The 72,089-nt window shown below is 29.5% G+C and overlaps 1 protein-coding gene across 1 annotated transcript; it reads right to left on the bottom strand.

Annotated features, from left to right (window-relative positions):
* Positions 1-22,744: 22,744 nt before the first annotated feature.
* Positions 22,745-26,849, bottom strand: LOC130933787 (uncharacterized). Its single transcript, XM_057863400.1, has 3 exons — positions 26,624-26,849; positions 26,196-26,345; positions 22,745-22,926 (listed from the first exon to the last, which is right to left on the bottom strand). The coding sequence occupies exons 1-3, from the start codon at positions 26,847-26,849 to the stop codon at positions 22,745-22,747; spliced, it is 558 nt and encodes a 185-aa protein (XP_057719383.1).
* Between the last annotated feature and the right edge of the window lie 45,240 nt (positions 26,850-72,089).

Genomic DNA, 72,089 nt, shown 5'->3' with positions numbered 1-72,089 from the left:
GAGTTGAGCTGGTTTTTGTGAATGTATTAAAATGTTAAGAATTTAATTATATTAATTATGTTTTTAAAATTGACAAAAGTATATCATATTAATTTCTTGATGAGTCATTTGATACTGATAGAAATAGAATAATTTGATGAGTTTTTGTCAATTTCAAAAACATAATCAATACCATTAAAATCTCGACCACTATTTCAATATATGTATACAACTAATCTAACAAATAAGAATAAAATTGAAAATGAGTTGAACTGGTCTTTTTGAACGTATTAAAAAAATTTAAGATTTTAGTTGTATTAATTATGTTTTTAAAATTGATAAAAATATATCATATTAATCTCTTGATGAGTCATTTGATACTAAAAGAAATAGAATAATATGATGCGTTTTTGTTAATTTTAAAAATATAATCAATATAATTAAAATTTCGACCACTATTTCAACATGCATACAACTAATCTAAAAATAAGAATGAAATTAAAAATGAGTTGAGCTGGTCTTTTTGAACGTATTAAAATATTTTAAGATTTTAGTTGTATTAATTATATTTTTAAAATTGACAAAAATATATCACATTAATCTTTTAATTAGTCAGTTAATATTGACAGAAACAGAGTAATATGATGCGTTTTTGTCAATTTTAAAAACATAATCAATACAATTAAAATCTCGACCACTATTTCAATTTGCATACAACTAATCTAAAAAATAAGAATGAAAGTTAGAATGAGTTGAGTTGGTTTTTATGACTATATTAAAATGGTTTAAGATTTTAATTGTATTAATTATGTTTTTAAAATTGACAAAAATATATCATATAAATCTCTCGATGAGTTATTTGACACTGATAGAAACAATAATATAATGCATTTTTGTCAATTTCAAAAACATAATCAATACCATTAAAATCTCGACCACTATTTCAATATGCATACAACTAATCTAAAAAATAAGAATGAAATTGAGAATGAGTTGAGTTGGTATTTGTGAATGGTATTAAAATGGTTTAAGGTTTTAATTGTATTAATTATGTTTTTAAAATTGACAAAAACATATCATATTACTCTTGTTGAGTCATTTGACACTGACAAAAACAGAGTTATATGATACTTTTTTGTTAATTTTAAAAACATAATCAATATAATTAAAATCTGAACCACTATTTTAATACGCATACAACTAATCTAAAAAATAAGAATGAAATTGAAAATGAATTGAGCTAGTCTTTTTAAATGTATTAAAATAGTTTAAAATTTTAGTTGTATTAATTATGTTTTTAAAATTGACAAAAATATATCATATTAATCTTTTGATGAGTCATTTGATACTGACAGAAACAGAGTAATTTGATGAATTTTTGTTAATTTCAAAAATATAATCGGTACAATTAAAATCTCGACTATTATTTTAATATGCATACAATTAATCTAAAAAATAAGAATGAAATTGAAAATGAACTGAGCAGGTCTTTTTGAGCGTATTAAAATAATTTAAGATTTTAGTTGTATTAATTATATTTTTAAAATTGACAAAAATATATCATATTAATCTCTTGATAAGTCATTTGATACTGATAGAAACAGAGTAATATGATGTGTTTTTATCAACTTTAAAAACATAATCAATATAATCAAAATCTCGACCACTATTTCAATATGCATACAACCAATCTAAAAAATAAGAATGAAATTGAAAATGAGTTGAGCTAGTCTTTTTGAACGTATTAATATACTTTAAGATTTTAGTTGTATTTTAAAATTGACAAAAATATATCATATTAATCTCTTGATGAGTCATTTGATACTGACAGAAATAGAATAATATGATGCATTTTTGTCAATTTTAAAAACATAATTAATACAATTAAAATCTCAACCACTATTTAAATTTGCATACAACTAATCTAAAAAATAAGAATGAAAGTGAGAATGAGTTGAGTTGGTCTTTCTGACTATATTAAAATGGATTAAGATTTTAATTGTATTAATTATGTTTTTAAAATTGACAAAAATATTTCATATAAATCTCTTGATGAGTTATTTAACACTGATAGAAACAGTAATATAATGCATTTTTGTCAATTTCAAAAACATAATCAATACCATTAAAATCTCGACCACTATTTCAATATGCATACAACTAATCTAAAAAATAGGAATGAAACTAGGAATTAGTTGAGCTGGTAAGATTTTAATTGTATTAATTATGTTTTTAAAATTGACAAAAACATATCAAATTACTCTTGATGAGTTATTTGACATTGACAGAAACAGAGTTATATGAGACGTTTTTGTTAATTTTAAAAACATAATCAATACAATTAAAATCTGAACCACTATTTTAATATGCATACAACTAATCTAAAAAAAATGAATTGTGCTGGTCTTTTTAAAAGTATTAAAATAGTTTAAGATTTTAGTTGTATTAATTATGTTTTTAAAATTGACAAAAATATATCATATTTATCTCTTGATGAGTCAATTGACATTGATAGAAATAGAGTAATATAATGCATTTTTGTCAATTTCAAAAATATAATCAATACAATTGAAATCTAGACCACTATTTCAATATGCATACAACTAATCTAAAAAATAAGAATGAAATTGAAAATGAGTTGAGTTGGTCCTTTTGAACGTATTAAAATAATTTAAGATTTTAGTTGTATTAATTATGTTTTTAAAATTGACAAAAATATATCATATTAATCTCTTGATGAATCATTTGATACTGATAGAAACAGAGTAACATGATGTGTTTTTGTCAATTTTAAAAACATAATCAATACAACTAAAATTTTGACCACTATTTCAATATGTATACAACTAATTTAAAAAATAAGAATGAAAGTGAGAATGAGCTGAGCTGGTTTTTGTGAATGTATTAAAATTGTTTAAGATTTTAATTGTATTAATTATATTTTTAAAATTTGACAAAAATATATCATATTAATCTCTTGATGAGTTATCTGATTCTGACAAAAAGCAGAATAATATAATACGTTTTTGTTAATTTTAAAAATATAATTAATATAATTAAAATTTTAACCATTATTTCAATATACATATAACTAATAATCTAAAAAATAAGAATGAAATTAAGAATGAGTTGAGTTGATCTTTTGTGAATATATTAAAAAAGTTTAAGATTTTAATATAATCAATACAACCAATCTAAAAATTATTATTTTTTTGACTTAATTCAATTGAGATTTGAGAATAAAAGACTAATTTTAATAATATATAAATTTGATTTTAATACACTACTAAAAAAATTTACTTACATCTAATTAATAATAATAATAATAATAATAATAATAATAATAATAATAATAATAACGTATAATCCTATGAAATTATTTACAATATTAAGACATCAAAACTAAATTATCATTTTAAAAAATTATAATATTTACATATAACGAAATATGTGGTAGCTATAGAGTAACAATCTGTTAACATATATAACTACTTCACTCTATTATCCAGGAGTGTTATGCAATTTAGTGATTAATTAACATGTTAATTAATATGAAAGTAATTAATTTGGTGATTAAATATTTGTATATAGCAAACATGTTGATCAATATCAAAGTTTGAAAGAAGCATCAGAAATTGAGAAATCTTACAGGTAATTTCAAGCAGCTCAGATGGAAAGAAGAAGGGCAACCGTCACAACAAACCAGAGTGCCTTCTCGAGCATTTGCACAGAGAAGACACGTATCATCATTTGGATCTTTGTCAGAATCAGAATCAGAATCAGATTCATCGTAAACAACCTTCTCTTTTCCTTTCCTGCTCGTTTCCACCCTCTGCTTCTGCTTGTTCGCGTCTTCCCTGCTATTCTTTCCCCTTTTATTACGATCGTTATTATTAGGGTTTGGGTCATGAGCTTCATCTTTTCTTTTTCTCTTCTTAGCATCTTTCCATGACAGAAGCTTCTCAAAATCATCATCCTTGATGGGAGTAAACTTGTAATTCTTCAAATAATAGATCCCTCTTCCTTTGCGCTCCTCATACTTCTTTTTCAAACACTCGTATGCAGCTATGATGCAATTGGTATAAGCTCTCCCTTTCAGATCATAGAAAACAGTTTCTTCATCTTTTTCATCAATCTCAATTTCCCAACCGGCGCGTAGTAACTTATTCGTCATTTCATCCAAAACATCGTCGTTCTCCTTCTTCTTCTTCTTCCTCCCCCTCTTCTTCGTCTTCCTCTTTTGGATTTTGCTGCTCTCACCGACATGAAAGTCTGCATCACCACTCTTTCTTGCTTGACCTGCTGCCTTCTTAGCCGCTGTAGTACTCTCTTCAGAAGCGTTGCCGTCACGGTTGGGCTGGTTATTACCCGTCACAGTCCTCCTGGCACGCAGATCATGACCTCCAACGATTAGGCTACGATTATCGTTAGGGTTAGGGTTGGCAGGTATTCCGTTGTCACCTTCAAGCACGCGTCGACGCACACGACAGTAACGGTTACGGTTACGGTTAGCTTGGGGTGTAACATCCCCCAAGAACACAGCCGAATCATCGTCAAAACTTGAGATTGATGAATCTTTCGGCATGGAAGAGCTATAGAGAGATCTTTCACAGAACCAGCACCCTAACTCTTAATTACTCACTCACTCACTCACACACAGTAGTAGTAGCTGGTGATGAAAACTAGCACAAAAAGAACAGAGAAAGAGAGAGAAATGATGAAAGTTGAGTATGAGATTTGATTGACACCGCAAGAGACTTTATAATATTTGAACCTCCATGATGGTTTTATTCTTAAAATAATGGTTTTCTACAAAACCATGTTCTGGAATCTGCTGGAGGAAGTAAAAGCAATTCAACCATTAGATTCGAAATAATTTATGAGCTAATTTGGATTAGATTTTTTTTCTAAAAATAATTATTTTAATTTTTTTTAAAAAGATAAAAAATATTTTTATGTTTGACTGTAATTAATATTATATTATTCAAATGTTTTTCTCTTCTCTTTTTGTACCTTTCTATATTATTAAAAACAATCTTCAATCATTTTAAAATATGTCGCTTTAAATGTATATTCAACTAATTATGTTTATACTAAAAATTCTACACCGGTATACAAAACAAACTTTTTTTTTAAAGAAAATTTGGTTAAATAATAAACTTTTTTTTTTTAAATAAAAATAATCGCATTCAACAAGTAATAAGCATTATATACAGAATCACATTTTTATATCCAGACATATGATTCTTATTTATATAATTTTTACATAAAATGAAAATTATAACTTTAAAAGAATTATATTTATTAATATTTTACTGTTACTAGAAAATTTTATCTTTTCAATAGAATATTTTATCTTACAAAATTATCACACCTAAATAAGTATAATAAACTCACATAATCAGTCAATAAAATATAAAGGAAAACACACAGCATACATAGAAAAGTACTGTTTCATTTTTAATTAGCTAATGTTAATTGAATCTTTAAAAATGAGTTAACATTTCTTCAATAATGAAGAATAGAGTATTTTTTAGTGTTTTTTTCCTCCTTCTTTTGCCTTGTCCTTTGGTTCCTAAGGGTGCCTTTAGCACTGTCTGGAGGAATATTACATTGTGGTGATGTGTATTAACTTAGCTTGACTTATATTTTTATTTTTTTCATTATTTTTTCTATTATCTCACTCTTTCTCATATTATTGTTTTTCTCATTTTTCTTTTGTTTTCTTTCTTTTTTTTTCATAAACAGTAAATGTAATGATATTTAGTGTCAGTATTAACTCTTTTATTCATATTTATTCTCTAAATTTTAATATGGCTATTATTTTAGCACTGAAATTATTTTTGTTATGAAATGAAATTCTGTTAATAGATCTCTTTACATAGCATAATTTGAAGTCACAAAATATAACATAATAGAGATGAATATGTATAATTTTGAGAGAGAAAAATAATTGCGTTATAGTGATGTGTTAGTTTGACTTATTTTTCAATTTTTCCATTATTTCTTCCATGGTCTCGCTCTCTTTCATATTAATTAGTTTTTTTATTTTTCTCTCGTTTTATTTTTTTATAAATAAAAATGCAATGATATTAGGTGTCAATGTTAATTCATTCATTCATATTTATTCTCTAAATTTTAATATGACTATTTTTTTAATACCGACATTGTTTTGTTTATGGATTGAAATTCTATTAATTTTGGAATCATTAAAAAAACATAGTATAATTTTGAATGTACAATAATTCAATTAAATAATAAATTCTTATCTCTTTGTTTCAAACACAATTTTATTACGTCTACACCCTTTATAATAAATACAATTTTGATGTAAATATTTTTTTTTAACAAACAAATATGTGTTTTTTTATTTTGTTAATTAAAAATAATTTAAATACACAATTGATTAGTAACAATTATATTTTTATATAGATGTAAAAAATATTTAATATATAAATAATATTTTTTTAGAATATAACTATTTCTGTGTTTTTTTTATCATTATAAGTTTTAGGAATAAAAATAAAATTTAATGACATAATACAAAAATTTATATGATTATGTTAATAAAAAACAATATAAAATAAATAAAAATAGAAAAAAATCTATACTAAAATTTTTAACATCTATAGTCATTCTTAATTAAGTAAATTTATAACATTCTTTGATGATTTATATTCTTAAAAGATTTGAGAATTTTATCATTTTAAATGATATGCAGATTAATATAAACAGAAAATTCTCCCTTCTTTTTGAATAAGTTTTTCCTCTTTGATAGATATTTAAAATTAAACAAATCTAAACATTTTTTTATTGTTTTATATATAAACACGGTAGTAAACCGAGTTATACATAATAAGGCTTATATAGTAAATAGGTTTTTAGATTATTAGATTTTGATCATAATATATGAAGGACTCACTTAGATGTATATAGAAAATTAATTATTAAATCGGTTATAGATATAAAATATATATTAAAATATAAGATATACGTTAAAAAATTAAATAATATATATATATATATATATATATATATATATATATATATATTATATGATAATTAATTTGGTTGCTTACTCTTTATACTAGTGTCCTTCATTCGGAGATATATAGTATATTTCAATTCCCTTATGATCTGACCTTTAAACAAGCAAGATATATAATGGATTAAATAATAACATGTAATAGAAGGCTTAAATTTAGCCACTATTTTACAATGTGATGAATCATACTAGTATAAGGTATAAACCAAAATTCGGTTTAATTTGACCCATAAAGTTACGTTTTTAAAACCTTTCACATAAAGGTTTTCGCTAGATTAAAAATAGAAAAGATCGTAATTAAAATTCTTACAATATTCTTAAGAGACCCTAGATTTTATGGAGAGATCGAGTACTACTTATTAAGAGAATAGGTAGTCTAACTATGCTTAAAAGAAGATAATATATATATTAGCTTTCTCTAATAATAATAGGGAAGGGATCAGGCACCCTTAAAAAATGGGGTAATAACGATGGTTAATAATGCTGATAATTATATTAACTATTACTAGTTTTTAATGTAATCTATCAAATATACTTTTATATGCCATATAATAATAATAACAGAGTAATGCTAGATAAGAGTAATACTAGATAATCATTTTTTTTAATCAATATCAATTATTTTTTTAAAAATTATTTTGTTTATTTTAAATTTAAATCACAAATCATAAACTCTTAATCCAAAATCTTAAATTATAAAATTAAATTCTAAAATTAACTAATAGTAACTAATTAAAAGTTAATTTTTATATTTCCTTGTATAATAATATATAAATAAATAAGAACACTTGATGATGATATTCCTATATTGAATGCTCTCATCAATTACTTTGACAAAAAATTACAATAAATGGTTTAAATCTTCATTCACTATTATTGTACTTTATTCAAGTAATTCATTTTTGTTTTATAAATTTTAGAGTATTTGAGTAATAAACATATAGTATACAATCAGTGAATCGAGTGGTTAAATAAAATAAATATACAGATTTACTTTTAGTTAAACATACTTAATCCCTTGTGCACTGTATAAAATCTATATTTACAACGTAAGGTCAAAATAGACTGCACACATAAAACTTAAGACATTTTGGAGAGAGACAAATTTTAAAGAATTTGTTGTATTGTGTTATGATGTGTTTCAGTAATTCAGTAACGAAGAATAGAGTGTTTTTTTATAAAATTTTCCCCTTCTTTTGCCCTTGATTCTTAAGAGTGTCTTTAGTATTGTCTTGAGGAATATTATATTGTGGTAATGTGTTAATTTAGCTTGACTTTTTTTTTTATTGTTTTTTCTATTGTCTCTCTTTTTTATTTTTTTAAAAAAATATTATAAAAAATCATTAGAGAGATTTAATTATTAAAAAGAATCGTTAATATAAAATATATTTAAAAAGATTTATTTTTATAATATTTAGAGAGAATGACTAAATCTTTTTTTAAAAAGACAAATATATTTTTAGGTGATCTTTTCATTTTTTTTATAAATATATTTTCTTTAAATTTTTATTATATTCAAATCTTTATTTACACGCCTATATCTATAACAATAATTTGTTATTAGTGAATTTTCTAATCTCTAATTCACCATTAGTTAGTCTTTTTATTCATATTTTTTCTTATTTGTTTATCTTTTTAAAAAGATTGCTTTTCTTGATCTTTGTATCTAACAACAATCTATCATCAGCAAATTTATCATAAATGCTTGTTCAATATGTTTTTAATTTATAGGATTGTTTATTTTAACTGATGATATACATATGCTTAGTGCCAAACGACATAGCTAAAACAACTAAAAATTAATATTCAAGAAGAGATGGAGATTACCTAATTCAATTGAAGCAATTGGTTTCTTGAATTTTTGTACTTGTTATGATATAGTGTCAAACACCATAACACTCTTGGATTAGATTTTTTTCATCATATCTGTAGATATAGATTGATATGATATTAGCCCTAATAGATCCAATTAATAGAAGTAGAATTTAGTTATGATACAAAATGCTATAAATAGGCTAATGATTGTAATTGCACATCAAATGAAATATGAAAAGTAATTTGAAAAGAAAATTCAACATAACATTATTAATAAAATATCTACGGCAATTAAAATTTAGTATTTCACTAAAGTTAAAGAAAACATTATTTACTGTCAAAGTTTATTAGCATTTTTCACTAAATAGTTAACTTCAAATCATAGTCACTAATTTATTCACATTTAAGACCAAGAACTTTGCTGTAAATTTTTGAACTAGTTGTGCAGTTATCATGTTTTACTCATAATTAGTATATTTTACAAATTGCTTAGCTTAAATTTTGGTTTAAAATATTTATTATTTTTAATACTATTAGAAATTTTCTAACTTATTAGTATAACAACTAGGTCTCAGAGACATAGATAAGATGAAAATAAAATAATCAATAAATAAGAGTGAAGAGCCATTTGATGATGAGCAGAATAGAATTTTATTAAACTTAAAATAAAATAATTAAGCTAACAATAGAAACATATACTATAATTGATAATTTGGGAAATTTTCTTATGTTGAAAGGTTTTTCATTTCCTAAATTTTAAAAACAAAATGATGAAGTTACAATCGACTATACATATCAGATAAAGTACATAATTATACAAATTTTATGAGTAAGACATTGTTTTCCAATTTAGATAAAAGATTATCTATATGAAGAACAACAAAATACAGAATGTGAGATTAAAAATTTTAAATTCTCTTAACATATATAATGTAGGACATAAGGATCTTTTAAAATACTAGCTGAATTTTGCTTTAGCTTCCGGTCAAGTGCCTATTTCAATTTGTAATCAAGGTGAACGGATAGTATACTCAATAAAATAAATTATTTATTTTTTACAATAGTAAAATGAAATTAAAATACAACATAGATAGGTCTTTAGTGATATCTTTCTCTGTTCATCGTAGTCAAATAAGTAAATCTAGGTTCTTCCATTCAATTCAAACAAATAATAAAACACAGAATCCATCAAACTTCATAACATAAAAAAGAAGTGAATAATTTTGGCAAAATTTACATAATGCACCTGAGAAAGTAAATTCGTGGAGAACTCAGAAATGGAGATAAATTTATCGGAAGAGTCCCACAGTGACAAAGACAGGAACAAAATCACCAAAATGTGGCAAAAGTATCTGTGCACAAGAAGATGAAGCCAATAGATCAGACCATAAATGAAGAAAATGTGCCGAGAAAGAGAAAGGGAAAGCAAAGTGACAACAGAGATTATGGAGGTGTGGAGAAAACATAGAGCAAATGACAAAACACAGAATTCATCAAACTTCATAACATAAAAAAAAGTTAATAATTTTGGTAAATTTTGCATGGTGCACCAGAGAAAGTGAATTTATGGAGAACTCGGAGATTGAGAGAAATTCATTGCAAGAGTCCCATTAGTGACAAAGACAGGAACAGAACCACCTAAATATGGCAAAAGTATATGTGCACAAAAAGATAAAGCCAATAGATCAAATCAAAAATGAAGAAGATATGCTGAAAAGGAAAAAGGAAAAAAGAAAAGTAAAGTGACAAGAAGATGTGCTGAAAAGGAGAAAAGAAAAACAAAATAACAATAAAGATGATGAAAGCGAGGAGAAAACATGGAACAAATATTAAAGAGAGGAGAAGAGACTAATTAATATGATAATTGTCATTTCAAATTTTGTTGGTCTTTCTTTAACTTAGCTTGACTTATCTTTTTATTTTTTTCATTATTTCTTCTATTGTTTTGCTCTCTGATATTAATATTTTCTTCTTTTTTTTCTTTCATTTTATTTTTTGATAAACAATAAATGTAATGGCATTTAATTTGGTGTCAATATTGACTCTCCATTTTACTTATTCTCTAAATTTTAATATGAATATTATTTCAACATTGAAACTGTTTTTGTTATGAATTGAAATTCTATTAATAGATATACATAACATAATTTTAAAGTCATTAAAAAACCATAGCATAATTTTAAATGTTCAATTCAATTAAATAATACATTCTTATTTCTTTGTTTCAAACACAATTTTACTATATCTATACCCTTTATAATATAATAAATATTATTTTGATAATTTTTTTAACAAATAAATATGTATTTTTTTTATTTTGTTAATTAAAAAATAATTTAAATATATAATTTATTAATAATAACTATATTTTATATAAATATCAAAAATATTTGTATGTATAAATAATATTTTTAAAATATAATTAATCATGTATTTTATTTTATCATCATAAAATTTTGGGATAAAAATAGTTTTATGATATAATACAAAAATTTATATGACTATAAATAAAAATAGAAAAAAATTTATGCTAAAATTCTTGACATATATAGTTATTCTTAATTTGGTAAATTTATAACGCTCTTTAATGATTTATATTTTTAAACTATTTGAGAATCTTATCATTTTAAATTATATATAGATTAATTTAAACATTTAATTTTGATGTACTATCAGTGTAAGGTAATTTCAGGGTTAAGTACTTTTTTCGTCTCTAAGGTTTGGGGTGAAAATCAAATTCATCCTCAATCTTTTTTTGTTATTAAAATCATCCTCAACCAGGGACGGATTTAGGAATCTAACAATAAAAGGGCCGAAAATTAAAATTTTGTATAATTAAATATAATGTCATATATTTGATAATAGATATAAAATATTTTATTAATTAATTTACTTTTGTAAGTATTTATGTGCAGCTGAGTTAAATTTTTGTTTTATATCATTATAAAATATGACATAAAATAAAATAAATTAATCTCGCTAATAATTTTGTTATGTAAATTTAAAATATACTAAAGTATTTTTATATAATAATAGAGGTAAAAAGTAATAAAAAATAATAAAAAAAGAAACAACTAAATTGCTAATTATAAAAAGAACAATATTATTATAAGGAAAAGTTTAGGGGTCAGCAACTTTATTAAATTCTGGCCAGCATATAACCAGTAAAAGAAAAGTAAATCATTGGATGAAATTTTACACTAATCTCACACCATTAAAATTATCTTTGATGGTTACTTGATGACTACAAATCACAAAAGTTGCTGGCCCCTAATACTCCTCTTATTATAAATAATATTAAAGTATTTTTTATATAATTATATTATAGATGTTAAAATTAATTTTAAAAAAATAAATATAAAAAGATTTCTAAATCAAATAAAAAATACAAATAATATAAATGTATGTAATAAAATTTAAACTCTAATACATAATGTAACACCCTACTATACATAGTCTTATGCTTAAGTCATAATTCAGAGATGGCAAGGTATTACGACCTCTAAAAATAAAAATTTAGTACGTATAGTAGTATGAATGATTGATTATAACTAGGAGCCTTTGTAGAAAAAAGGGGTAAACAAAAAAAATCGCAACTCGAAAGTGCAACACTCCGATCGATAACGTAACGAACAAGGATAAACCAACGCGAGAATATATATATACAAAGGAGTGTCAAAAACAGGAATATCAAGACTCAAAATCCGGCTGCGAAGATAACCGGTCCGAGCATAGCAATATATACATATGATAGAATAAGGAAAACCCCAAAGGAAACCCAAAGGGACACAAATACATAAAATCTACTCTCCAAAATCTCCTATAAGAGGAGTCGTCACAGTTTGTATTATTTAATGGAGATAAAAGTATCTAAGCAAAACATATAAACCAAAACATAATCCCCAAGAACAAAGGATCTTCGCTAATCCAGAAGTCTCCAGTAGGCCTCATCGAGAAACCTCACGTCCTGCATCTGAAAACCACAAAATCCGCATGGGTGAGAACCAGAGGTCCCCAGCATGGTAACAACTTCCACATATATAATACATAATAATAGAGGAAAGCCAAAGGCAATCCTAGAACTTCCTCCAGATAATATCAAAGCTTATAAACAAGCTAAACCATATGTGGCGACTGACTAAAGATTCTTCAGTCTAACTAATACTTCCCTTTCCAATTCCTTCACACCTCCCAACCACCAGCAGGAGTATAATGTAGCAAACACAGTTATATCAAACAAGGAATATACAAATAGGAACAATTAAGGTATTTAGACAATTAGCAAGTAATATGCAGTCAAGTAGGAAATCTCAAACAATTCATATAGTATGCATATGATGAATGCCTGTCCCTAGTGGCTAATGATATCATCTGTCGGTTATAGAGCCAACCCGACAAGTCCTGGTAGCTAACCATTGGACTGTCCCTCTGTCGCGCATCCCCAACTCGAGTTATACTCATCATAAATTTGTTCATAATCATGATCTATATCCATCACCTTCACTGGTGAATATTTACGGGGGCGAGCTCATCTGGGGCTTTCACAATGCCCGGCCACCCTTACGACATAGGGTCAAAAGAGCTTCGAGTCTCAACCTGGAGCACGTGGTGGCTAGCCACTGCTTCCTTTCAGGGAAACTCTTATCTCCAACAGTGGAAGTGCAACATTCACAATTCATTCAACAGCATATATGCATTTATACATAGCCATAATCATGGCTCCGCTGTAACACGGCAATAATCTAGCCATCCGCCTCACGGTTAAATCCATAACCATCCAATTTATCAACAATTACGGCCCTTCGGCCCATTGCATAATAAGCACTTCCACCACCATCCTCCGCATCTCACATAATCATCTTTGATCCTCATTGATTATTCATTTTTTCCTTGCTTCACTCGCAAGTTACCACATTCTCTAGCTCCTTTTCTCATTGCTAGGCATATCATAATGATTTAAGACATAAGGGGTGAGATCGGAGGCTTAGAAGTATGAAATTTGGCTTTTAAAACTCAAAAATCAACTTTGAAATGAAAACAGGGCCCGCGTACGCGCACGCGTGAATGGCCACAAAACTCATCGATGCGTATGCGTCATGCACGCTAACGCGTGGATTGAAAAATACCCAAGCGACGCGCACGCGTCCGCCACGCGTACGCGTGGGTGCTCTCGTGCCCCAGGCACAAAACTGGCACGGTTCAGGCACAACCCTCTGGAAAATAGCTGGGCATTAGGTGCAGCACATCGGCGCGCCCACGCACATCACGTGCACGCGTGGATGGTGCTTTTCTAGAAGAACGGCGCGTATGCGCCAAGTGCGCCTACGCGCGGGGGGTCATTCTGCTAAAAATTTTCTAAGTTAAAATATGCAGAATTCACATATTCAACCCCAATCTTCCAACGGACATAACTTTCTCATTTTAAATCATTTTTCACCCGTTCTTCAAACGGCATGGACATCCCGGATCCAATTTCATTTCTAAATAGATTTGGCACAAAACAGAGATCCGTAGCCCAAGTTATGTCCCATCAAAGAATGCCCAAAACCATGTTTTTCATACAAAACCACAAAGTGCCATTTTCAAAACAAGCCATTTTCAACTCTTTTCAAAATCAATCAAAACATGCCAATTTCATCCCTTTTCTTTGAAATCAGTCAAAACATACCAAAGTCAACATCAAGCCTCCTCAACTCACATATTGACACTTTACCACAATTCACCACAATCACTATCCCATCATTTTAACCCACTTCACCCAAGTGGCTCAAACTCAAACACATTAACATATCATATACTCTTCCTCATGCCAATTTTCAACAACACCAATTTCAATTAACCATCATTGTACATAATCAATATCATACTCACCATCAACATGGTTTCACCCACAATTCAACCATAATCAATCATCAAGCATATATCACAACATGCATATTTCTCATACATCATACCATCAAGGCATCAATAATCATCATCACATATATGACCACATCATATATATCAACCATTCAACAATATCAACAATTCAATGCCTATCTTGGGGCCTCTAGCCTAAGTATTTCCTACCACATTACGTATTAGATACGAGAAACCGAAACCATACCTTAGCCAATTTCCCAAACTCAACCGGAGCACTTCTAAACCACTTTTCCTCAAGCTCTCAAGGCCTCAACACCTCCAAGAACAGATTTTTCACCACCAAATCCCTTTTCAAGCTTTTCAATATCACCAATCAAGCTTCAATATTCACATATACACAACCTAAGCCACAACCATCCTACCCATACACAATATCTCGATATCCAAACATCATAGAACAACAAATTATACTAGAGTTGAGAATCTTACCACACCCAAGGTCCAAGGAGACAAGATTAACCTTCTCCTTCAAGAGAGTTGGGTCCTATAACATCAAAGAGCCCAAAATCTCAACATTTTTGCTCATGCAATTCGAAAACAAGGCTGGAAATTTGAAGAGCAAAACTTGGCTTATCTCAAGATTGATTGTATGGGTTTTGTAGAGCTCTCCGCGGTGAACGCGTGGCCGCAAATGGTGCGACAATCAGAGCTCTAGATCAAAAGTTATGGTGGTTTGAAGATCAACCAAGGGAGAGAACTTGAGAGAGTGTTCTTCCCTTCCTCTCCACCATTTCAGCGTGTGTGTGTGTTTAATGAGGAGAGAGAGTGCTGAAAACTAGGGTTTTGGTTTAGTTTAGTTGGGTCAAGGGCCCACTTTGGGTCCGGTTGGCCCGGTTTGGCCCGTTCGTTCCAATCTTGGTCCGAATTCTATAAAATTGGTACCGAAATTCTTGTCTCAATCTCCTCTATCATATTAAGTCATAAAAATCACATTTTGGGCTTTCTAAAATAAATTCTCATTTATGGGTTAATTAGCCGTTAATTAACCGGGTTTTACACATAAAGAATATTAACTTTATTTATTATTATTATGCTATTAAATTTTATTCTATATAATACATCTATTATAATAATATATAATGAGTTTAAAATTTGTTGGGGGGGGCCAAGGCCACCACTTGCCCCCCCTTGAGTCCGTCCATGTTCTCAACGTTACAAAAACGTTATAAAATCATCTTTTTGTCCAGGAACAACATTTTTTGGATGATTTTACCTTTAAATAAAAAAAAAGCTTCAAAAGTTGGGTTCCACCAATCACCAGATCCATCCCTCTTTCCACGCCATACTCCCTCACCTCCTTCAGAAGCCGCAAGCTCTTCCTTTAACTGCGGCACCTCATGCTATGGTTACCTTCTATGCCACGACGACGACGTAGGTTCCAGCTCCGCCGCAATTTCGACAGGGAAAATCGGCCATAGCAGAAAGTAGAGAAGCTCGCGGATCTTCTGAATGAGGCGGAGGCATAATGGTGAAAAACGGCATCACCAACCATTTACTCCCTCTATCCTCTTCCTCTAACCACATAATCCTCAACCTCTCCGAGTCCCAATTCCTCCAACCCGATTCAGTTTATCGGATGCTTCGAACCCCCAATCGTTCCTCCTGCTTCAACTGTAGACCCCATCTGAAACGGCACACAGAAAGTGGAAGAAGTGTATGAGTGGGTGAAAATCCTTATCTTTGGTGCTTGTTCAAGTGGTGGTATTTGGCTGTTTTAGAGGATTTTAGGTTCATCTTCGTACCTCCTTTTTCGTTCTTTCTTTTTTTTGAAGAACATAAACATCATTTTTTTAATTTATGTGGTTGCTGATTTTGAATTTGAAGCTGCGATTGATAATTGTTGAATTTTTGTTAAATATAAAATTTCTAGGGATTTATTTTGTGGATGTTGCTATTGATTTTTGTGGTTGTTGTTGTTGCTGAATTTGCAATTGTGAATTTGCTCAATTTATTGTTTGCTGAATTTGGTTGTTGTTGTTGCTGAAAGAGGGAAGAAGAATTGGAATTTTTTGGGTGGGAGAGGAGGAGGAAGGGGGAATTCAAAGAGAGTAGGAGGAAGGGGATGGAAAAGAAAGAGGGAAGAGAGATCAGGGATGAGGGTGGGGTACTAGGGTGTGGGGTGGGGGTGTTTTTATTTTTTTTAATATTATTTTTATTAATTATTAAGGGTAATTTGGTCAAAAAATAAAATTGAAGTAGAAAAAGACGATTTTATAACGTTTTGTAACGTTGAGGATGATTTTAATAACAAAAAAAGGTCGGGGACAAATTTGATTTTCACCCAAAACATTAGGGACGAAAAAATACTTAACCCATAGTTTTACATGTGTATCCAATAATTACGTAATACCATATTAGCAAAAATAACTACCTTTCACATTGACCATGTAAATAGTCATCCAAAAGAACAGATGTGATTGCACGACTGTGTACAATTATTTGACATTGTCAGCGTAACAAAATTAAACTCTTAATCTGAATAGAAAATTCTCCCTTCCATTTTAATAAATTTTTTCTCTTTGATAGATATCCAAAACTAAATAAATCTAAAAATTTTTTATTTCTTTGTGGGAGAAGATTTCATTAGGTGCTGAAGCTACGTGTCAGCGTAGAAGGAGCAACACGTGGAGGAGTGAGACATCGAAAAAGTTATGAAAGTAAAATATGGGTCCTATTATTTGTCTCTTACTAATGTTATAATTGGAGTTTAATTATTTTAGAAATAACTTTATTTAATCAATTTTAAGTACTACGATAATATGAATTATTTTTGAGGGTCATATGTGTCAAAAAAGAATTAAAATCTATAAAAAAATCAATTATTGACACTATTTTAACTATGAAAATACGTCAAGAAATTAAAAAAATAGTATTTTAACATATAAGTAATTATGAAAAAAAATTAATCTTATGTTAATAATTATTGACAATAAAAAATAATTGGTTACAAAAATTTGAGAATATATTTTTTGTGATACTTATTAACCATAAAAATACTATTTATTTTGATATTTATTGACCATAAAAAATACTCAACAAAATTTTTTTATAATTATATATTGTCTTGTTCTCCTTCATATTAATGGTTTATCCTTTTTTTCTTGTTTTATTTGATGATCCTGATACTATCAACCTTATAAAGGTGAATGTATATAATTGAGGATGAAAAGTAGTTGCATTGTGGTGATATATTAGCTTGACTTATCCTTTTAGTTTTTTCATTATTTTTTCTATTATTTTGTTCTCTTTCATATTAATGGTTTTTTTATCTCTTATTTTATTTGATGATCCTGATACTATTAGCCTGATAGAGGCGAATATATATGTACAATTGAGTATGAGAAATGATTGCGTTGTGGTGATTTGTTAGCTTAACTTATCCACTCAGTTTTTACCTTATTTTTTTCATTGTCTTGTTCTCTCTCGTATTAATAGTTTTCAACTTTTTCTCTTATTTTATTTAATAATCCTGATACTATCAGCCTAATAGAAGTGAATGTATATAATTGAAGGTGACAAATGGTTGCTTCGTAGTGATGTGTTAGCTTGACTTATCCTTTCAATTTTTTGTAATTTTTTTCATTGTCTTATTCTCTTTCATATTAATGGTTTTTTTCTTTTTTTTCTTGTTTTATTTGATGGTCCTGATACTATCAGTCTTATAAAGGGAATGTGTATAATTAAGGGTGACAAGTGTAAATCTCATTAAATTAGTAAATAGTTAGTCAATAAATTAAATTCTAATAAAAAAAATTAGAAATGTGAATTTTATATTAAATTAGGATAGAGCTCATTAAAACAAAAATTTTAATATTAATTTTAAAGAATTTGATCCCAAAATTAGACCGAAAAGGCCGAACCGATCAAATCGAACCCAAAATGGGACCAAGGCCCAACCCATAACCGATTAACCAAATGAGCTTCTGCTCATTTCATCCCAAACCAAGGAAACACGTTCCTGGAAAGGGAGATCAAGGAATAAGGGTTCCAAACCCTTGAATCCATTCCAAACCTCCATAATTTCTCACTCCGAGCTCCGATTGTCGCACTGTTTGCGGCCAGGCGACCACTGCGTCGAGCTCTACAATTCTATTGGAACAATTTTATAGGTAAGATACTCTATCATCCCAATTTTTTTACCCCTTAAATTTCAAATAACTTGAATACCCATGTTGAGATTTTGTTGAATTTGTTATTTTAGGTTCGATCTAGCTTGTGAGGATTAGTGGACTTAGTTTGTTTGGTTCGTGGATACAATAAGAATCACTAATCCTAGTCAATTTCTTGGATTTAGTGTGTTGGGTATTGAAATTGAGTATGTATGTGTGATATATGTGAATTAGGCTTGTATATGTGTATGTTGGAGCTTGTTTGAGTACATTGGAGACTTGGTGGAGTTTGGGAGACCTTGCCTTGGAGATTTTGAACATTGAGGGTTGTGTTTGGTGTCTTGGTGATGTCTCAAAAAATACGTGAAAATCGGCCAAGGTATAGTTTAGGTTTCACGTATATAATATATAATGTTCTATGAAGACTTAGGCTAATTGACTATAAGATAGGTATGCATGTATGAGCATGTAAATTGATTAGTATTTAATGATAAATATTGAGTTTTGGTTTAATTGTTGATGTTGGAATTGGAATGCTAGTTGATGACTTATTGGTGCTTGTAAAGTGGGAAAAGGAATGAATATGAGTTGTGGTGGTATGTTGGTGTATGTTGTGACTAAGGTCAGGAAATTTAGGAATAAGATTACGTACATATTGATGTATAATTGATTGAAGCAGGTTGTGGATGACTTTGGTAACATAAATGGTATGTGGCTATGTTAAATATATGTAATGAAAGTATGAATTGAGTTTGGTTTAATGAAAATTGAGGTTTGAAGCTTTTTGTGTAAAATTGATTTTTGGCCGAAATTCGGCGAAGCATAACTTGGCTTCCAAATACCCAAATGATTTCAAGTTATTTTTATATGAAAATTGGGTTCGTGAAGCTTATGCTATTTGAAGAACGGATGAAAAATAATTTAAAACAAAAAAGTTATGCACATCGGAAGTTTGGAGGGTAAAACTGAAAATTCTGTAGCATTAAGCATTTTGCTGATTCTGCAAAGCTTGCGTACGCAACCACTGCACGCGACACGACCAAACTCTTCGGGTTTGGCTGCTTGCATATGCGAGCAGTGTGTTTGTGTACGCGAACATTGATTTTTAAGGGGTTGCGTACGCAACCACCTGCACGCGACGCGACCAACCTCTTCGGGTTGGGATACTCACGTACGCGAGCATGATTTTTCGCACGCCCACGCGTACGCATGGCACCTGTTTCAGCAAAAATAGACTTTGTATTTTTAAGGCAAATTTCAAACTTCTAAATCTTTATTTTCATCCTTTTAGCCTCAAATCATAGTATTAGCTCTAGTAGTAAGATGGAGATAGGGAATTGAGGTAACTTGGGGGTGAAGTAAAGTAGAAAAAATGATGAAGTAAATATAGAAATAAGTATATTTGGAGTGTATATATATGATACCATGGCTTATATGATATGATTATGAATATTATTTGGCATTATACACTCAATTGATTTGAGATACGAGTTTGGTAAAGTACTGTGGCTTGTCACCATGTATTCCACGTCGAGACTCAATACTCTGTTGACCCTATGACGTAAGATGTGACCGAGCACTCTAAATTTTCGGGAAGGTTGACCCCCATTGAGCAATTTTATATATTTGAGAAAAAGCTATGCATAGACTCTTGGGAATGTTCGTCGGGGGACAGTCTAGGGTTTAGCAACTTGTCAGGTTGGCTTGACAACCGAAAGATAAGTCTCATCAGCCATAGGATAGGCATTCATCATGTGCATTATGTTTGCTTTGTTTGCTATGCATTATTTGGAAATGCCTAACTGAATATATTATGTTATTTGCTATATCTGTTACTTGCACTACTTGTCTCCTACCTGCGCTTGCAATTTTCTGTTTGTCTGTCATTATGAATTCACCGGGGATGGAGGAACGGAGAAAAGATGAAAGGGGCTTAGTAATAAGTTTAAGTTTAAGCTAGACTTAGAGCTCCTTAGATAACCACCCTTTTTATGGTTTCTGTTTAGTATTTTAATCTTTATAATCTGAGTGTCGGCGTTCTAGGATTGCCTCTGGTATTTTCCAGGACCTTATATACTATGTGCGTGGTATCTTTACCATGCTGAGAACCTCCGGTTCACACCCCATACTATGTTGTTATTTTTCAGATGCAGGTCGAGAGGCACCTCGCAAGACGTCTGAACTTCTGAAGCGAAGTAGTTTCTGGGTTTTATTTTGATGTACAGTTATGTATATATGTACTTAACTTTATCTTTGAATAACTTGTTTATTTTACTCCTCTTAGAGGTTTATGGAGAGTTAGGATTTTTGGCTATGTATTTTGGATTTTGGGATATATATATATATATATATATATATATATATATATATGTAAATATTCTCCGGCTAGCCTTAGCTTTGCAGGCTAAGTTAGAAGCTTGTTATTTTGTACTTTTGGCCCTCTATTCCCACTTTCTGTTTAGTTATACCTATCGTTTTAATATTTTTTTGCACGCAAGTTATCTCGTTTCCTGAGTGTTGCGCTTTTTATTTTGTGAATTTTGTTTCACCTGTTTTTCAAGGCTCCTATTGTATATATTCTTTCTGCTATTATATGTATATATTTTATTTTAGCGGTCGTAATATCACACCACCTCTGTGTTACGGCTTAAGCGTAAAGCTTTGTGTAGTAAGGCTGTTTATGGTTTGGTTAATCTAAAAACCAAACCAGTTTTTTGGTTAACCAAAAATATAGTATTGGCTATTAACCAAATTGGTTTTACATTATAAAATTGGTTATTAACCGGTTAGTAAAATTCAAAATCGGTTTTTAAAATAAAAGCCGGTTTTTACACCAAAAAACTGGTTTTTATACCAAAAAATTGATTTTTACACCTAAAAACTATTTTTTACACACAAGACCCAAATTTTTACCTTTTTTTAATTGATTTTTTTAATCTAAAAATTATTTTTTTTTCTTTCTAAATAATACAAGTAACATTTGTAAATAATAAAATCCCTTCCATTATAAATAGTAATTACTTTTCTAAACTTTAAGTGGCAACACTTATCACATACACCAAAAATAAAGAAGGTATAAGGCACATTAGGATCAAACCCTTCATTCCCAATGGCACTTTAAAAGGCCTCTTCAATGATAAAAAATTTCTCCTAAGCCAAAGAAACCATGCAAAATTCCAACAGCATCCCAAAATTATACAAGAAATTCACTGTGAATATAATCCCATTGAGACTAAAAATTGACATTCCAACTGCTATAATTGTTGACACCAATATCTCCATCTAAAAATGACATTGCAACTGCTATAAGTTATGCCTCAAACAAACCAACATAAACATAAGCATAAACATAAGCAAGTTTAATCATATATGAAAAAGCAAGTCTAATATCTTTACCACGTAAGTGTTTAGAACATAACTAAAGAAAACATAAACACTCAAGACTTTCTAGTCATCTTCAAGCGCAATTGAACCTGGACCCACTGAACAAGTAATGTCCTCTGATAAAATCAAATCTGCACAAAAAAACTATAATTATAAATTTAAAAAAGTTATAAAGACTAACAGAATAATTTAATTAATTTTATTCATCATTTGAATCTACATAATTAATTTTATTCAATTTACCTTGCTCGACCTTTTCAAACTCTTCAAATTTTTCAGGTGCAAGAAAAGAGAAAAAGTCTCATTTAAGTCAATCTTCGGTACATACAAGGGCTTCTACCATCTTAGGAGTCAATGAGCTATGATATTGATCGATGATTCTTTCTCCCATACTAAAAGCAGACTCGGAAGCTACTGTTGAAACTGGTATAGCCAATATGTCCCGTGCCATATTTGCTAGGATGGAAAACCGATTTGAGTTAGCCTTCCATCATCCTAGAATATCCAAAGGCTTATCATCTGGCTCACAGTCTTCATTCAAATAACGATCAAGCTCAGATTTAAGATTGGATTTGCGACCGGTTGATCGACGATATAACCCCATATCATAAAAGTCTTTGGCTTTATCACTTGCACTCAGTTGGGATAGGGTATCATCTTGGTTTCCTTCATCTGCACCTTGATATAAATTGTAAAGTGAATGAAGACAACTTTGTCTTCAATTCACCTCCCACTTCTCCACCAAAAGAATTAACTAGGCACCACTCAACATAATCTAACTTATGGCAGGGATCTAGAACCACGGCAATTAACAACAACATGTTAATAGTATTTGCATTTCTCCAGTACTTGTTGTATTTTGCTTTCATCTTACTTGCCATAAGACTTATGCTCAAATCATCATCATCATGATATTATTGAATCCTCATTTCAAGAGCAAACACTTCTTTAATGTATAAGTTACTAGTTAGCATAATCCCAATTTTAAATTAAGGTACCCTCTTCCCTTGTTTAATTCTTCAACAAATTTTTTGTTTTGCATCTCTAATAGCTCAAATGCCTTCTGATGCTTTAAGGCTGCTACTAACATTAAGTATGTAAAGTTCCATCGTGTTTCAACATCTAGGCAAACAAGAGTCTTATGTAGAATATTCTCTTGTGCAATACAGCCTTAAACCTAGTTAATCTTGAATTTGAAAATCTGACATACTTCACAGCATTTCAAATTTTGGCGACCGAATCATCAATCTCCTTCAATCCATCCTTCACAATCAGGTTTAAAATATGCGCACAACACCGCATATGGAGCTACTCTCCATTCAAAACTGAACTCTTCCAAGAATTGAGTCTTCTTTGTAAATACATAATTCCTACATCGTTAGACGATGCATTATCAACTGTCAAACTCAAGATCTTGTTCAACTTCTAGCTATTCAAGCAAGCTTCAATATTTTGAGCCATAATCTCTTCTGTGTGGCCGGTGACTTGGCAAAAATTTAGTATTTTCTTTTGTAACTTCTAGTCCACATCGATGAAATGAGAAGTCAAACACATAAACGCCGTATTCTGACAGAAACTCCAGTTATTAGTTGTAAGACAAACTCTTCCTCCGTATTTGAAAAAATATTTTTGAAGTTGAACCTTCTTTGTTTTATGGAGCAGCAAGATATCACGTGCCAATGTTAATGTGAAAGAGTATTGAATCCTAGTTGCAAGGCCGCCGAATATTCTTTAAAACCTTGACTTTCTACGAATCGAAAAGGAAGCTACTCGCGAACAAACATTGATATCAACTTTTTTCAAGCATATTCTGCATCAAACCTACCCACTTGTGCTTCTGGGCTAGGCGATGTGCCTGTTTTCTGTCGTTTGCCTGTTTTCTCTTGTTTTATTTTTTCATAATCAATAAATTCAACGACACTTAGTGTTAGTGTTAACTCATTCATTCATATTTGTTCTTTAAATTTTAATATGACTATTATTTCAACACCTAAATTATTTTGATTATAGATTGAAATTCTATTAATTTTGAAGTCATTAAAAAATATTATAATTTTAAATGTATAATTCAATTAAATAATAAATCCTTGTCTCCTTATTTTAAACACAATTTTACTAAGTCTACATCCGTTATATTTTTGTGATGTGTTAGCTTGATTTATCCTTTTAATTTTTCCATTATTTTCTCTATTGTCTCACTCTCTTTTATATTAATGGCTTTCTCTTTTTTCTTTTATTTTATTTTTTCATAAGCAATAAATACAATGACATTTAGTATTAGTGTTAACTCATTTATTCATACTTGTTCTCTAAATTTTAATACGACTATTATTTCAACACCGAAATTGTTTTGGTTATAGATTGAAATTCTATTAATTCAAAATTCACTAATTAAAAAAAATATAGTATAATTTTGAATGTACAATTCAATTAAATAATAAACCCTTATCTTTTTATTTCAAAGACAATTTCGCTATGTGTACATCTTTTATAATAAATACTACTTTGATATAAATATTTTTTAACAAATAAATATGTGTTTCTTTTATTTGTTAATTAAAAAATAATTTAAATACACAATTGATTAATAAGAACTGTAGTTTTATATAAATTTTAAAAGTATAATTATTTATGTGTCTGTTTTTATCATTATAAGCTTTTGGGATAAGAATAAAGTTTTATGACATAATAAAAAAAAATTGTATGAATATATTTATAAAAAAAATCAGTATAAAATAAATAAAAATAAAAAAATTCTATGCCAAAATTCTTGACATCTATAATCATTCTTACTTAGGTAAATTTATAAAACCCTTTGATGATTTAATTCTTAAAAGATTTTAGAATCTTATTATCATTTTAAATGATATACAAATTAATATGAATAAAAAATTCTCCCATCCATTTTATAGAATTTGTAAAACAAGACTTTATCAACGTAAAAATAAACATTATAAGAGAAGGTGGTAGTAAAAGATATTGTGTATTTACAACGCAAAATAAAAGCAAATTGTACACATAAAACTTAAGATATATTACAGAAAAACGAATTTAGAAGAGTTATTTGAATTGTGTTGTATGTGATATGTGTTTAAGTAGTAATAAAGAATATAATGTTTTTATAGAGTTTTATAAATTTGGGTGTGTTTGAGTAATGAACAGAATATAGTGCTTTTATAGAGTTTTATAATGCTAGTAGTATTGAACAATTTTTTTTCAGTTTTTATTTTTTATTCATTAAAAATTTTTAAAATAAAAAAGTTAATTTTTTGTTTAAAAAAATTTATAATTAAACTTATGTACTCTTTATATACTCATTATGTTATATATTCCTATTATAATTAATTATTATCAACATTAAACTATATGCATACAATTAATCTAAAAAATTACTTTATGACTTAATTCAATGGATATTTGAGAATAAAAGACTAATTTTAACAATATATAAATTTGATTTTAATACACTACTAAAAAAATTTACTTACATCTAATTAATAATAATAATAATAATAATAATAATAATAATAATAATAATAATAACAACAACAACGTATAATCCTATGAAATTATTTACAATATTAAGACATCGAAATTAAATTATCATTTTAAAAAGTTATAATATTTACATATAACGAAATATGTGGTAGCTATAGAGTAACAAGGCTGTTAACATATATAACTACTTCACTCTATTATCCATGACAGTGTTATGCAATTTAGTGATTAATTATTCGTATATATAGTTAACATGTTAATTAATAGGAAAGTAACTAATTTGGTGATTGAATATTTGTATATAGCAAACATGTTGATCAAAATCAAAGTTTGAAAGAAGCATGAGAAATTGAGAAATCTTACAAATAATTTCAAGCAGCTCAGATGGAAAGAAGAAGGACAACTATCGCAATAAATCAGAGTGCCTTCTCGACCATTTGTACAGAGAAGACACGTGTCATCATTTGGATCCTCATCAGAATCAAAATCCGAATCAAAATCATCGTAAACAACCTTCTCTTTTCCTTTCCTGCTCGTTTCCACCGTCTGCTTCTGCTTCTTCTTGTTCGCATCTTTCCTGCTATTTTCCCCGTCTTTTTATTATGATAATTAGTGTTAGGGTTTGGTTCATGAGCTTCATCTTTTCTTTTCCTCTTCTTAGTGTCTTTCCATGATAGAAGCTTCTCGAAATCATCATCCTTGACAGGCCTAAACTTGAAATTCTTCAAATAATATATCCCTCTTCCTTTGCGTTCCTCATACTTCTTTTTCAAACACTCGTACGCAACTATGATGCAATTGGTATAAGCTCTCCCCTTCAGATCATAGGAAACAGTTTCCTCATCTCTTTCATCAATTCCAATTTCTCAACCGGTGCGTAGCAACTTATTCGTCATTTCATCCAAAACATCGTCGTTCTCCTTCTTCTTCTTCTTCCTCCCCCTCTTCCTCGTCTTCCTCTTTTGGCTTTTGCTGCTCTCGCCGACATGAAAGTTTGTATCAGCACTCTTTCTTACTTGACCTGCTACCTTTTTAGCCGCTGTAGTACTCTCTTCAGAAGCGTTGTCGTCATGGTTGGGCTGGTTATTACTCGTCATTGTCCTCCTGGCACGCAGATCATGACCTCCAACGTTACAGTTACCGTTACCGTTAGGGTTAAGGTTGGCTGGTATTCCGTTGTCACCTTCATCACCTTTGCACACGCATCGACGTATAGGATGGTAACGGTTACGGTTACGGTTACGGTTATGGTTACCATCTTGGGGTGTAACATCCCCAAGAACACAACCGAATCATCGTCAGAGTTCGAGATTGATGAATCTTTCGGCATAGAAGAGCTATTGAGAGATCTTCCACAAAATCAGAATCCTAGCTCTTAATTACTCACTCACTCACACACAGAAGTAGTAGCTGGTGATAAAAACTGGCACAAAAAAAAAGAGAGAGAAATGATAAAATTTGAGTATGAGATTTGATTGACACTGCAAGAGAATTTATAATACTAGGGTTTGAACCTTAAAGATGATTTTATTCTTAAAATAATGATTTTCTACAAAACCATGTTCTTGAATCTGCTGGAGGAAATAAAAGCAATTCAACCATTAGATTCGAAATAATTTATGAGCTAATTTGGATTAGATTTTTTTCTGAAAATAATCATTTTAGTTTTTTTTAAAAAGATAAAAAATATTTTTATGTTTGACTGTAATTAATATTATATTATTCAAATGTTTTTCTCTTCTCTTTTTGTACCTTTCTATGTTATTAAAAACAATCTTCAATACAGAATCACATTTTTATATACAGATATATGATTTTTATTTATATAATTTTTACATAAAATGAAAATTATAACTTTAAAAGAATTACATTTATTAATATTTTTCAAGCTAACACATCATTTGTCACCCTCAATTATATACATTCACCTTTATTAGGCTGATAGTATCAGGATTATTAAATAAAACAAGAAAAAAAGTTGAAAACTATTAATACGAAAGAGAACAAGACAATAAAAAAATAAGATAAAAACTGAGTGGATAAGTTAAGCTAACAAATCACCACAACGCAACTATTTTTCACACTCAATTGTACATATATATTCACCTCTATCAGGCTAATAGTATCAGGATCATCAAATAAAATAAGAGATAAAAAAGAAAAAAACTATTAATATGAAAGAGAACAAAATAGTATGAAGGAGAACAAGACAATATATAATTATAAAAAAATTTTGTTGAGTATTTTTTATGGTCAATAAATGTCAAAATAAATAGTATTTTTAATGGTTAATAAGTATAACAAAAAATATATTCTCAAATTTTTGTAACCAATTATTTTTTACTGTCAATAATTATTAACATAAGATTAATTTTTTTTATAATTACTTATATGTTAAAATACTATTTTTTTTAAAAATTTCTTGACGTATTTTCATAGTTGAAATAGTGTCAATAATGAATTTTTTTTATAGATTTTAATTCTTTTTTGACACATATGATCCTAAAAAATAATTCATATTGTTGTAGTGCTTAAAATTGATTAAATAAAGTTATTTCTAAAATAATTAAACTTCAATTATAACATTAGTAAGAGACAAATAATATGACCCATATTTTACTTCCATAACTTTTTCGATACCTCACTCCTCCACGTGTTGCTCCTTCTACGCTGACACGCAACAGCTTCAGCACCTAATGAAATCTTCTTCTACAATAGAATAAAAAATTGTTAGATTTATTTAGTTTTGGATATCTATCAAAGAGAAAAATTTTATTAAAATGGAAGGGAGAATTTTCTATTCAGATTAAGAATTTAATTTTGTTACGCTAACAGTGTCAAATTATTGTACACAGTCGTGCAATCACATCTGTTCTTTTGGATGACTATTTACATGGTCAATGTGAAAGGTAGTTATTTTTGCTAATGTGGTATTACGTAATTATTGGATACACATGTAAAACTATGGGTTAAGTATTTTTTTCGTCCCTAAGGTTTAGGGTGAAAATCAAATTTGTCCTCGACCTTTTTTTGTTATTAAAATCATCCTCAATGTTACAAAAAGTTATAAAATCATCCTTTTGTCCAGAAATAATATTTTTTGGACGATTTTACCTTTAAACAAAAATTAAAAAAAGGCTTCAAAAACTGAGTTCCACCAATCACCAGATCCATCCCCCTTTCCACGCCATACTCCCTCACCTCCTTCAGAAGCCGCAAGGTCTTCCCTTAGCTGCGGCACCACACGCTATGGTTACCTTCTACGCCACGATGACGACGTAGGTTTCAGCTCCGTCGCAACTTCGACAGGGAGAATCGACCAGAGCAGAAGGTAGAGAAGCTCGCGGATCTGCTGAATGAGGCAGAGGCATAATGGTGGAAAATGGCATCACCAACCCTCTATTCCTTTTATCCTCTTCCTCTAGCCACATAATTCTCAACCTCTCTGAGTCCCAATTCTCCTAAACCGATTCAGTTCATCGGATGCTCCGAACTCCCAATCATTCCTCCTGCTTCAACCGTAGACCCCTTCTGAAACGGCATATAGAAAGTGGAGGAAGTGTATGAGTGGGTGAAAATCCTTATTTTTGGTGCTTGTTCAAGTGGTGGTGTTTGGCTATTTTAGGGGATTTTGGGTTCATCTTCGTACCTCCTCTTTTCGTTCTTCCTTTTTTTTGAAGAACATAAACATCATTTTTTTAATTTCTGTAGGTTCTGATTTTGGTTTTTAAGTTGTGATTGATGATTGTTAAATTTTTGTTAAATATGAAATTTTTAGTGATTTATTTTGTGGATGTTGTTTTTATTTTTGTGGTTGTTGTTGTTGCTGAATTTGCTATTGTGAATTTGCTCAATTTATTGTTTGCTAAATTTGGTTGTTGTTGTTGCTGAAGGAGGAAAGAAGAATTGGGATTTTTTGGGCGGGAAAGGAGGAAGGGAGAATTCGAAGAGAGTAGGAGGAAGGGGATGGAAAAGGAAGAGGGAAGAGAGATCAGGGATGAGGGTGGGATACTAGGGTGTGGGGTGGGATGTTTTTGTTTTTTTAATATTATTTTTATTAATTGTTAAGGGTAATTTGGTCAAAAAATTAAAATTGAAGTAGAAAAAGACGATTTTATAACGTTTTGTAACGTTGAGGATGATTTTAATAACAAAAAAATGTCGGGGACAATTTTGATTTTCACCCCAAACCTTAGGGATGAAAAAAATACTTAACCCGTAGTTTTACATGTGTATCCAATAATTACGTAATACCACATTAGCAAAAATAACTACCTTTCACATTGACCATGTAAATAGTCATCCAAAAGAACAGATGTGATTGCACGACTGTGTACAATAATTTGACACTGTCAGCGTAACAAAATTATACTCTTAATCTGAATAGAAAATTCTCCTTTCTATTTTAATAAATTTTTTCTCTTTGATAGATATCCAAAACTAAATAAATCTAACAATTTTTTATTCCTTTGTGGGAGAAGATTTCATTAGGTGCTGAAACTGCGTGTCAACGTAGAAGGAGCAACACGTGGAGGAGTGAGGCATCGAAAATTATAGAAGTAAAATATGGGTCCTATTATTTATCTCTTACTAATGTTATAATTGGAGTTTAATTATTTTAGAAATAATTTTATTCAATCAATTTTAAACACTACAATAATATAAATTATTTTTGAGAGTCATATGTGTTAAAAAAGAATTAAAATTTATAAAAAAAATTAATTATTGATACTATTTCAATTATGAAAATACGTCAATAATTTTTTGAGAAAAATAGTATTTTAACATATAAGTAATTATAAAAAAATTTAATCTTATGTTAATAATTATTAACAGTAAAAAATAATTGGTTACAAAAATTTGAGAATATATTTTTTGTGATACTTATTAACCATCAAAAATACTATTTATTTTGACATTTATTGACCATAAAAAATACTCAAAATTTTTTTTTACAATTATATATTGTCTTGTTCTCTTTCATATTGATGGTTTCTCCTTTTTTCCTTATTTTATTTGATGATCCTGATACTATCAATCTTATAAAGGTGAATGTATATAATTGAGGATGAAAAGTGATTACGTTGTGGTGATATATTAACTTGACTTATCCTTTTAGTTTTTTTATTATTTTCTCTATTATTTTGTTCTCTTTCTTATTAATGGTTTTTTCTTTTTTATCTCTTATTTTATTTGATGATCTTGATACTATTAGCCTGATAGAAGTGAATATATATGTACAATTGAGTGTGAAAAATGGTTGTGTTGTGGTAATTTGTTAGCTTAACTTATCCACTCAGTTTTTACCTTATTTTTTTTATTGTCTTGTTCTCTCTCGTATTAATAATTTTCACCTATTTCTCTTGTTTTATTTCATGATCCTGATACTATCAGCCTAATAGAGGTGAATGTATATAATTGAGGGTGAGAAATGGTTGCTTCGTGGTGATATGTTACCTTAACTTATCCTTTCAATTTTTTTTTTGTTATTTTCTCCGTTGTCTTATTCTCTTTCATATTAATGGTTTTTTTCTTTTTTTTTTTGTTTTATTTGATGATCCTGAGACTATCAGTCTCATATACCTTATTTTTTTTATTGTCTTGTTCTCTCTCGTATTAATAATTTTCACCTATTTCTCTTGTTTTATTTCATGATCCTGATACTATCAGCCTAATAGAGGTGAATGTATATAATTGAGGGTGAGAAATGGTTGCTTCGTGGTGATATGTTACCTTAACTTATCCTTTCAATTTTTTTTTTGTTATTTTCTCCGTTGTCTTATTCTCTTTCATATTAATGGTTTTTTTCTTTTTTTTTTGGTTTTATTTGATGATCCTGATACTATCAGTCTCATAAAGGTGAATATGTATAATTGAGGGTAAGAAGTGTAAATCCCGTTAAATTAGTAAATAATTAATTAATAAATTAAATTCTATAAAAAATTAAAAATGTAAATTTTATATTAAATTATGATAGAACTCATTAAAACAATAATTTTAATATTAATTTTAAAGAATTTGGCTCAAAATTGAACCGAACAGGCTGAACCGATCAAACCGGATCCAAAATGGGCCCAAGGCCCAACCCACAACCCATTAACCAAATGAGCTTCTGCTCATTTCATCCCAAACCAAGGAAACACGTTCCTAGAAAGGGAGATCAAGGAAGAAGGGTTCCAAACCCTTGAATCCATTCCAACCTCCATAGCTTCTCGCTCCGAGCTCCGATTGTCGTACTGTTTGCGGTCACGCGACCACCGTGTTGAGCTCTACGATTCTATCGAAACAATTTTATAGGTAAGCTACTCTATTATCCCAATTTTTCTACCCCTTAAATTTCAAAAATCTTGAATACCCATGTTGAAATTTTGTTGAATTTGGTGCTTTAGGTTCGATCTAGCTTACGATGATTAGTGGACTTGGTTTGTTTGGTCCGTGAGTACGATAAGAATCACTAATCCTTGTCAATTTCTTGGATTTAGTGTGTTGGATATTGAAATTGGGTATGTATGTGTGATATATGTGAATTAAGCTTGTATATGTGTATGTTGGAGCTTGCTTGAGTACATTGGAGGCTTGGTGGAGTTTGGGAGACCTTGCCTTGGAGATTTTGAGCCCTGAGGGTTGTGTTTGGTGCCTTGGTGGTGTCTCAGAAAATACGTAAAAATCGACCAATGTGTAATTTAGGTTTCACGTATATAATATATAATGTTATGTGAAGACTTAGGCTAATTGACTATAAGATAGGAATGAATGTATGAGCATATATATTGATTAGTATTTAATGATAAATATTGAGTTTTGGTTTAGTTGTTGATGTTGGAATTGGAATGCTAGTTGATGACTTATTGGTGCTTGTAAAGTGGAAAAAGGAATGAATATGAGTTGTGGTGGTATGTTGGTGTATGTTGTGACTAAGGTCTTAGGTATGAGATTATGTACATATTAATGTATAATTGATTGAAGCAGGTTGTGGATGACTTTGGTAACATAAATGATATGTGGCTATGTTAAATATATGTAATGGAAGTATGAATTGAGTTTGGTTTAATGAAAATTGAGGTTTGAAGCTTTTTCTGTAAAATTGATTTTTGGCCAAAATTCGGCGAAGCATAACTTGGCTTTCAAATACCCAAATGATTTTAAATTTATTTTATATGAAAATTGGGTTCGTAAATTTTATGCTGTTCGAAGAAGGATGAAAAATATTTTAAAACGAAAAAGTTATGCGCGTCAGAAGTTTGGAGGGTAAAACTGAAAATTCTGTAGCATTAAGCATTTTGATGATTCTGCACAGCTTGCATACGCAACCATTGAACGCGACACGACTAAACTCTTCGGGTTTGGCTGCTTGCGTATGCAAGCAGTGGTTGTGTACGTGAGCGCGGTTTTTCGCACGCCCACGCGTACACGTGGCACTTGTTCCAGCAAAAATGGACTTTGTATTTTTAAGGCAAATTTTAAACTTCTAAACTTTTATTTTCATCCTTTTAGCCTCAAATCATAGTATTAGCTCTAGTAGTAAGATGGAGATAGGAAATTGAGGTAACTTGGGGACGAAGTAAAGTAGGAAAAGTGATGAAATAAATATAGAAATGAGTATATTTGGAGTGTATATATATGATACCATGGCTTATATAATATGCTTATGCAAAGATTACAATGATTATGAATATTATTTGGCATTATACACTCAATTGATTTGAGATACGAGTTTCCTTGGGTAAAGTACTGTGGCTTGTCACCATGTGTTCCACGTCGAGACTCGATACTCTGTTGACCCTACGACGTAAGATGTAACCGGGCACTCTAAATTTCTGGGAAGGTTGACCCTCATTGAGCAATTTTATATATTTGAGAAAAAGCTATGCATAGGGTTTAGCAACTTATCGGGTTGGCTTGATAACCGACAGATGAGCCTCATCAGTCATAAGACAGGCATTCATCATGTGCATTATGTTTGCTTTGTTTGCTATGCATTATTTGGAAATGCCTAACTGAATATATTATGTTATTTGCTATATATGTTACTTGCACTACTTGTCTCCTACTTGTTCTTGTAATTGTTTGTTTGTCTGTCGTTGTAAACTCACCGGGAATGGAGGAACGAAGGAAAGGTGAAGGGGCTTAGTAATAGTTTAAGTTTAAGCTAGACTTAGAACTCCTTAGATAACCACCTTTTATGGTTTCTGTTTAGTATTTTAAGCTTACTGAGTGTATTATGTTATTTGCTATATATGTTACTTGCACTACTTGTCTCCTACTTGTTCTTGTAATTGTTTGTTTGTCTGTCGTTGTAAACTCACCGGGAATGGAGGAACGAAGGAAAGGTGAAAGGGGCTTAGTAATAAGTTTAAGTTTAAGCTAGACTTAGAACTCCTTAGATAACCACCCTTTTTATGGTTTCTGTTTAGTATTTTAAGCTTTATAATCTGAGTGTCGGCGTTTTAGGATTGCCTCCGGTATTTTCCAGGACCTTATATACTATGTGCGTGGCACCTTTACCATGCTGAGAACCTCCGGTTCTCACCCCATATTGTGTTGTTATTTTTCAGATGCAGGTCGAGAGATACCTCGCTAGACGTCTGAACTTCTGAAGCGAAGTAGTTTCTGGGTTTTATTTTGATGTACAGTTATGTATATATGTACTTAACTTTCTATTTGAATAACTTGTTTATTTTACTCCTCTTAGAGGTTTATGGAGAGTTAGAATTTTTGGCAATGTATTTTGGGTTTTGGTATATATATATATATATATATATATATATATATATGTAAATATTCTCCGGTCATCCTTAGCTTTGCAGGCTAAGTTAGAAGCTTGTTATTTTGTACTTTTGACCCTCTATTCCCACTTTCTGTTTAGTTATACCTATCATTTTAATATTTCTTCGCACGCAAGTTATCTTGTTTTCTGAGGGTTGCGCTTTTATTTTGTGAATTTTGTTTCACCTGTTTTTCAAGACTCCTAGTGTATTATATTCTTTCTGCTATTATATGTATATATTTTATTTTAGAGGTCGTAATACCACACTATCTCTGTTTTACGGCTTAAGCGTAAAGCTCTGTGTGGTAAGGGTGTTCATGGTTTGGTTAATCCAAAAATCAAACCAGTTTTTTGGTTAACCAAAAATATAGTCTTGGTTATTAACCAAATTGGTTTTACATTATAAAACTGGTTATTAACCGGTTAGTAAAATTCAAAATCGATTTTTATTTTAAAAATCGATTTTAAAAAAATAACCAATTTGTATAAAAAGTTGATTTTTGCACCTAAAAACCATTTTTTACACAAAAAACTCCAATTTTTACCTTTTTTAAATTAATTTTTAATCTAAAAATTAATTTTTTTCTTTCTAAATAATACAAGTAACATTTGTAAATAATGAAATCTCTTCCATTATAAATAGTAATTACTTTTCTAAACTTTAGGTGGCAACACTTATCACATACTCCAAAAACAAAGAAGGTATAAAACACATTAGGATCAAACCCTTCATTCCCAATGGCACTTCAAAAGTCCTCTTCAATAATAGAAATTTTCTCCTAAGCCAAAAAAACCATGCAAAATTCCAACAGCATCCCAAAACTATACAAAAAATTCACTGTGAATATAATCCCATTGAGGCTAAAAAATGACATTCCAACTGCTATAATTGTTGACACCAATATCCCCATTCAAAAATGACATTGCAATTGCCATAAGTTGTGCCTCAAACAAACCAACATAAACATAAGTATAAACATAAACATAAACATAGGCAAGTCTAATCATATATGAAAAAACAAGTCTAATATCTTTACCACCTAAGTGTTTAAAACATAACTAAAGAAAACATAAACAATCAAGACTTTCTAGTCATCTTTAAGCGCAATTAAACCTGGACCCACTGAACAAGTAATATCCTCTGATAAATTTAAATCTGCACAAAATAAAAACTATATATAATTATAAATTTAAAAAAATTATAAGGACTAACAAAATAATTTAATTAATTTTATTCATCATTTGAATCTACATAATTAATTTTATTCAATTTACCTTGCTCGATCTTTTCAAACTTTTCAAAAATTTCAGGTGCAAGAGAAGAGAAAAAGTCTCCTTTAAGCCAATCTTTGGTACATACAAGGGCTTCTACCATCTTAGGAGTCAATGAGCTACGGTATTGATCGATGATTCTTCTCCCTATACTAAAAGCAGACTCGAAAGCTACTGTTGAAACTGGTATAGCTAATATGTCCGGTGCCATATTTGCTAGGACGAAAAACCGATTTGAGTTAGCCTTCCATCATCCTAGAATATCCAAAGGCTTATCATCTGGCTTACGGTCTTCATTCAAATAACGATCAAGCTCAGATTTAAGATTAGATTTACGACCGGTTGATCGATGATATAACTCTATATCATAAATGTCTTTGGCTTTATCACTTGCACTCGGTTGGGATAGGGTATCATCTGCACCTTGATATAAATTAGAAAGTGAATGAAGACAAGAAGACAATTCACCGTCTACTTTCGCACCAAAAGAATTAACTAGGCACCACTCAACATAATCCAACTTATGGCAGGGATCTAGAACCACGGCAATTTATAACAACATGTTAATAGTTTTTGCATTTCTCTAGTACTTGTTGTATTTTGTTTTCATCTTACTTGCCATAAGACTTATGCTGAAATCATCATCATCACGATATTGTTGAATCCTCCTTCCAAGAGCAAACACTTCTTTCATATATAAGTTACTAATGACATAAAAGGATCCAGAGATGCGAAGTGTAGCATCGTAAAATATCTCTAAAAATGATAAGACAGACTTAGCATAATCCCAATCTTAAATTGAAGGTACCCCTCTTCCCTTGTTTAATTCTTCAACAAATTTTTTGTCTTTCATCTCTAATAGGTCAAATGCCTTCTGATGCTTTAAGGCTGCTACTAACATTAAGTATGTAGAGTTCTATCGCGTTTCAACATCTAGGCAAATAAGAGTCTTTTGTAGAATATTCTCTTGTGCAATACATGCCTTAAACCTAGTTAATCTTGAATTTGAAGATCTGACATACTTCACAGCATCTCAAATTTTGGCTACCGAATCATCAATCTCCTTCAATCCATCATTCACAATCAGGTTTAAAATATGCACACAACACCGCATATGGAGCTACTCTCCATTCAAAACTGAACTCTTCCAAGAATTGAGTCTTCTTTGTAAATACATAATTCCTACATCGTTAGACGATGCATTATCAACTGTCAAACTCAAGATCTTGTTCAACTTCCAGCTATTCAAGCAAGCTTCAACATTTTGAGCCATAATCTCTCCTGTGTGGCCGGTGACTTGGCAAAAATTTAGTATTTTCTTTCGTAACATCTAGTCCACATCGTTGAAATGAGAAGTCAAATACATATACGTCATATTCTCACACAAACTCCAGTTATCAGTTATAAGACAAACTCTTCTTCCGTAATTAGAAAAGTATTTTTGAAGTTAAACCTTCTTTGTTTCATGGAGCACCAAGATGTCACGTGTCCAATGTAAAATGTGAAAAAGTATTGAATCCTGGTTGCAAGGCCGCCGAATATTCTTTAAAATCTTGACTCTCTACGAATCGAAAAAGAAGCTCCTCATGAACAAACATTGATATCAATTTTTTCTGAGCATATTCTGCATCAAACCTGTCCACTTGTGCTTTTGGGCTAGGCGATGTGCCTATTTTCTGTCGTTTGCCTGTTTTTTCTTGTTTTATTTTTTCATAAACAATAAATTCAATGACATTTAGTGTTAGTGTTAACTCATTCATTCATATTTGTTCTCTAAATTTTAAAATGACTATTATTTCAACACCTAAATTATTTTGATTATAGATTGAAATTCTATTAATTTTGAAGTCATTAAAAAATATTATAATTTTAAATGTATAATTCAATTAAATAATAAACCCTATTATTTTAAACACAATTTTACTAAGTCTATATTCGTTATATTTTTGTGATGTGTTAGCTTGATTTATCCTTTTAATTTTTTTATTATTTTCTCTATTGCCTCGATCTCTTTTATATTAATGATTTTCTTTTTTTTTTTTCATAAACAATAAATACAATGACATTTAGTATTAGTGTTAAATCATTCATTCATATTTGTTCTCTAAATTTTAATACGACTATTATTTCAACACCGAAATTGTTTTGGTTACAGATTGAAATTCTATTAATTCTGAAGTCACTAACTAAAAAAAATATAGTATAATTTTGAATGTACAATTCAATTAAATAATAAACCCTTATCTCTTTATTTCAAACACAATTTCGCTATGTCTACATCTTTTATAATAAATACTGTTTTGATATAAATATTTTTAACAAACAAATATGTGTTTCTTTTATTTGTTAATTAAAAAATAATTTAAATACACAATTGATTAATAACTGTATTTTTATATAAATTTTAAAAATATAATTATTTTTGTGTCTCTTTTTATCATTATAAGCTTTTGGGATAAGAATAAAATTTAATGACATAATAAAAAAAACTTAATGACTATATTTATAAAAAAATCAGTATAAAATAAATAAAAATAAAAAATTCTATGCCAAAATTCTTGACATCTATAATCATTCTTAATTAGGTAAACTAAAATTAGTGTATGTTTCCGTGTCTTACACGGAATAATGCATAAAATTATATAATTTTTTTTTATTAAAATTTAAATAAAAATATACATAGTAATTATTATTATAAATATTTTACAACTTAAAAATATTAAAAATAATTAATATTTATTTTAATCAATTTAAATTTATTGAGTAGACATCTCATTTGTCCGCTTAAGCAAGTATTTAGAGTTCGAATCTCGCCTTATGTGTATCACAATCCATTAGTTAGCGATACACCCTTAATAAATAGAGCATCAATATGTGGTGGATTAATTCTTGATTTGCCAAGTTAGGAAATCCATAGAAAAAAAATTGTATTTGTCTTTAAAATAGATTAATTTTTCATTAATAGAAATACTTATGAATTTTTGTCTTTGTTGAAATTTACTTGAGACAATTTTATTTATTACTATCGTATTCATTCTTGAAATCAAAATAATATGATCAACATTGTTACTTGTTAAAACTTCATATTTTGTGAAATAATTTTTAAATTTTCAAATTCATAAACTTATGTCATTACAAAAGTTATTAGATCGATTAATATTTTTTGGTAATATGGTGTATCGAAACACCATCGTTGAGTATTAGTTAGTGTGAAAAAAAACCAATAACAACTTTTGTTATTCAATATATAATTTATTCTATTGAAAAATAAATTAATATTTTCTAAACTTGTAAATACATTTTCTTCTAATTTCTTATACCATTTTATTTGACAATATTTACCATTAAAAAATAGCAAATGAACATACTATTTTACAATATATATGATGTACAAAGTAATTTCTTATCTTAAAATTAATTTTGGTTAGTGAGATAAAATTTAAAATATTTTTTATTTTCTTACTCAAATTTAAATTTAAATTTAGAATTAATTAACAACTCATCATTTTTTTAATTTCAATAAAAAATAAATTGGTTAGATACAAAATATTCATCATTTAATAATTTTAATCATTTAAATTTTAATTACAAAAAATTGGATTAAAAATTAATTATAAACTTTATATATATATATATATATATATATATATTAGTACGTAAATAATAATATCCAATGTATTGATTATTTATTTTGTTTTGACAGAATTAATGTATAATCTATTGAGAATTGATTTATTATAAACTTTTTTATAAACTTTGTAATATATGAAAATAGTAATCTTATTTTTTATTATTATTTAAGAAATTCTTCATAATTTTTTAATTATGTAATTAACTTAATTAATAATCTTTATTATTACTTTTATACTAAAAAAATGTCAATTTATACTATTTATATATTTTTTCACTACTAATAAATAAATAAATATTTGCACTATTATATTTATTGTCCTAGATGATAACTTAAGTTATTTATTTTGTATGTTAAATTTATTAAATGTTAAGATGAAAAATTAAAATTGTTCAATAAATTATATAAATAGTCATTACAGAAAAAAAATTATATATCATATATAATAATTCTTAATATATATAGTGTCACATATATATATTAAGATTCTCTATTTTAATTATGTGAGTGATTATTGTTATTTTCACTTTTTTGTTACATTAGAAAATAATATTTAAAACTAAAAAAAGAGATAATTAATTTTTTTAATTTGAATTAAAAAATGTCTTGCAAAATATATCTAACTTTTACATATACTAAGTGTTATAATATTAAATAGTATAGTATTTGCTATAACAATGACTCAAAATATTAATTTAAAATATATTTGGGTCTAGTAAGACCTCAATGCAAGCAAGATCAACTAAAATCTATTGTTAGGATCCCAAATCTGACTTAGGTTCATTACCTTAAAGGCCCAATGCAGACAAAGTCCACGCGTCCCCTCTTAAATCGGCTCAAATTGGATCTCCGTTGCTAGTTAGATATGGTAATGAGGAGCGTGAGAAACCCACTTTTCATTTCTCATTCCTATTTAAAAAAAATATCCCTGTTCTTTCTCCGTCATTGCAAGTTCCTATTTAATTACCCATCAGAGAACATAGATCTCTTCGGATATCTACGAATATTTTTTGAAAATTTTTTAAAAAATTAACACAAAAAGACATAATATAATAAATCATAAAATAATCAATTCAATGTAATTCAACACAATTTATAACATATTCGTTTTGAAAAATAACATTTCAAAAGGAAAAAACATAAAAAGATAATCCAACATAATAACATAACATAATTTTTTAGGACGATACTGAGCGACGTAGTGATGGACTTGATGAGAGGTAAAGAAAGTGAGTTAGAGAGAGAAAGAGGATCAAGGCTGAGAATGAGTCTGGAAGAAAAAGGAAACATTCGAATTAGAGGCAGAAATTAGGGTTATTAAATTCAAGAAATGGATTTACGTATATATAAATTAGGATAAATTAATAATTTTATATTCGCGTATATTTAATAAGTTTCATGGGGCGGGTACTTATGTTCGTGCCCCTATTAGGAGTGACAAATGGGAAAGTCCGTCCAGTCTCGCCAAAAGCCCGCCCTGCCTAGTAAGACGGTCTTGAATTTTCCCCCCGCTCGCCTAATGGTAGGCTGGCGGGATCTCCTTTTTTTATAAACCATTAAATATTAAACAATATATATAATTTCACAACAGTTTTAATAAATTTATAATTTTTAAAAACATAAAAAAAATTATAATTTTTAAATTCACGCACATTAACGTCTTTATAATTATACATATGTAATAAATATAATTATAAATCAATTTTTTGAAACAAAATAATAAAACCAGCATTGACCAAAGAAAAAAAATATTATCCAAAATATATAATTAAACATCTTCAAGTTTATAATCAATCAAACATATAATAAATTACCGTTTGTACCCATGAAAGATATAAACGTTGACAAATGTACCCATATAAGAATAAAACGATAATTGTAACCACAGAGGATGGCTTCTGTGTGCCAAGAGTACCCTAACGGACCAATTGCGTACCCAACATCTGGGTACTCTTCGCACACAGAGGCCATCTTCCATGGTTATAATTGTGGTTTTATTCTTATATGGGTACATTTGTCAGCGTCTGTATCTTTCATGGGTACAAAGGGTAATTTATTCATCAAACATAACACATAATCCAAAATATAACTTAAAACTTCTTCAATTATCATCTTCATCCTCTTGTAGATCAATAACATCATAAAAATTTGTAAAAAAATGACTCTACCGAAATAAAAGCTTGGCCTAGCAAGAAAGCCTGCCCCGCCCCGCCGAAGCCCGCCAAATCCCGTGGATTAGGCGGTGCAAGGTACGCGGGATTTTTAAGTTTGGTGGTTATAAATTTCCAGCCCAATCCGCATTTTTTGGCGGGTTATGCGACCAGCTCGACAGGTTTTAACCCGTTTGCCACCCCTAGTTTCCATCCATTTTCGCGTGGCAGGTCGTGAGGATTTCAAGAGTCCCCATCTAGCTCCAAAACACGAGTAATCCCTGCAAATACCTGTTTCGGCTGTTTTTGTGATCATCCTTATTGCTAGCATTCATTGGTTCGTGACGTGGAGCTATTCTATCCACTCAATAAATTCTCAGATAATCAAAGTTTAAGTTATATCATTTTTATAAAGTTACATGTATCCTTATTATAACAATATTAATAAAAGATAAATGGATAAACACTAAACTATTGTTTGTATATAAGATAAAAAATAAGAGGAAAGAAAATGGAAAGAAAAATATATTTTTTTTGTGCTGTTTAGATGAAAAACAATGAATGAAAAGAAAATAGAAGAAAAAAATTTCTTTTACTTGAATGGAAGGAAAAGTAAGAAGAGAAAAAATCATAATAGAGAAAAATTATATTAATGTTTTTATATATTATATATAAATTATAATTCAAATGGTAACTCTGTATTTTTATCCATGTTTGCACTTTTGAATTAGTTTTCTTCACAACTTTGAAGAGAAAAAATTTACGTGAGCTCCATATACACTTTTATATTTTTCGTTCAATTTTTTTGTTGAACCAAATAATGAAAAATTGATTTTTCCATCCATTTTTTTCTCCAGCATGTTATTTCTCTACAAATTCTTTTAATCTAAACAATGCATAAATATGTCATCTATTCTATTATATATAACAATAACTAATATCACATATTAGGCAAATTTACGTTGATAAACTAAAGTCCCCCTAAAATTATCTGAATCCCCTAAACCCAATAACGTTACTTAGTTGTCTCCATTTACATTTCCATATAAATCGAATTTAATAAATTCGAATTAGGGTAATAAGTAGTAAATCTATTTTATATTTAATAAATTACCTTTAACTTATGGTAAAAATGTAAGATATGATGCCCCAAAAAAGAAAAAAACTAAAGCGATATAAATTTTTTATTAATAAAAAAAATATTTTTTTATTTTTTAGAAATGTATCTATTTTTTTAAGTTATACATTTTGATTTATATAAATTAATGATAATTAAATGTACAAAAAATACTAATTAATAAAAAAATAAAATTTAAAATAACATGTCCTGAACAAATTAAAATAAAATAAAATTTTTTAATTATGATCATTAATTATAATTACATATATTTACTTCAAGATTTATACTTCGTAAATGCAGTATATTAATATTTTGTATTTTTATTTTTTAATTTTATACTATCACCAACATTAATTACTCTCAAATAATGACAATACTTTTAAAAAAATAAACGTAACTAAATGATCTTAAAATTATATAATAATTTTTAACATAACAAAAAAATATACAATTACCTAAAATATAATATTTGTATAGTAACTGAAATTTAATTGTCAATATAAAGTAATATATATATATATATATATATATATATATATATATATATATATAATATCATTTCGTAACCAAATAAGTGTTTAATCAAAGAATTTAATATTTATATAATAATATGACAAAATAAATTAAAGTTTGAGTTTAATCATAACAAGCATTCAAGTTTAAATTTTTATAAATTAATTTATCTGTGTTAAAGTGAATTACGCAATAAAAAATTCATAAAAATTTCATATATTGAAGTAGACAACAATTTATTTATAAATACAAAAAGCGTATTGAATAAGTAAGAAATTATTTTATTTTAATTTAGTCCATAATTCACATGATTTGAATTTAGCTCAATATATATGATTTAATTTGATTTGATTTAATTATTAGTTAAAAATATCTCAGTTGCCTATTTTATTCATATATTTATTATTTTAATGACTAATAAATTAATCAAATTAATTAATTAGTACACACAATAAATTTGGGTTAATAAATTAAAAAAATAAATTAAAAATACTAACAGAATATTAAAATAAATAAATTAAAAAATACTACAAAATCAAATTGATATAAATTACAATAAATTATATAATATTTAAATATTTAATCAAATTAATTAGTTGATATAGTTAATTTATCATAATAACTTATAATTAATGAGTTAAAAGAAATAAATCGAAAAATATTATCAGAAGCATGCTACGTCAGCTTCATCATTAAGAACAAAAATTCGATTTTTATATAATAGAATAGATAAATTTAAATGCACAATATTATTCTTATTAAAATTATCTAATTATATTTATGCAACTTAAATTTTTAGAGAAGATTATTAATGACATCTTATTTGTCCAAAAATTTATTAATGACTTTAGAGTCTAGATAATTTGATGTGATTTTTTTTTACATTAACTTTAAATAAAAAAAATAGTTTTGACATATAATTAAAAACTTAAAATGTAATTAATAAAAAAATTTTATCTATAATTATTAATGAGATGTAATCTAAATATAATGAAAAATAAATTATATAAATAGAGATTTTGCATAATAGATAGAGTTAAATTCAAGGATAATGATGTTTTTTAATTAATTTTTTTAATTTATTCAATTACAATAATAATAATAATAATAATAATAATAATAATAATAATAATAATAATAATAATAATAATAATAATAATAATAATAATAATAATAATAATATATTTGTCTAACTTAATTTAACTTTCTCGTAGACAATTCCTAATCTATTTTATATTCATCTACATTAAAAAAAAGAAAGAAATAAAGGATATACAATTTTTAACATGGTGCTCTTAGGTATTTAGAAATCTAGAACAAAAGAAAAAAAAAAGTCTTGAAAAACCAAATAGTCACCTAACTTTACTTGTCCTTAATTCTGTGATCTCACTTCCAAAAATTCAGAAGAGTACGTAGAATATTGCTTGACTTGCTTTCGAATGCAGTAGAAAAGAACATGCAACTTCCATCTCGTCGCCGTTATTCCACCTGCTCAGTCACTACCGTTGTCGTATTTGCTCTGCCGCCATGTGCGTTGTTATTCGTCATCCAATTTAATGAATTTAATTAGAATAAATAATAAATTATTTATTTTATTTTAGACTTCATAAATGAAAAAACCAATTCACTGATACAATGAATTACAATTAACGTAGTCTAATTAATTAAGTAATATAAATTATAACAAATTATATTAATATTTAAATATCCAATCAAATCAATTAGTTGATATAATTAAGTCATTGTAATAAATTATATTGAATGAGTTAAAATAATTAAATCGAAAAACACTCTGGAGCATGCTACGCCAGCTCCATCATTAAGTACAGAAACCCAATTTTTATATAATAGAATAGATAAATAAAATAAATAAACAAGTAAGTATTTGCACTATTATATTTTTTGTTCTACATGATGACTTAAGATATTTGTTTTGTATGTTAAATAATATAAATAATATTTCATTAAATATTGATATTAAGAGGAGAAAATTATGTAATCAATTTTATAAATAGTAATTATAAAAAATAAAAAATTATTTATTATATATAATAATTCTTGGTATACATAGGATCATGTATATAATAAGATATCTATTTTAATTATGTGAGTAATTATTGTTATTTTTACTTTTTTGTTATATTAGAAAATAATATTTAAAACTAAAGAAAAATAACTAAAAAAATTTCTTAATTTGAATAAAAACTCTCTTATAAATATAGTAAAAATATAATATGTGATGTAGAAAAAAAGTTTAAATGACTTAAATTTTTTCTAAAAATAAAAATATTTTTTGTTCATTTTTTTAGACGCATAACTATTTTATTCAAGGTATAAATTTTAATTGATATAAACTAATGATAGTTAAATATACTAAAAAAAAGCAATCAATAAAAAAATAAAATTTAAATAAGGCAAATATGTTCAGAAAAAAATTAGAATAAAATAAAAACTCCAATTATAACCATTAATCATAATCATATATATTTATTTTAAGATTTATACTTTAAAAATTCAGAATATTAATATCTTTTATTTTTTATTTTTTTCAATTTTAGACTATTATGAATATTAGTTGTTCTCTAATAATAGCAATCCTTTTAAAAGAATAAACATAATTAAATAATTTTAAAAATATATAATGATTTTTAAAATAAAAAAATGTATAATTACCTAAAATATATTATTTTTGTGTAGCAATTGAAATTTAATTGCCAATATAAAAATTATATATAATATCATATTATAAACAAATAAGTGTTTAATCAAAGAATTTATTATTTATATAATATAAAAAATAAATTAAAATTTAAACTTAATCATAGTAAACGCTCAATTTTAAATTTTTATAAATCAAATTTTATCATTTTTTTTCTCGAAGTAGCTTATGCAATGAAAAATTCCTAACGCATTATTGATACTCAAATAATATAATTAATATATTAATAAATAAAAAACTTTATTAAAAGTTAAATATACAGATAAAAAATTATAACTTGCAAAAATATCTCTAGAATTTATTACATAAATATTAAAAGTTATGTATTTATATAAATTAAATTATATTAAATTATAAGATATTTAGATATTTAATTAAATTTAAAAATAAATAGTATGCCAATTCAAATAATTTAGATTGGAGATAAAAAAATATATAATCAAATTATATCATATAACATAATATTTTTATAAGTTTTTTTTATAAGAGATTTAATACAAAAATATTTATCATCATCTGTTTAACATAACAATTTAAATTTAGGTGAATTGTTCTAAAAAAATACCTTTTTTGAATTATTTATTGTAATATCAGGTCAATTTCATAACATTCAATAATGACATAAATGATTATATTTGAATTACAAAGTTAACCTAAAATAAAATATAGAAATTGATAAGAACAAAATATTAAGACAAAAAATGATTAGAAGCGTAAAAATAAAAAATATCAAATTTAAATAATGTCAAAAAGAATCTAATATATAAAGATGTGAATTATAAAAATAGAGGGATACATATATAAAGAAGAATAGCATGCATGCGTGCATAAACATTTTTTCACTATATCATAATTTGCTCCAGCTATACAATGAATTCAGCGGCAGTCGGCAACTCCAAAAGTTTATATCGGTGCACCTCGAGCACATGACCTGATTTCTTAAACCGCAAGTATGCCGAGCACATTGTCATCCAATTCCATCAGCAACGGTAATACTTAAATTGAGACATTTTCGAGTTATAAACACAGAATCAACGAAATATTATTCATCCATACCTTCTCATTTATCCATAAAAGAAATTTTATATAAAGAAAAAAAGAAGAGTTGAAATAGCAAGAGCGATAAAAATGATAATTCTTATCATTTTATTTGGCCGTCTATATATAGAAGACCAGAAAATCATGATTATCTAACAAAATTAATTTGTATTTAATGCATTTAATTTGAATAAGCAAGAAATAATCATATTTTAGTTTAGTATTTAATTCACATGATTTGAATTTGACTCAATACATATAATTTAATTTGATTTAATTATTAGTTAAAAATATCTCAATTGTTTATTTTATTTATAAATTTATTATTTTAATTATTAATAATTCAATCAAATCAATTAATTAATATACACCATTTATACCTAATTTGATATAATAAATTTAAAAATACTACCAGAATAATAAAAGAAATAAATTAGGAAATACTATTAAAATAAATTGATATAAATTATAATAATTATGTAATATTTAAATATCTAATCAAATCAATTAGTTGATATAATTAATCTCATAATAAATTATATTTAATGAGTTAAAAGAAATAAATCGAAAAATACTCTCAAAAGTATGCCACGTCAACTCTATCATTAAGTGTAGAAATCTGATTTTTATATAATAAAATAGACGTTAATTCATATATAGTATATAAACAAATTTAATTAGAATAAATAACAATTTATTTATTTTATTTTAGACTTTATAAATGAAAAGACTAATTCACTAATATAACGAATTATAATTAATGTATTGTAATTAATTAAGTAATATAAATTATAATAAATTATATTAAAAAAATAAATATTTAAATATCTAATCAAATTAATTAGTTGATATAAGTAAGTCAGTGCAATAAATTGTATTAAATGAGTTAAAACAATTAAATTAAGAAACATTCTCCGAAATATACCACATCAGCTTCATCATTAAGTGCAGACATCTGATTTTTATATAATAGAATAGATTTATAAAACCCTTTGATAATTTAATTTTTAAAAGATTTTAGAATCTTATTATCATTTTAAATGATATACAAATTAATATGAATAAAAAATTCTCCCAGCGTAATGCTAGATAATATACTTTTATATGCCATATACTAACAATAACAACTGGGTAATGCTAGATAATATTTTTTTAATCAATATCAATAATTTTTTAAAAAATTATTTTATTTATCTTAAATTTAAATTTTAAATCATAAATTTTTAATCTAAAAGTTTTAAATTATAAATTGAAATTCTAAAATTAACTAATAGTAACTAATTAAAAATTAATTTTTTTTATATTTTCTTGTATTCCCATTGAATGCTCCCATCAATTACTTTGACAAAAAATTATAATAAATGGTCTTTAAAATTTCATTCAATATTATTATTGTCCTTTATTCAAGTACTATTTATATTCATTTTGTTTTTATGGTAAGTATTCATTTTTCATTTGTTTTTGGAAAACCTGCGTTGACCTAAACCCAAAAAAATGAAATTACAGATTTATATTCATGAAATGGGATATTATAGTGCAGCCAAGACTTAAATCCAAATGAAAGACTTAGGTGTCTCATAAAGTGTTGTACAAAAATTCGAATCTCATCAAGTGTTGTACAAGAATTCGAAACTTGAGTAAGTTCAAAAAATGTAAAGATTATCTTATTCTTTTACCTCCAAAATTATCGACTTGTTACAATAAACCAATCTAATTAACCACTCATGTTGTGAGCATTTTCCAATATTATAATGGAAATTAAAATCCAGCCACATACCAAAAAAGTTGAAAAGAAAAGAGAAATAGAAGGAACATGGATTAATTTGGTATTTCGGATATAATTAGGAGTTAGTTTTGGGTGGAATATCATAAATTACTGTTTTCTAGTTTATTAGAGATTTAGTTAAGATAAAATGGTTATCCAATTTTAGAATTGGTAATGTTAATGTGACAAAAAAATTAAAATTTATTTTATTTATCATTTATTAATTATTATAATAATTAATAAATACTAAATAAAATAAATTTTAATTATTTTTAACTAATTTATTTTAGTTACTAAATATTATAACACATTTCTTTAATAAAAAATTTAGTAATTTTTATATATATTATTTGTGTAAATTTTGCATTTCTACTCGTAAGTTCTGTTTCTTAACAAAAGAAAAGCCCTTACATACCCATAGAAAATAAGCTAAGCAAGCAAGCCTATAAAGATTAGAATGATTAAATTATCCATCGCCCGAGCCATAACCAATTCGGCTTGATTACCTTTCAATCCCTACGCAAGAACAAATTGAATAGAATACTAGAAAAATAAAAGTAGTAATAATTTTATATAAAGAGTGTACTCTCCTTTTAATATACATAAAAATAATAGTGAATATATAACTCTACTCTTAATAATTACTTCGAAAGGATTATGAGATTTTTAACAAAAAAAAAAATATTCAACCTAATTCTTGAATTTTATTTTTATGGGATTGATTAATTTTTGTGCAAAAAAATTAAAAAATAAAAACACTATTACAGAACTAATTAGTCCCATAAAAATAAATTTTAGAAATCAAATTAGATATTTTTTTATTAAAAATTTCGTTATCTTTTAAAATAATTATCAAAAAAATTTAGATTTTTTTTTAAAAAATAATACGTCTACTTTCTTTTAATCTTATCGTTAACCTCACTTCTTTCACTCTTTACTTTGCATTGGTTCCACTCTTATATATAGATGCATTCATGAAAAACAAATTAGGAGTGGATGTGATTGTAAACAATATGTGTTGCTATTGCATGTGGCTCAGATTCTCTTTTCATATATACGAGCTCAAGAACGTGTGTGTTTGCAAGGATTTGAGCAATTTTTGACACTCATGGTCCCACATGCATTATTGTCTTGATCCTCTCTTTTGATAACTCTTGCAATAGTTATTATTATTAATGCATTATTATGAACGAGTATATTATAGTATGTATAGGGTCAATGATGATTTAGTTCTTGTAACTCTCAATGCAAGCTGCTTCTCTCTTCAATAAACACAATAACAAAGGCAACGAGAAATATGTACATGATGGGAAATTGCATTAATATATTTTTGTATATATCTACATATAATCTGCTTGTTGTATGCAAGGTAATTAAATGAGAGAAATAAGAATCATTATTTATTTAGAGGGCAAGGAAGAAGTAGTGGTGGCCCCACACTCAACCAATATTGACCACAGCACTTGAACATCTTCGCATGGACATGACTTCACATATCTTTGTATAAGCTAGATTTAAATTTATTTACATCCCTCTCCCTATAAATCAATCAATAAATAAATCATATAAAGAAGAATGTGGAGTGAAAACCAATCAAAGAACAACATTAACATGACCTACACAATTAATATAATTTGGAGAAGAAAAAATCTAGAAAACTAACTATAACCTAAACCAATTCAAGTCAATCATTTATGTTTTTAGTTTGGAAATTCAAAAAATAGATTAGTGGAAGATTATTTTCTTTTTATAACAGATTTCTTATTTTTTAACTAATTAACTCTAATTGACTATATTTTTTAATTGGTTTTCTAACAAAATTATTATATATATATGTTGATGAAAAAATATAAAGTCAGTAAAACTTTCTAATCGAAACTACTATATATAGTAGCTATTTACATAAAGTCTTTTATGCGAAGCTAAAGCTTTGTTTACTATAATTTCATCAATCCTTGGTTTCCACGTATTTGGTTAGTTAGTTTCTTTCGATCAGCGTCATAAATATACTACTTACTTTATTTAATTTGGTAAATTCTAAAGTTGTGAAAATGGACCGATTATTGAATTAGTTAAGTGATTAGTTTAATAGTTTAATAGTTCAACATAGTTTTGTGTATAATTTTTTTATTAACTAAAACATTTTTTAAAGTCGGTTGAGATTTTAGAATAGTCTTTTTTTAAAATTAATTTTCAATTTGTGTAGCTACTATAGCTCAGCAGCTTGTACAGGGTTAGGCGATGCAGCCTCTTGTGCATATATGTGTTTTTCTACCATAAAGCTCTTCCTCAAATTTTTTTCCATCTTATTTTTTTTGTTTTCCATCAGAATCCTTTTGAATTGAAGTTCAACTTTTTCAATAATTTTGTTACATACTTTAATTTGTCCAAAAATTTTCGCAAGATGATATTTCATCCTATATATCTCCCTCCATTATAAGTATTCAAACAAAAGATACATGTATATTGTGCCTTATAATTTTTATCATACTTTACAGTGAAATATTTTTAAGTCGAGTCAAATTTTTTTCGAGAAGTACGTGTCTGAGTCTGAAACGTAGATCATTGCCGTTCTTAACCGAGACTCAGGTTAAACTCCGTCTCGGAACCTTGTGAGATTCTTGTACAGCATTATGTTGTTGTTGCTTATTATTTTGTGACTGTTCTATTTAAATTCAAAATGCTAGCAATTCAGAATCCAAACCAATATATTAATTCAAAGTTCATACAATTCATATGACATTTAACATAATTAAATTCAACAATTTATCTAATTAATTCAACGGAACAAAATTAAAAAAATCAAAATAAATTGATTAACTAAAGAGAAATTAAGACTCTCGATCTATCAATTCAAACAAAATAAAATTATCTTAATTTGTGTGTGCATAATAATTTTAAATATATATAATAGTACTAATTTATTTAATTTTATCATTCATGCCAAGATAAACTTTCATCGGGTCTCTTTTCCTCAAAATTATTGAAAGATGAAAAGAATTGAAGGAGTAGGGTAAGTATACTAATAGTAGATCAACTTTGACATATGAACCGCACATTTTTCATCTAGAAATCAATAAACTAATAGTAGCTATTATTGAAATAATAAAAAATTAGCTCAAATTCAATCTAAAATTATTTTATTTAATATTTATTATTAAAATAATTATACAATTTAAAATATAAGAGATATATAATTATAAATATTATAGATATAAAATTATAAATATTATAGTATATAAAATAATTTTAGATATTATCTTTTTAATATTATATATAATATTAAAAAAATAATATTTATATATAATGCACGTAGAACTTTTTCGATTTGTGTTAATCTTCATTGAGACGCCCACGAGCTTTTATTGTGGTTGATGTTATATTGTTGGGTGTGTGACCTAGGTTTAATATGACCAACTATTATATTTGAAAGTAAACTGGCAATCTAATTGAATAAATAATTTAAATAAATTAAAAAAAAGGTTTAAAATATAAAATTTTTAATTATAAATCAAAAATATTTTAAAGTTATAGTATTTAAAGAAATGAATAAAAAAATACATTTTTTTATATAAGAAAATAGATATTAAAATAATAATGATAATAAATATCTTTTAATAAAATTTTAATTCATAATAATTTTGATGATAATATCAAAAAAATTATTATGTAGCTAATGTTTAGTATTTAATTGTGTATAATATGATAGGTGTAAAAATAAAAAACAAATGTAAAATATATGACATGTATATTTTGTTATTTTATTTTATTTGTTATTCTTACTAAAATTTTCTCCTCTTTTAAAAAGTTGAGAAGTTGCTTTAACAATTATAAAAAAAATTAGCAAGCTATATATATAAAAATAAAATCACATGAAAAAAAATAGAATTAAAACTGAGATTTCATACCACACATAATTTTAAATACAAATTTAATAATAAAAATGGAGTGATTGGATGATAAAAAAACATGTAAAAGACATATGCTTTAGGTAGTTTAGATGGAACATTGTGTGAAAATTATAGTGGAAGGACAGTAAATAATTAAACATGACGTGAAGAAGGCGGTCGAGAGCCAGTATTTTTAGTAGAAATAGAAAATATTTTTCATAGAGCTTTTTTTTATTTTGAAGCCAAAATTTTTTTAAATAAAATTGATAAAATAACTCATCGAAAATAAGATAAGTAATATTTTTATATTTTTTCAAAAATTCTGAATTAACTTTTTAAAAAATTAAAAATTTTTTAAAAGGGTAAAGTATATTTTTTGTCACTGAAGTTTGACAAAAGTTTTAAAAATACTCCTAAATTTTATTTTGTTTCAATTTTGTTCTAAAAGTTTTCGATTTGCATCAAATATACCCTTGACAGCTAATTTTTCAAAAAATTTAAGACCAATTCAATAACAATTTTATAAGAACAACTCTCAACACAAGCAAATCAAACATAATTTTCATGCATTATTGTTAGATTGATCTTCGTCGTCGTGTTCCATTCCGTCGTCACCTTCACGGAGGTCTAGGTCGCCGAGGTCTACGCTGCCTTTGCCGCCCGAAACCCCACTGTCGCTGTCGCACGAACCAGAGAAGGGGGAGGACGCTGTCTCACCGTGCACCGTCGTTGCAGGAGCCGACCTCGCCGTCACCGCTGCAATCTCTGTCCCCGGCCGTGGTGGTTTTGGTTGTCGAGGAATACTGCTACTGTCATCGAGGTTTTTTCTGTCATCACCAGAACCGCTATGGATGTTACTGTCCCTCGATTTCCCACTATTTCCCTTTATTACAGTAAGCATCCCTATTTCGAAACCTTCACATCTAGTGTATATGTGTTATATTAAGAATTTGGTGAAATTCTGAGACGTAGATTACGTAGGGTTCAGTTCCAGATCTTGCATGTTGAATTTTATGGTTGTCGCATGCAACACCTAGCTGCTGCGTCACCATCGGAGCTCTCTGCCACTGTGCGGATCGTTGGGAGTTGTCACCGGAGCTGCTATGGTTCCATTCTTTTATTCCTCTGGTAAGGCTAATTTAGTTGTACCTTGTGCCGCTATAATGTTTTATTAATTAACTCTGTCCTATCTTGTAAAAATGTTCCTTCGCATCCTTGCTCCGAACTCTTTCAGTTGCTGTTCTATTATAGATTGTTGAATTTTACGCGATGATAATATTTTAGGGTGGAGTTACTGTTGTTGGCTGGTACCTTTATGGCTGTTGCAGCTACGAAATCTAGTTGGAGTTGACGCCGTTGTTTTCGGGCTGAGGGAAAGGAATTTAATTGACACGTTAGGTTTGGATTTCAACTATTCGAGATAGGGGTTTTCTTAAAATTCATTTTATCTTACAGAGTTGTTATAAATAGATACTAATGTGAGAAACATATGACTGTGATTATGATTGTCTTATAAATGTGATTGTTTGCTGGACTGAATGACTGATTGCTTGATAGCTTGATAGTTTGTGATTGCTGAAAAGAAATTAGTTTGAAAGGTTATTTAGTTGATTATTATGAAAAATGGCTTTCTTGGTTTTGAAGCTATTTTTGATAATGTAAACGAATCTACTTTGAAAATGATTTGGGATATGAAACTGAATTAATTATGGAAACAATTTAATTTTGAGTTAGTATGACTTTATAGATGGTTTTTATAAATGATTTAGTATTTGAGCTGGTTTGATTTTAAAAAGAGATTTATTATTGGCACTGATTCGCTTTGAAAACAATTTGATATTGGAATTGGTTGAATTTTGGAAGTGGATGAGATTTGGAAATGGTTGAAAAAAAAGGTTTGAGAAATGTTTGGATGGGACCCGAAAAGGGTGGCAGAATCCGAGTTTTAGAGGAGATGTTGGCGAAATTTTATAAAATTAGAAGTTTCATTTGAAATAGTTATTTTTAAAGGTTTAATTTTAAGTATTATTATGATTTAAGATTACTTCATTTATCAGAGGAGAAGTTATGTTTCGGATTGAAAATTGTTAGTGAACAGAATGGAAAGAAGGATGATGAGGATTTCTTTGAAATATAGTTTTTGAATAAATTTGGAAATGAGATTTGGATTGATGAATGATTATGATATTGAGAATGTTGAGATATGAACTTTGAATTATTCACATGGCTTATGAATTGAATTATCTGAGATACGAGGTTTCCTGGATAAAGTACCATGGCTTGCCACCATGTGTACTAGGTTAAAAACTCGATACTCTATTGACTCTACGACGTAAGTGTGACCAGGCACTATATAAATTCCCGGGAATGTTACCCCCATTGAGCAATATTGATTATTTAAGAAAAAACTATGCATAGACTCTTGGGGATACACGTCGGGGGACAGTCTAAGGACAATTCAGACTTGTCGGGTTGGCTGGATAACCGACAGATAAGCCTCATCAGCCATAAGACAGGCATGCATCATATGCATTTGTATGTTTTGCTTGGATTTGAACTTGTTTTGGTTTGCCTAATTGCGAAACTGTTCTTAATTGCTACTTGAACTATTTGTTGTAACTGCTACCTAAACATGTGCTTTCCTTGTATGTCTTGTCTGTGTTTGTCCTGGCGTGCTACATTTGAGAATGAACTTTGATGCTGAATTAATGATTGTGTTGTTTGATTGGGTGGTTGGCTTCGGATTGAGATTTTCTTATAAGAATGGAAAGGTTTCGGATTTCTGAAAGATTAAACATTGTTTCTTTGAAAAGGTTTTGAACGATTTTCTACTGGTTTTTAAAAGATCCATAAGGCAATAATAATCACTGAGCTTGTAAACAGTTTTCTTATTGAATATCTTCTTATGACAACTTTGAAACTCCGTGGTGAGACCATGTGGTTAGGTTCTCACCCCCTACAGCTTTACCTTTTCGGAAACCGGATGAAGAATCATTAAGAAGAGTTATACTGCGTTTGGTTTATAAGTTGTTGTATTAATTAGATTATTTTTTCCCTCGTATTTGTTATTACAAGTTTGTAAGAGGGATAGGAATTGTATGTTTTATATGTATATTATATTATGAGTTATTATGTAAGGAGTCTTGTATATGAATCTATGCCTATTTGTATTTTTCTTAAGATAAAGTGTTTATTTCCGGTTTTCAAAGAAATCAGCGATACAGTGTCGAGTCATAGGCTCCTATTTTAGTATTTAGCATGTAAAGTAGTCGTAATACTTATTGCTATCAGAGTGGCGCAGCCAGAAGCGTGACTTTTGATAGTGAGGGTGTTACACATGACAAGAATTCCACGGTTTACGAATGCATGTAATCTACTACAGGGGTATCGTGGTTTACGTTTGAAGCAAAGTTTCACATAATCCACGAATGGGGTGTCGCGGTTTATGCTTTAGTGTGGACTTAGTTCATTTTTCATGGAGTATGAGTTATTGGATGAAACTTTGGTATGCCTTTTTTATGTATGGTGCAACATAGGTTGGTGCTTTGATTTAATTGAAATTAGTCTCTTGAACTCATAGAATTACCAACAAAATTAGAACACCTTTACTAAAGAGAATCACAACTACATAGAGAATCGCTAACAATAACCACATCACTGTAAACGAACAGTAAGTACAACTTTACTTAACATTCATACATGAAAAAGTATAGACTAAAACAGGACAACAACATAAATAAGAAAATAAAAATGAAAGCTAATCATGACGACCTAATGACACCTATGCCTCGGCTCTGGGTGCGAATCCTCGCTGAGGGTTAGTCCTGCGAGTGTATCCAGTCTGTCTGCATAGCCCACGTCTCTTCGACCAACTAGTATCGGCCTCATCCATGGTGTTACAGAGTCTTGTTAACCTTGGTCGCCCTTCTCTGGCACGTCTCATGTTAGGATCAGGAACGACAGTAGGACCGTCGTACGGTGGCTATAGACCTTCTGGAATAGGGAGTAAAACCTCATCCGGTATACACTGAACACCTTACTTATAGTATAAATCTCATGGACGTACGTAGCCCAGTCTAATCGGGACTGAGCACAGCATGCAATCGCATGGCAGCACGGGTAATGGAGAGCTTGAAAATACTCGCAGTCACAAGTGCGATCTTTGAGGAAAACCTGATACGTCCCAAGCAAAAAGTCATCGGTAGGAGTCGTCTCAGCCACGGTATACTCAGACTGATGTCTGTCAAACAGAGTAACCGCAAAGCACCTCGAATCTTTCAAGTTACGCTCTATCGCCTTGACCAGCGCCTGGCAAAACCATTGGCCTGATCCCAACTGCGCCTCTGCTGTCTACCCTTGGACGACAAAAAACTCTACTAACCTCCCATATGTGGATTTCACAAGTGCAGTATCCGACAGATTCTGTGTCCCGTTCAATACAGAGTTAACACACTCGGAAATATTTGTCGTCATGTTGCCAAACCGTCTGCCTCCATCCTGGTGTTGGGTTCACTTATCGTACTCTAGTCGGTTGGCCCAAACACACATGGCCAGATTCTCAGTCCTCATAATATCAAACCAGTAGTCAAAGTCTGCCTCATTCTTGGCATACGCCACATTCACGAACAGCCACCTTGCATCCTTGCCCTTGAAACTGAGAGTAAAATTAGCTGCAAAATGTCAAATGCAATACGCTCAATATGCATGAGGCGGTAGCCAACCACTGTCTGGTGCCTCCAGTGCAGCCTTAATGCCATTATGTCTGTCAGAGATCACCAGAATGCCTTCTTGTGGGGTCACATGTTGATGCAAGTGGGATAAGAAAAAAGTCCACGACTCAGCATTCTCCCCCTCAACAAGTGCAAACGCAACTGACAATATATTCGAGTTTCCATCTTGCGCAATAGCCAGAAGCAAAGTCCCGCCATGCTTCCCATATAGATGCGTACCGTCAATGCTAATTAGTGGCTTGCAATGTTTAAAAGCCTCAACGCATGGAGGGAATGTCCAGAAAAGACGATAAATGTACTCTGTAGACTCATCAACCTCATCACCTACACGCATTGGAGAAGTCTTCAACAAAGCAACAGTTTCGTCCATCGTTGCTTGCATCCCAAAGATCCACCGAGGCAACTCGGCATACGACTCTTTTCAATCCCCGTAGAGCTGTGTGACTGCCTTCTGTTTCGCCTTCCACACCTTCCTATAACTAGGCCTAAATCCGTAGGTTGACTCAGTAGCTTCTTGCAACACCTTTATCGTAACCGCTGCATCTACCCTAACCAACGGATAAATCATCTCACAAATTACGTGGCAATCAAGCTGTTGGTGGTCACTCGAAATCGAAGTGGCCAGGCAAGTGTGAGCTCCGTTGTACCTTCTAACCTCCCAGTTACCCTTGCGCTACCGAAGTGCCAAGCAGATCATCCACGTGCAGCCATTTTCAAACTCCTTGCACCTCCCAACATACTTCAGATGATCTGACTCCATAACTCGATACTAAACTCCATGACGAATGCTATAATCCTTAACACTCATCATAGCTTCCTCCTTAGTTTGGAAAGATTGGTCAATCTAAAATTTTCCAGAAGTATTGCCCTCATGTAATCCTTGGTCTCCGAAGGTGTGTGCCTCAGCAGGTTATTGACTCACTGCTTCCAAGTTCAGTATCGAGAAATGTGGCGGTTGTTGCTGGGACCCAGAATTGGATGGCCCCTGAGGTGTAGGTGGGGCCACCAGAGTCTCTTCCTCACTATCCCCCGATATGTGATCGGGCTCATCGTCTGAATCATCTTCCCACATCGCGTCCTCAACGTGATCCGGCTCACCACCACCAACAAGACCAGTAATCAAACTAGGTGACCTAGCTGCCGGTGTTGGAACAAGTGGAGGTGCAGCTAAGAGACAACCAGTTGCAACGACAGGCATTGAAGTAGAAGCACCCCCACCGTCGTCGACTAAGGATTTGGCACTGAAGCCCCGAAACTGTCGAGACTGTCTTCCAACTTGGCAAACAACTCGTATATTCTCACCTCCAGAAAACTCCGCCGACAATGAAACAAGACCTCCGTATCTTCATCCGACCCTATCACAAATGTTTCATACTACACACCACTTGACACATCCGCCATCGAAATCTTGTAAAACACCTTCTTCACCAACTTGGCCCCACACAACCCTGCCTTCTGCAATATGTTCCTCTTTAGATTCGACAAAGTATTAGTCGAACGGATAAAAACGCTCAGCGGTTCTTTATCAGTGAATTTAACACCATGCCTATTACTTTTTTTATTTTACCAAAGCAGTAGACTAGAACCAACAAGCTCTCCTCACTATTCATTTGTGAAAGTGTAAAAATGACTTTCTACAAATGCCCCACTCCTTATCTTGAGTGGTATATATAGACGAATTTGATAAAGTATAAACCACTAGACCCCTGTAACAATTTATGTATGTTTACAAATCACACATAAACCGCGACATCTCTACCGCGGATTATGTAAAATTTTGCTTCAAACGTAAACCACGACATCCCTGTAACGAATTACATCCATTCGTAAATCGCGGAATCCCTATCATAATTTACATAATTTATAAAAAAAATATATTTCGATATCTATTTTGTAAAATATATATTCTAAATTTAGAGGCCAAAATATTTACTGAATTACCCATTTCAATTCTATTTGTCATGTCAATATCCATAATGAAATTCACTAGTATCTGTATCAAATCATCCTTGCACCAAAGTCCAAACCAATATATATATATAATCAAGAGAGAAAAAGCAATAATACACTGATACACTACAGCCATGTAATGCACAATAAATTTCACCTATTTGCCTTCTTTACACGTAACCTTTGAGGATGGAAAAACGTTGTGCTTCACCATCACACTAACATGCATATATACATGATCTATTCCATCCTTTTTGTTGCAAAACCCAACAGTCCCCACAAACAAAATTTTGTTAATATAATAATAAATGATATCACTCGAACAAGGATAATAAATAGCTAGAAAGAAAATAAAATAAAAAACAACATAACTTCTTATTATTCATAGTTTATTATTTCATGCACATGTGTATGTAAAATATGTAAACCGCTATTGAAATTTAGAAAAAATTAAGATGTTCTTGAATTTAGACAAAAAAATCAAAATTTATTTTAATATTATTTAATATATAAATTTAATAGACAAAAATTTTTATACATATTTTAATTTTCATTTATTTATTATATATAGAAGTGATGAGTCATGAATTAGAATATGAATTAATCAATGAGAATTTGCCAAGCAATCACCAGGTGTCGCCATTGCTGCATGCGATTCAAATGCTCTCGGTCGCCGCTTACTCTAACCACACCATCATACGACACCTATGAACTCCTAACACTCTCAATTATAAGTTCATGATCTTCTTGGGAAGGTATACGAATATATTTAGAATAATATATACTTTAAGTAGGCAAACAATGCCCCTAAATTTGATCGCCTAAATGGAAATTCAACTCCTATATTGTAGCTCTCTGCTTTGGAATTTACATAGACTCACGTGAATTTTGTTCGTAGTCATAAAATTAGAAACTCCTTAACGGTCAAACCCACTGTTTGACTGCAACGAACTACGATGGACTTCTTTAAACGAAATTTGATCCTTCGCGAGAAGAAAGCTAATTAACACTGCATAATAAGCATAATAAGTCACAGTAACACTTATATAGTAAAATTATCTTTTTATAATATTTTTTTATTTTTTTATTTAAATATATCTAAAAAAAATAAAAATTTACTTTATTTTTTTATTTTTTTTTTAACCAAATATAGTCTTAGGGTCTATTAGTAAATTTGGTAAACTACCATTTAATTATAAAAATTTAAAATATTAACAAATATATTATAAATAGAAGTAGTTTTCTATTTAAAAAACATGTATATAAATTTTTTAATTATATTAAATATATATTAAAATTAATTATAAAAAGTAATCAATAATATAAAATATATATTCCCATAAAAAAAAATAATATAAAATATATATTAAAATATAAATATATTAATAATTAAAATTTTAATATGTAAATAATATTTTTAAATAATTTTTATACATAAAAAATGTCTATTATTATTAAAGTTTTCACAACAATATAAAATATATAATTCTATATATGTGTGCAGAATAGTGATAGTTATCCACTTCAATTCCTCTTGACCATTTCCAGCAAAAAAACGTAAGGATGAAGGAAAACAAAATAGCTGAAATATAGGGAGAGAAATTATTAGTATACAATATCTTGATAATAATTATGAGCCAGCATCAATACACGGAGAGATGAGGATGAAGCAATCAGGTATGGGGAAGTGTTCAATGTATCTGGGGAGTTAGCACGCAAGCCTATCACCCCAGGAGACGCAGCCACGTTGCAATCCGTGGAAGGCCAAATTCTCGGAAAAATCCGAAAGGGTGGCCCTGCTCCCATGATGAAATCTGTGGCTGCAAAAAAACCAAAGAGCCAGTGTTATTGATCGCAATGACATCACAAACATCACCCGAAACGAAGGGGTTACCATATCAAAACAGAAAAATGAAAGGGATAACAATGTTGTCACGGAAATCCTTAGTAAATAGGTATATATATGCTAAAGAAACGGTAAAAACTCACAAATGACTAAATGAAAATTGTTAAATTATTTAATATATTTGAGTAAATTCATAATTATTAATTTACATAAAGGTAAGAGTATTCACCCGATGAAATATATAGGGTAATTTACCATTTTAAAATAATTGGGAGAAACTTTTATCAAATTACAACAATTAGAAAGTTCATACCTTTATGTCTTGTTTCATTTTATATAGAAACCGTGGGAGCTTAGCACGGTTTCTAAATGAACATAAACCGTGCTTGCTAGCCAGGTTTTATGTTGAAGAGTATTTGAATGTAAACCGTAGAAGGTAGCCACGGTTTACCCTCGGTGAATGCAACACATAAAGGCAGCCACAGTTTATGAGAAAGATTTTGTGTGTATAAAACTTTGGAGGCAGCCACGGTTTATGCATGAGCGGCTATGTGAAGTAGGATGGCTAAGAGAGAATTCGAGGAGCTTTGTGGTTTATGGAGTCAGCAAACTTATTTACGTTTTAATACGATTTGAATTGTATTAGTATATTTTTATTTTTTAATCAATTTAATTTTATTAAAATAATTAGAATTTTAAATTATAAAATTTGTATTAGTTTGTAATTTAAAATTTAAATAGACATAATTTAAATTAATAATTTATAAAATTGTATGTATTCGTATTATTGTACTCATATAATTTATTTTTACTATTGTATTCTTATGATTAATTATATTTATTTGATTTAAAAAAAATAACAGTTGCTAATTTTTAACTAACAAATAAATATACTTATATTATTTTTAAATTAAAATTTTTTAAATAAATGTATTGTTATTATTTTAAATTTTTAATTTAAATAAATATATTCGTATTATTTTAAATAAAATTTAAAATTAATATAAGTAGGTTTATTTAAAATTTAAAATTTTAATATTTTAAATAAACATATTCTTATTAAAATTTTTTAAATTTAAATAAACGTAATCATATTATTTTAAATAAGTATATTCTTTTAATTTGAAAATAATATGAATGTATTTAATTATCATCTAATTTCATCTTTTATTTTTATTTATCCTCAACATTTTAAATTATCATATGATAATACCATTGAGTGGTATAATTTAATTTTTGAATTATATGTAATAACTTCAGTGACAATCGTTAAATATGCCTATTGATCTTTGACTGAGTTTTTGAGATATTAGTACATATATGTGTAAAGTTCACAATGTAATTATGTTGGATGTCTTATATCATGTATTTTGACTTTGGAATACTTCAAATTACATTATAATCATTGAATTATGATGTGCAATAATATTAATAGTAGTTGATTATAATAAGCCATGATAATTTTAATAGTTTTTTTATCTTAATGCGAAATTATAGTATGCAGATTAAGTATATAAATAATTAACATATTAGTTTCAATAAATATCCTTGTAAAGTACTTTACTTTACACAATTACAATAACTAATTATAAGTTTACACATATAATTGATTTATATAGTATCATATTTGTAAACTTATAGTTAGTTATAGTTAGTTACAAATATTCATATGAATACAATAGTAAAAATAAATCATATAAGTACAATAATACGAATACATACAATTTTATAAATTATTAATTTAAATTATGTCTATTTAAATTTTAAATTACAAACTAATACAAATTTTATAATTTAAAATTCTAATTATTTATATAAAATTAAATTAATTAAAAAATAAAAATATACTAATACAATTCAAATCGTATTAAAATGTAAATAAGTTTGCTGACTCTATAAACCACAAAGCTCCTCGGATTCTCTATCAGCCACCCTACTTCACATAGTCGCTCATGTATAAACCGTGGCTGCCTCCAAAGTTTTATGCACACAAAATCTTCCTCATAAACCGTGGCTGCCTCCCACGGTTTATGTGTTGCATTCACCGAGGGTAAACCGTGACTGCCTCCCACAGTTTACATTCAAATGCTCTTCAACATAAAATCTGGCTAGCAAGCACGGTTTATGTTCATTTAGAAGCTGTGCTAAACTTCCACGATTTTTGTATAAAATGAAACAAGACATAAAGGTATGAACTTTCTAATTGTTGTAATCTGGTAAAAGTTTCTCCCAATTATTTTAAAATAGTAAATTACCCTATATATATAGTTGGAATTTAACTTTTGTAATATTTGTTTAAAATTAGCATGAGTAGGTGAAAGAGCTGAATTACTTGATCAATTCGAAGAAAAACAAAGCTTTTATATATTATTTGTTAGATAATTTTATAATATTTTTATTTTGATGTTTAAATTATTTAATTTATTATTTAAAATAAAAATTTAAATATTTAAAATTTATTAAATATTATTTTTTTAATAAATTAAATACTAAGTTAAAAACTCTATAACGAACAATCACTCTATTTATTATATTATCTAAATATTTATTATTAATAATATTACGTGATTAATAAATATTATTATTTTAAATTAATATTTAATTTTTAATCATTTATATTTATATTTATAAAAAATAATATGTATAAATTAATAAAATTTATTTTTTAACGGTAATTTAGTATTTGTGTTAATAAATTATGGGATTAAATTACTAAAATATTTTACCTCTAAGACTTTAATTTCTGATTTTCTAAAGCGACGAAAAGTATTTATTTAATTCCAGAAAATAGGTTGTAAGGCAGTACGAAGAAGTAGATGAGGCAAACGATAAGATAGATGTTAATTATGGTAGTGGTAGCTGTGGTGGTGCTTTAACCCAAGCTCCACACGTGAAACAAACCAAGGATGATGAGTATGATTTCATAAGTAACCAAGATGATGCTACTTCTCTTAATCCGCGCCTTTCTGCCACTGACCACCTACAATAGAATATACTCTCCGCTCAGTCTGCTGTTTTAACGGTATATCAATTATTCTGTTCCTGATTTATTAACCTGAATATGCAGCGTTATTCCCCTGCATCTAATAGCATTTTTTGGGATAGCAATATATATTGATGAATTTGGCAAACAGGGGCAGGAGAATCCAAATGTTACTACAAGTAGCGTACCTGGTGGCATGGGAGCATCCATGGCCACAGCTGATCAGAGGATTTAGTGTGTTGGGTATTGAAATTGGGTATGTATGTGTGATATATGTGAATTAGGCTTGTATATGTGTATGTTGGAGGTTGTTTGAGTACATTGGAGGTTTGGTGGAGTTTGGAAGATCTTGTCTTGGAGATTTTGAACCCTGAGGGTTGTGTTTGGTGTTTTGGTGGTGTCTTGAAAAATACGTACAAATTGGCCTAAGGTTACGATCTTCAATCCTAACTCATGGGCTTTCTCAAATGTAATGAATGAATGCGATGCTCTCGAATCAAATAAAGCATTTAAAGTTTGACCAGCTATTTCACAGTTACCTCGAATGAGTGTCTCAGATCCCTCAGCACCTATAGCTGAAGTGGTGAACACCCGACCAGTCTGTTGTGCCTTTCCAACACCTTGTTTCTGCTTCTCCGGACAATTTGCGGCTTTATGCCCCGCCTTTCCACAATTGTAGCACAAACCCCATCCGGCCTTGCATGGTGCTCCTGGATGGTGACTTCCACACCTAGTATAAGCTTGATCATTCTGAGGCTGCTTCCCAAACTTCTTTCCTTGGGAGTTGTTGTTGTTGGGCCTCCTGAAAGAGCTTCCCCTCTTGAAAGACGGACCTCTAGCTGCAAAGCTCTTCCTTTGGTCCTGTGGGAATGATCTTTTGTGAATCCTTTTCTCAGCGGTTGCCCTTTTCACACACTCTTCAGCAACCCTACACTTGTTCACCAATTCGGAGAAAGTCCTAATCTCCATTGGTCCCACTGAGCTAAAGATATCGCTCCGCAGTCCTCCTTCATACTTAACACACTTCCATTCCTCATATTCCACCGCTGTCCCTTGGCACATACGAGAGAATCTGAACAGCTCCTCAAACTTGTCAGTATACTCAGATACGGACATAGTACCCTGCTTCAGCTGTAACAATTCAAGCTCCTTGGCCGTCCTAGCAGAAGTCGGAAAGTACTTCTTATAGAACTCCTCTTGAAAGACATCCCAGGTGATATAATCATCGCCCTGCTGCAGGAGGCGTCGGATTCCTTGCCACCAATGCGACGCTTCACCGGTGAGCATATAAGTAGCAAACTCGACACGCTGTCCTTCAGGTACCACTTGTGCTTGCAGTGCTCGCTCTATAGCCTGAAACCATGTATCAGCCTCAGTCGGACTAACAGTTCCCTTGAACTTAGGCGGATTAACCTTCAAAAAGTTTGCCAGTGTCATCGGGCCCTGAACTCCACCTCCATCATTACCATGGTTGTTCATCTGTTGACCAAGAACCTCAGCAGTGGCTTGCATAGCAGCAGCCATGTTCTCCAACGCGGTCATAAAGTTCACTGGGTCATTAGGGTTATTCTCCGGCGCACGAGCATTCGTACGACATCTCACACTACCTTTACCGCGTCCACGAGGCACCATCTGGTTCCTATACACACCAAACAATCGATATTAAGTTGATCAGTCTCAATATCGGAAGTCTAGTACTTCAAGGTCCCAAATGCATGCTCATGAACGTTTATGCCAATTATATCAAGAAGATATACTAATAGCACATAACACACACACAGAGAATGCACAGAAGCATAGTCAGTCCGTCCCTCAGGCTCTACAGGAACGAACTGCTCTGATACCATTATGTAACACCCTACCATACAGAGTCTTATGCTTAAGTCATAATTCAGAGATGGCAAGGTATTACGACCTCTAAAATAAAAATTTAGTACGTATAGTAGTATGAATGATTGATTATAACTAGGAGCCTTTGTAGAAAAAGGGGTAAACAAAAATCGCAACTCGAAAGCGCAACACTCCGATCGATAACGTAATGAACAAGGATAACCAACGCGAGATTATATATATACAAGAGAGTGTCAAAAACAGGAATATCAAGGCTCAAAATCCGGCTGCGAAGATAACCGGTCTGAGCATAGCAATATATATACATATGATAAAATAAGGAAACCCCAAAGGAAACCCAAAGGGACACAAATACATAAAACCTATTCTCCAAAATCTCCCATAAGAGGAGTCATCACAGTTTGTATTATTTAATGGAGATAAAAGTATATAAGCAAAACATATAAACTAAAACATAGTCCCGAGAACAAAGGATCTTCGCAAATCTAGAAGTCTCCAGCATGCCTCAGCGGAAAATCTCACGTCCTGTATCTGAAAACCACAAAATCCGCATGGGTGAGAACCAGAGGTCCCCAGCATGGTAACAGCTTCCACATATATAATACATAATAATAGAAGAAAGCCAAAGGCAAACCTAGAACTTCCTCCAGATAATATCAAAGCTTATAAACAAGCTAAACCATATAAGGACATCTGACTAAAGATTCTTCAGTCTAACTAATACTTACCTTTCCAATTCCTTCAAACCTCCCAACCACCAGCAAAAGTATAATGTAGCAAACACAGTTATATCAAACAAGAAATATACAAATATAAACAAATAAGGTATTTAGACAATTAGCAAGTAATATGTAGTCAAATAGGCAATCTCAAACAATTCATATAGTATGCATATGATGAATGCCTGTCCCTAGTGGCTGATGATATCATCTGTCGGTTATAGAGCCAACCCGACAAGTCCTGGTAGCTAACCATTGGACTGTCCCTCTGTCGTGTCTCCCCAACTCGAGTTATACTCAATACAAACTTGATCATAATCATGATTCATATCCATCACCCTCACTGGTGAATATTTATGGGGGTGAGCTCATCCGGGGCTTTCACAGTGCCCGGCCACCCTGACGACATAGGGTCAAAAGAGCTTCGAGTCTCAACCTGGAGCACGTGGTGGTTAGCCACTGCTTTCTTCCAGGGAAACTCTCATCTCCAACAGTGGAAGTGCAACATTCACAATTCATTCAACAGCATATATGCATTTATACTTAGCCATAATCATGGCTCCGCCGTAACACGGCAATAATCTAGCTATCCGGCTCACGGTTAAATCCATAACCAGCCAATTCATTAGCAATTACAGCCCTTCGGACCATGGCATATCAAGCACCTCCACCACCATCCTCCGCATCTCACATAATCATCTTTGATCCTCATTGATCATTCATTTTTCCCTTGCTTCACTCGCAAGTTACTACATTCACTAGCCCTTCTTCTCATAGCTAGACATATCACAATGATTTAAGACATAAATGGTGAGATCGGAGGCTTAGAAGTATGAGATTTGGCTTTTAAAACTCAAAAATCAACTTTGGGATGAAAACAGGGCCACGCGTACGCGCACTCCACGCGCACGCGTGGATGGCCTCAAAAACTCATCGACGCGTATGCGTCATGCACACTAACGCGCGAATTGAAAATTAGCCAATCGACGCGCACGCGTCAACCACGCGTACGCGTGAGTACTCTCGTGCACCAGGCACAAAACTGGCACAGTTCTGGCATAACTCTCTGGAAAATGGCTGGGCATTGGGTGCAGCACATCGGCGCGCCCACGCACATCACGCGCATGCGTGGACGGCGTTTTCGAGAAGAACGGCGCGTACGCGCCAAGTGCGCCTTCGCGCGGGTGGTCATTCTGCTAAAAATTTTCTAAGTTAAAAACTGCAGAATTCACAGATCCAACCCCCAATCTTCCGACGGACATAACTTCCTCATTTTAAATCATTTTTCACTCGTTCTTCGAACGGCATGGACATCCCGGATCCAATTTCATTTCTAAATAGATTTGGTGCAAAACAGAGATTTGTAGTCCAAGTTATGTCCCGTCAAAGTATGCCTAAAAACCATGTTTTTCATACAAAGTGTCATTTTCAAAACAAGTCATTTTCAACTCTTTTCAAAATCAATCAAAACATGCCAATTTCATCCCTTTTCTTTGAAATCAATCAAAATATATCAAATTCAACATCAAGCCTCCTCAACTCACACATTGACACATTATCTTAATTCACCAAAATCACTATCCCATCATTTTAACCCACTTCACCCAAGTGGCTCAAACTCAAACACATTGACATATCACATACTATTCCTCATGCCAATTTTCAACAACACCAATTCCAATAAATCATCATTGTACACAATCAATATCATACTCACCATCAACATGGTTCAACCCACAATTCAACCATAACCAATCATCAAGCATATATCACAACATACATATTTCTCATACATCATACCATCAAGGCATCAATAATCATCATCACATATATGACCACATCATATATCTCAATCATTCAACAACATCAACAATCCAATGCCTATCTTAGGGCCTCTAGCCTAAGTATTTCCTACCACATTACATATTAGATACGAGAAACCGAGACCATACCTTAGCCGATTTTCCAAGCTCAACCGGAGCACTTCCAAACCACTTTTTCCTCAAGCTCTCAAGGCCTCAATACTTCCAAGAACAGATTTTTCACCACCAAACCCTTTTCAAGCTTTTCAATATCACCAATCAAGCTCCAATATTCACATATACACAACCTAGGCCACAATCATCACACCCACACACAACATCTCAATACCCAAACATCATAGAACCACAAATTACACTAGGGTTGAGAATCTTACCACACCCAAGGTCCAAAGAGACAAGATTAACCTTCTCCTTCAAGAGAGTTGGGTCCTATAACATCAAAGAGCCCAAAATCTCAACATTTTTGCTCATGAAACTCGAAAACAAGGCTGGAATTTCGAAGAGAAAAACGTGGCTTACCTCAAGATTGATTGTATGGGTTTTGTAAAGCTCTCCGCGGTGAACGCGTGGCCGCAAACGGAGCGACAATCGGAGCTCTAGATCAAAAGTTATGGTGGTTTGAAGATCGCGTGAGAGATAGAAGTTTGAGAGAGTGTTCTTCCCCCATTCTTCTCTTTTTCAGTGTGTGTATGTGTCTAATGAGGAGAGAGAGTGCTGAAAACTAGGGTTTTGGTTTAATTATGTTGGGCCAAGGGCCCACTTTGGGTCCAGTTGGCCCGGTTTGGCCCGTTCGGTCCAATCTTGGTCCGAATTCTATAAAATTGGTACCGAAATTCTTGTATCAATCTCCTCTATCACATTTAGCCATAAAAATTACATTTTGGGCTTTCTAGAATAAATTCTCATTTATAGGTTAATTAACCGTTAATTAACCGGGTTTTACAAATTACTTTGACAAAAAATTATAATAAATAGTCTTTAAAATTTCATTCAATATTATTATTGTCCTTTATTCAAGTACTATTTATATTTATTTTTGTTTTTATGGTAAGTATTCATTTTTCATTTGTTTTTGGAAAACCTGCGTTGACCTAAACCCAAAAAAATGAAATTACTGATTTATATTCATTAAATGGGATATTATAGTGCAGCCAAGACTTAAATCCAAATGAAAGACTTAGGTGTCTCATAAAGTGTTGTACAAAAATTCGAATCTCATCAAGTGTTGTACAAGAATTCGAAACTTGAGTAAGTTCAAAAAATGTAAAGATTATCTTATTCTTTTACCTCCAAAATTATCGACTTGTTACAATAAACCAATCTAATTAACCACTCATGTTGTGAGCATTTTCCAATATTATAATGGAAATTAAAATCCAGCCACATACCAAAAGAGTTGAAAAGAAAAGAGAAATAGAAGGAACATGGATTAATTTGGTATTTCGGATATAATTAGGAGTTAGTTTTGGGTGGAATATCATAAATTACTGCTTTGTAGTTTATTAGAAATTTAGTTAAGATAAAATGGTTATCCAATTTTAGAATTGGTAATGTTAATGTGACAAAAAAAATTAAAACTTATTTTATTTATTATTCATTAATTATTATAATAATTAATAAATATTAAATAAAATAAATTTTGATTATTTTTAATTAATTTATTTTAGTTACTAAATATTATAACACATTTCTTTAATAAAAAATTTAGTAATTTTTACATATATTATTTGTGTAAATTTTGTATTTTTACTCGTAAGTTCTGTTTCTTAACAAAAGAAAAGCTTAGACGCTTACATACCCATAGAAAATAAGCTAAACTAACAAGCTTATAAAGATTAGAATGACTGAATTACCCATCGCCCGATCTAGCCGTAACCAATTCGGCTTGATTACCTTTCAATCCCTAAGCAAGAACAAATTGAATAGAATACTAGAAAAATAAAAGTAGTAATAATTTTATATAAAGAGTGTACTCTCCTCTTAATGTACATAAAAATAATAGTGAATATATAACTCGGCCCTTAACAATTACTTCAAAAGGACTACGAGGTCTTTAACAAAAAAAATATTCAATCCAATTCTTGAATTTTATTTTTATGGGACTGATTAGTTTTTGTGCAAAAAAAATTAAAAAATAAAAACACTACTATAGGACTAATCAGTCCCATGAAAATAAATTTTAAAAATCAAATTAGATATTTTTTTTATTAAAGATTTTGTTGTCTTTTAAAATAATTATCAAGAGAATTTAGATTTTTTTTCTGAAAATAATACGTCTACTTTCTTTTAATCTTATCATTAACCTCACTTCTTTCGCTCTTTACTTTGCATTGGTTCCCACTCTTATATATATGCATTCATGAAAAACAAATTAGGAGTGGATGTGATTACTGATTTACTGACTACTTCTTGTTCTTGCCACCTTTTATGTCCTTCAAAGCTTCCTTCAAAGCTTCATTCATGACATTTCTGAGATAGTAAATAGTTAAAACAGTTAGTGAAGATACTCGAATATGGGCAAGAAGTGAAAGGGAAGCAAGTTGCAACTGCTTCTTGCAAAAGTAGAAACAAAATTCTTGTCTTTAGAGTGACAAAGTATGAGTTTTTTTGGGACCAAAGGTGTTTGATTTGTAGATTTTGTGGAGTTTGATTTTCTGATTAATTTAGTTGGTGTATGCTATAATTTTGTTGGTAATCATCCTTACTTGTTTTGTATATTTTATTTTTGATCAAGTTGTTGAATTTACAAGTTTTAAAATTGGAAAAGTCTAGGGGACCAGCAGTTTTATTGAATTTTGGCCAGCATGCAACCAGCAGAGGAAGGTGAGCCATTGGATGAAATCTCACACCAATCTCACACCATCAAATCATCATTGATGGCTAGTTGATGGCTAACAATCACAAAAATTGCTGGCCCCTAGCATTGCTCTTTAAAATTTTAACTTTGAAGTTAGTACTATACTAATGAGTAATGATTATCTCTGCTATGCTAATTCATTTTATCAAATACAAATAAAAATGACTAAAAAGACAAAAAAGTCTTTGAATATTTACACTTTATACATATTAATTTTGACAAAAAAAATTACGATAGTATAAAAGTTATATTCAAATTAAATCATTTTACCTGATTGATTTTGAAATAAAATCTTCACGCAGCAACCTATTTCTTGAATCTTGATTGTTTTTTCTGGTCTAAGTAGTGGAAATGAAGGTGATGAAATCAATGACGCAAATCTGCAGCAAGTTATGGAGGATTTTGATGATTGATAATAAACGTGGATCATTTTGATGCTGCTATGTTATGTTTGATTGGTTATTTTGTTTGTTGACTTTTGATTTTTGAATTTGTATTTAAATGAGATTATAACATTTTGGTTTATGTAGTACTTTTAATTTGAATAATATTTTAAAATTTAAATTACACTATAATTATATTTTTATGTGCTTATTTATATTTTATTTATTATTTTATTATAAAATGGTTTTTTTCAGTTCAATCACGATTAAATCGGTTGAACTTATAAACCAATAAATCAATACCTAAAATAGTTTGATGACCGGTTCGAT

Source organism: Arachis stenosperma, chromosome 6 (genome assembly GCF_014773155.1).
Source record: "Arachis stenosperma cultivar V10309 chromosome 6, arast.V10309.gnm1.PFL2, whole genome shotgun sequence".
NCBI lineage: Eukaryota > Viridiplantae > Streptophyta > Magnoliopsida > Fabales > Fabaceae > Arachis > Arachis stenosperma.
This window is presented reverse-complemented; position numbering and strand designations above follow the sequence as displayed.

What these genes read in the sequence shown, in the direction of transcription:
- LOC130933787 (XM_057863400.1), bottom strand. Translation starts at nt 26,849, where the DNA reads ATGACGAGTAATAACCAGCCCAACCATGACGACAACGCTTCTGAAGAG. An exon ending in GAATAAGTTGCTACGCACCG is followed by an intron (nt 26,346 to 26,623) that starts GTTGAGAAATTG and finishes CATAATAAAAAG; the next exon opens with ACGGGGAAAATAGCAGGAAA. An exon ending in TGATGACACGTGTCTTCTCT is followed by an intron (nt 22,927 to 26,195) that starts GTACAAATGGTC and finishes ATCAAGGTGCAG; the next exon opens with ATGAAGGAAACCAAGATGAT.